The sequence below is a fragment of the Chiroxiphia lanceolata genome, chromosome 3 (genome assembly GCF_009829145.1).
Source record: "Chiroxiphia lanceolata isolate bChiLan1 chromosome 3, bChiLan1.pri, whole genome shotgun sequence".
Taxonomy (NCBI): domain Eukaryota; kingdom Metazoa; phylum Chordata; class Aves; order Passeriformes; family Pipridae; genus Chiroxiphia; species Chiroxiphia lanceolata.
The window spans coordinates 41,693,547-41,748,863 of NC_045639.1; the positions used below are offsets into that span (position 1 = coordinate 41,693,547).

The 55,317-nt window shown below is 41.6% G+C and overlaps 1 protein-coding gene across 2 annotated transcripts; it reads right to left on the bottom strand.

Moving 5' to 3' along the window:
• Positions 1-2,467: 2,467 nt before the first annotated feature.
• Positions 2,468-54,760, bottom strand: TSNAX (translin associated factor X). Of its 2 annotated transcripts, none has more exons than XM_032682632.1 (6): positions 54,444-54,760; positions 26,934-27,041; positions 22,780-22,894; positions 21,011-21,141; positions 5,909-6,036; positions 2,468-4,266 (listed from the first exon to the last, which is right to left on the bottom strand). In XM_032682632.1, exons 2-6 carry the CDS (start codon positions 26,947-26,949, stop codon positions 3,892-3,894), a joined length of 765 nt encoding a protein of 254 aa, XP_032538523.1. In that variant the 5' UTR covers positions 26,950-27,041; positions 54,444-54,760; the 3' UTR covers positions 2,468-3,891. The 2 variants fall into 2 exon arrangements, with proteins under 2 accessions (XP_032538523.1, XP_032538521.1); XM_032682630.1 differs by lacking the exon at positions 54,444-54,760 and adding an exon at positions 29,193-29,270.
• Between the last annotated feature and the right edge of the window lie 557 nt (positions 54,761-55,317).

The window sequence follows — 55,317 nt, forward strand, 5'->3', positions numbered from 1 at the left end:
CAAAAGAACAGTACAGCCTAAGAGAAAAGGTTTTTCAAACCACCACAAGGATAAGTAAAGAAAGGGAAGAAACAGAGAGGGGGTTGAAGCAGCAATGACAGCGAAATGGACCCGTAAACAGCACACAAGGGGAAAACTGTGGTCACCGTAAGCATTCCTTTATGTTAAAAACTGTATTCTAACCATGTTTCTAACAACTGTGGATGACAGTAATTCACATATCAAGGTTTGTGGCTACCAATATGTGGGTGAAGGGAATGTGGATGGGAAGTAGGGTCGTATGGGAACTGAGAGCTTGTTGATTTGTGACAGCATGACTGGAAGCCTGCAAAACCTGCTCAGTCCAGGACCTGCAGGTTCTCAGCTGCTCAGGAAATCAAGTTCCCCTTATTTATGGCCCAAGGCTAGATCAATGCTTTGGGGACCTTGTAGTAATTTTAAATTCAGTTCCTACGGTCAACTCCAAGTCTCTTTTATAGCTGAGTCACCTGGTTTCGAAGCGTTGTTCCAACTTCTTGCAGGGCTGTCTTCCTGTCCCACGTCCTCCCCAGTCCCACCCTAATTGCATGTGCACCCGCTGTCCTGTTGCTCAGCCTGCTCTTCCTCCATGCTGTCCCACTCCTTGCCACTCTTCCCCTCTTTGTCTCTACCTCACTTCCTTCCATTTTGCCTCTCCACTGGCCTTCGCCCTTTCCAACTAACCCTTTACTGTCACACTCCAGACTTTCTGAAGTTTTGACAAGTTTCTTTTCCAAAATGGGAAGTGGTAAACCAACCTACTACTACACATCATCTTCTCGTAAAAATCCTGTGACTTTATCTCCCCCACCTTTTACCATCTTCCTTTTGTTTGTCTTGGCTACCCTTTTCCCTACTCTTAAACTGCAAACTCTTTGAGGGCAGTGCCAGAATCTGATCTGGATTCCATAAGGCACCATAATATGCTAAATATTATAAAAGATCCTTTTTCTTTTTTCTTTTGCCTTTTTTTTTAATTTTGATTTTCAGTAAACTCACTGAAAATCCAAGTAAGCAGGACTTTAAGTAGGCAGACATACATGTCTTGTCAACAGGAAATTTCTCTTGCATAACTTCTCTGGCAGTTCTGGAAAGCTAAATGCGGGTGGGTTTATTTTCCTCACTGCAACTTAACAGTCAGGAAAAAAAAGTGAACCCATAAAGACAAATCATTTCTGAGAAAGGAGATTCCAGAAAGGCAGATGATTTTTAGCACGCAGAGCTGCCTGCCCTCGTGAAACATCTGCTATGACGTAGTCCTGTTCTGGCTGTAGACCAAACGTATCAATAGCTCCATAGAGTAATGGGATAAGAAATGGGAAAACTGCCATTGCTTGTTTAGCAGCTTGTTTTGCTGATAAATGTCTGTCACTTTTCAAATAGCTACAGCGCAATTGTTTTTGGGGGAAAATATTTCCTTGCGAAGGAGGTTTGCAGGCCATTAGCTACTTCCCATCTGTGCTGGTGTTTTAACACACTGCATATACACTTTGCTCCCTATTAGAAATTATTCACAGCTTTTGATTATGGGCAGGCAGCCTGAAGTTTAGAAATCATGTCTGTCATTAAAAAGATTCCTCTTGCCCTATTGAAAATTTAAATCTCAAAATCATTAGAACCAGTGTGTATTTTTTGAAAGAGCATCTACTTTTAAGGATTGCTAGGGAAAAAATGTACTCTTTTTAGGCATCTGTAATTTTAAAATGATTGTACAAAAGCAGGAGCTGACTAAAGTGGTGGCCATTGTGTGCTTGTTCCATGGCTAGAGGCAGAATGTCACTAAGCCAAGTACAGCTATGTGCTGGAATTCATCTCATCCCTTTTCATGAAGATTTTTTAATTCCACCTGATAGCTGCTAGGACAGACAAGAGACAGATCTCTGTTTAGTATCCCATGATACCTCTAATAATATCTGGTTTCACTTGACACACTTACACTCAACAAGCAATTACTTGCAATAAATTTAGCTGTGCCAAAAGAGACAGAACTATACTCTTAGCTGCATCAACTGAACTAGATGTATACATTTCAGGGGAGGGGACACTCCAAAACTATTCCTATTCCTATTAGCAAGTATCCTTCTCCTTTCCTTCCTCTCCTCCCATCAGAGGGAAAAAGAAACAGAGAAAAAACAAGGACAAATGTAAAAATGTGGGTACTGTTGCAGGTTTGTTCCAGGGATATACTTGTTTTGTCATCTGAATCCTTTGCTTTGATTTTTCTTAATTCAAGAGGATCACATGAAGTTTCTATTCTAACTAGTTTTTAGACTTCATAGAATAAAGTTAAGGGAGAAAGAATAAAGAGATTTGGGATTAGAAAGTACCCACTGAAGTATGAATATAGAAGTGGAGTGAGACTTCAAGTCAAGTCCTGCACAGCAGGAAACTCACACTGTAATTTACCACTTGGACAGACAGGCAAAAGGACTAACATAGAGGCAGTGACTACTTTTCAGAATTTATTGTAAAAAATAGTATTAAGCAACAGGAAAAAAGCCACTCCTTGTTCAACCCATCACATATTGCTTTACATGGAAACAATGGAAAAATGTGATAGAAATGTATTTACCCCTTCCTAACCATATATCAGATGATTCCAGCTATTCAGGACATGCTCATGGGAAAAAATATTGGCAGTATCACAGCATATGGAAGTGGAAATAAAAACCATGCAGTATTTTCAATTGCAGTTGGGAGGCCTATTTCCTGGAATCTAAAGATCGTGTTGTTTTATCTGTTTTCCTTTAGCATAATGTACATTATCAGACTTTCATAACTTCAGACAGCAGCATAAAGCCCTGATTTTTTGCCAACAGTGACATACCCACCTCAAAGATAAATGTGGAAGCCAGAATGTCTGCCTTACTTCTGTTTGCAATTTCCTTTCCATAGGAACACGCACATGATATAGTTCCTGCTAACATATATTTAAAGCTTTTCACTTATAGCAGTTCAACCCCACTGGAGGTCCTCAGGGCAGCACAAACAATGGAGAACAGACTTCCAACACTGCATCACATTCATTCTGGCCAAAACCAGCTTGTTGTAACACCAAATTACACAATTTGTACGACAACTTCTTTTGTCTACAAACAGAAATATGTCAGATTCTGCATTAAACTATACCACAAAAAATGTAAACCAATACATTCCACTTTTTTTTTTTGTGGATCTTCTAGCTCATGTCAAAACTGTGAAGTACCAGTGTTAACTTGAACAGAGCTCAGTTTAAACAGAGCCCCAAAATAACCAGTGCATAGTAGTATTTATCTGGTGCAATTAGCTTCATTACCAATAGGCAAAAAGTTGACTTAGCCTCAGTTTCATACTTTAAAGCACTAATCAGAGAAAACTTAAGTTATATGGCACTGTTGAGACCACCTCAGTTTAAAGTCAAGGGATGAACTTAGACACAGGTGCATTGTTCTAGGTATGACACGGCTACAGAATACAAATACTTAGAAAATGGGTCAGCAGAAACCTATGGATAATGCTAAATAAGAGTACCTAACCATTTTTTTCCACTGCTGTGCTTGCTGAAAACTTATCATAACAACAGCAACAACAGTTTGATGTGACTCACACAACTGACAGTCACTGGAGTGAAGTGCAGTGGAAATTCTGGTCATTCTGAAAGAAGATACAATGGAGCAATACAGGAAATTCCATACCAAGAGGCCAAAGTCAGACATTTGTTCTCTTGCACATCATAAAAAGTATTTTTGGTTACAAATTACTACTGCAAACAGTCTTCTCATAGATTAAACTAAAAATGTCTCTACCTAAAAAGCTTTGAGAAGGGTCAAAACCCCACAAACCATAACTAAAAAGTGTTTTCTAAATCCTCTTCCCTTCTGAGTTGTCCTTATTTTAAGGAAGACCCTCATCTTGATCAATCAATTCCGTTTTGGTGGAGAACACATCAGCCAGCATGTGCTTTGGGATTTCAGATCCCCGTACTTTTAATGTGTAGCAGGCATTCTCTACTTTTGCCAGACTCTGTTTCAAGGTATACAGCTTCTTAGATACTTCGTAAGGTCCAGTGTTGCCAATGAAAGTAAAACCATCATAGATCTGACGCAAGAACTGGCTCAGTTCAAAAGGTGTGTCTATGTCACCGTTCCCAACACTGCTGATGCACAGACGCATCAGCTCTCCAGTCAGATCTGCCACTCCCAGCAGGTAATCGACAGGTGTTACCTTCAGGCTCCAGGTATGTGGTTGGTTGTCACGGGAATTGGAGGTCTGGGGACAGAACAAAACAAAGTCCGGTACAGAGAACTATGAAAAAGCGGTCTGTAATGGTTCAAATACACACTAACTTAGCTAACATAACTGGAAATTAAAAACATTCTGGAAAATTAAATGGCATGGCACTTCCACGTGCTCTGATTTCCAGCAGACAGGAATGTAAGAAAGCATCAATTTTTACTTGAGATGTGATTTTAATTCTAGCAAGCATGATAAACATAAGCTACTTCTACCATCTCTATTTGCAAACACAATGATCACATCTTTGTAGCAACATTTATTTGCAGTCGACTGGGTTTTTTTTTTCATCTGACAGATCTCAGCCTGATAAGATTTTTTTTGCTAAATAGTCTGTCCAAAGCTACCAAAGCAATCAAAAAGAGTCTGCATTATGAAAAAGAATCATATAATTTTGTAATAGAATCTTGAATTTCTAAATGTATTTTCTAAAAGAAGCTGATAGCTATAGTGTTTTAAGATGTTTTCTATCAACTGAACTCATTAAAATAGCTAAAAAAAAAAAACCTTCATGAAGAAAACTCATCACAAAGTTACAAGTTTGCTCCTTTATTCAAGTTTCCAATACTTTTTATTGCCAAAATATTGGTAACATGGGAGATAATGAAGGTTTCTTTCTGTTCACTTGTTTCCACAACACACTATCTACCCAAATTCAGATCTGGTCAGAGGCGTGGATGCTGTGGTTAACAACTTCACAGTTTGTTAAAATTAAGTGTGCCACAGTGGGCATGCCTCTGGTAAAAACAAATTAATTTAAGCTACAAATCTGGTTTCTTTGCAAATATCTTACCAAGAGAATAAAGAAGGAATGAGAAGTGCTTTGCAGCAGACTCTCTTTAACAGAAACGGACTCAGGAATTCTTCTAAAGCAGCATTATAGGACACTGCACATCAACTGCGTGTGCGCTTCTGTAGATTGCCATCAAATCACCTGTTTTCCCCTGCCAACAATCAAACTGCACCCAGTTTACTGTGGTTGGTGACAGCAGTTTGTCCCTATGACCCATTTAGGGCAGGGTAGGAGTACAGGCAAGTCAATAAACAACAGATAGGGTATTAGGGCTAAGGTATGATGGGATACCAGCTTGTCCTCTCAGAGTAATTAACTCCAGGAAAGTTACAAAGGACCAAGCTAAGATATATGCAGCACATTTTAACAGAAGCTGAATACAGTGTCTCTTGTGACTAGTTCAGTACCAACAGCAAGATTTCATTCAGGGAGTTCATCCTGCCTTGGCTTTGTTTATCTCCCCCAACTTCTGTAACATCACTACACACCAGCAGGTCTTACAGGCTGTCCCAGGCAGTAAAAATCCCTCTTCTACATTGTTTGCTAGTATTTCCCTGCCCTGGATCTTTTGCCCTACCAGAAAGAGTTCAGTTTGCTCTGAATAAAAAGGATGTGAAATTTATAAACTTGTATCCCACAGATTTAGTTTACAACTTTATCAGAATAAAAAGCATTTTGAACAAGTGAGTCAAAGCCCACATGTATATCTAATCCCATTCCACTTACTGGCCTTATTTAATCAGATGCCAAAAATGTGACTAAGCTTTCTCATTGCATTTCCATTCCAGAAAGATGTTTGTCACTTGAGAAAAGAAAAACTTTTACCGTGTTTGTTGTTTCTTCTCTGTCTTCTGCTGTAAATATTAGTTGTCTGTTGATCTCTTCAACACTAATCAAAGATCGTGTTTTGATAAAATACTGAAATGAGACTGCCTCAACATATTCTTGAAGTCCTGCAAAACCAGCAGAATTAAGCTAATGATTCAAACTTTCAGCAATGATCTACCCTCATGATTATTTATTTTTTAAGAAGTCTTTTAAATGAGACTATTTGAAGGTTATTAGCAAAAAGTGAAAACTAACATAATCCAGAAATAACATTGAAGCATAATCTAACACAGAACACTTCCGAAGTATGGAAGTCAGACCAAGCACATAGCAGATAAACATGTTCAAGCTTTTATTCCAACTGCATTTTTCATTCAGAACTTTCTGCAATTTCGATTTAAAGAATCATGGTACTCTCAGAAACATACTGAACAGCAGCTCCCCATAGTGTACCCCAAGGGTTCATACTCGGACCAATACTGTTTAATATCTGCATCCATGACATACGGATCAACTGGGATCAAGTGCACCCTCTGCAATTTGCAGGTGACACCAAGCTGAGCAGTGTGGTTGACACACCTGAGGGATGGGATGCCACCCAGAGGGACCTGGACAAGTTCGAGAAGTGGGCCCATGGGAATCTCATGAGGTTTAACAAGACCCAGTGCAAGGTGCTGCACCTGGGTCAGGACAACCCCCCATGTCAATCAAGGCTGTGGGATGAAGAGATGAAGAGCAGTCCTGATGAGAAGGACATGTGAGTGCTGGTGGATGAGAGGCTCGACATGAGCCAGCAATGTGCAGGCAGCCCAGAAAGCCAGCTGTGTTCTGGGGCTGCATCAAAAGCACCATGGCCAGCAGGTCAAGGGAAGTGATTCTATCCCTCTACTCTACTCTGGTGTGACACCACCTGGAGTGCTGCATCCAGCTCTGGGTTCCCCAGCATAAGAAAGACCTGGATCTGTTGGAGCAGGTGTAGAAGAGGACCACTAAGGTGATCAAAGGGCTGCAGAACTTCTCCTGTGGGGAAATGCTGAGGGTTATTCAGCCTGGAGAAGCAAAGGCTCCACGAGACCTGATTGAGGCCTTCCAGTAACTAAAGGGGGCTTATAAGAAAGATGGGGACAGACTTTTTAGCAGAGCCTATTGTGATAGGATAAGGGGTGATGGTTTTAAACTAAAACAGAGTAGATTTACACTAGATAAAAGCAAGACATTTTTTACAATGAGGGTGGTGAAGCACTGGAATGGGTTGCCTAGAGAAGTGGTCAATGCCTCATGCCTGGAAACATTCAAGGTCAGGCTGGAGGTGGTTCTGAGCAAGTTGACCCAGTTGAAGATGTCCCTGCTCATTGCAGGGGGTTTGGGCTAGATAACATTTAAAGGTCCCTTCCAACCCAAACCATTCTATGATAATGGAGCTTTTAAAATACAGCATTTGTATTATGGAGAGTGTGGATTACACTTTCATGAGTTCACGAAGAGACATGACAAAGAAAAAGACTGCAGGTAAATCAAAAGCAAAAAGAATAAAAAAGTTTCCCTTGTTTCACCTTATTAGCAACAGCAATTAATTTCCCACTTCTCTATTTTGTGGGAATCAGTGAACAGGCTCCTTAAAATGTGCAGGTTTGGTGAAATTCATGTTTAATTCGTCTGTTGTTATAAACCACTCCAGACCAAAAAAAAAAAAAAATCAACCAGACAGGATTGTGATGTCCAATAAGAGGACTAACAGGTGACCCTGCTTTGGCATGGGGGTTGGACTAGGTGATTTTTAGAGGTCCCTTCGAACCCTATCTATTCTGTGATTCTATGAATATACCAAATAACTGCTCTGTCCAAATAACTTCCACTGTAAAATCAAGGCATGCAGGGGTACAAAAGGAGTTGGTATGTTGGCGAGGAAATAAAAGATGGGATAACAAATGTAGTTTGTACCAGATTTGTATGCCACCTGCAGCTACCTGCCACAATTACCTCTTGCCACCTACTTAGCAGATGGTGAGTTTCTGTATGCATTACAGCAAAGGTGAGATATAAAAAAAAGAGTTTGAATATTCAGACAAGGAGATTTCACAAGTTGTCAGTTTTTCCTTATGTGCAGAGAGTAGATTTAGGGAAAGCATGTGAGAAAAGTTCCTAAGCAGAAAGCTTAAGTTGGCACTGTTGGTGGAAAAAAAAGCAGAAACAAAGCTGGAACAAATAACCACAGCAGTACTAAGCTATAAAAAGTTTTGAAGACGAAGTCAGTGCATGTGTATATCTGACCCATGGACACAGAAGCTCCAAAGAATGACATTAAAGGAATGAACTATAACATGACAGAGATGGTTCTAGCAGAGCTATTCTGAGCCATTTTAAGGGGCTGATTTCACTTCAAGAGAAGCAAAGAGGTATCATGCTGCAAGAGTGCCAGGATTAGACAATAGTTTTGTCAGTGCATATAGTGAGAAAATGAGGACATACCCATGGTACCAGAAGTAGAATCCTGGTTCCATTAGAATAATTTTAATATCCTCAACTGACCTTTACAGGGCCAAGACCTCAGCCTATGGAGATATAAGCAAATTTAGACTTCACCTGGATCAAACAAAAAGTCTAAATCAAAAAGAAGAGAACATAGATTTGAATAACAGATGAGGGTGGAAATACCCTGAAAAACTAGAGTTAACCTCTAGGGGTAGAAGACTTTCCATACTACAATCACAAAAGCACGATAAGTGGCCTGCATTTTTTTTTCCTTTTAAATATGTATTTGAGTGGAAGTAACTCAGAAAAGCAATTTAGCCTGGATTCTTTATGCTTCTCTACAGCAGCAGTGGGAAAAACAGAATAAACATGCAGCAACCAAAATCACACTCAACACTGCTGTTCACAAACCAGAATACAAACAGGGAGCTGCAAGGCCAATTAAATACCATAATTTAATCAACTGAATTCAGGTAAAGCATTCTGGGCACAAGCAATAGAAGAATACTAGATAAAAGCTACTCAGGATCTTCTAAGATAAATAACTTCAGAAGCTGTAGAGAGGTAGATTTCATCACTCACTCTTTCCCTGACTTGCCCTCTGATGTAACACAACCAGTAATCCATTACGAAATTTTGGCTTTTTCTATGGATAAGGTGTAAGCTACGAAATACAGCAGCACTCAATATGCCAGTATCTGTGAGAATCTCTCTCTGTTACCTGTGGAGAAGACTATCACATATGAAGAATCAATTTGGCATTTCCCACAGCTCTCAGAGAGACCAAATCAGCTCTTAAACTTTTTGGTAAACAGTTTTCTCCTACTTCAGTTCACTCCACCTCACTACTCCTCCCCAAAGAGAGAAGTTTTGTCCTTTTTCATTATAAGTGTTTGGCTCCTCTGTTCATTTATCATTATGTATATTTTTATATGGGCATATTTATATGTATGTATACACATTTTTGCCTCCTCCTGTCATCCCACCCTAGCTGACATGTCTTCTGCTTCTTCCTTTTGTTTAACAACACCATGTGAATGTTGTAAGTAGTCTGGTTTGCCATTTACTGTCACCTTTTCTCAATTAGGGAATCTAGCTCCCACTATTTACAAATAAGTCTTACAAAACCTCATTTAAGGTTACCATTACAAATAGACTGGTAACAAATCCCGGTCACAATTACTTTGTAAAAAATATTAATATTTGATGATTATTTTTTTTAAGTCCTTCTTCCAGAAGTAGCTACAGTATGACATTTCAATGACCCAAGACCTTGAAATAAGGTATTTCCATGTGCAGGTAGAAGGATGTTTAAACATGTTATGTTTTAGCTTAATGGTAGGACATCCGTTATTTTCAGCAAGTAATTCCCAAGGTGAAAAACCCCATCCCATTTCACTACACCATCCAACAATACCTTTCCCCTTATGCTCTTGTTTTGGATTTATTCCAAAATTGGCTTATTTATGGATTGAGCTGCCACTAATGGAATATTTTGTAAGGCTGCCTTTTATGTTTTTGGGGTTCTTCCTAGTACATGGACCAAAAATCCCAAATAAAAGCATTGTATTATTTCTACTAGCATTTCTTAAAATTACAGATATGAGGCAAAAAATTGCTTAAGTATTTTGATATTTTATCACATTTATTCTATATAAAAAGCTTGTACTACACAAGTGACAGTGACCCAGTATAACAGCTTCTTTCTATGTTTTGAAAATTCATTTTCTACATAAGAACTAGAAAGTTACACTGAAATATCTTCTGAGCACACATCTATAAATGAGGAGATTTTTCCGCCTGAAAATTTGAGCACTTTTTTGTCAGCTGTATCAGCTGATATTCAAGACATTTTTCCTTAACTACATAGGCAAGCTCTGACGAAGAAGGAAAAGCAGTTTCCCTAAGAAACTTAGCAAGAAATCAGGTTTCTTAAAAAAACCCAGACCAAGTCATTGGACCACTCAATCCAAGAGTCAAATGAATGCATAAGACACAGGAAAAGCTAGTCCTATTTAAAAAATGAGTAAAGAATAGAAATTACTTTATTGCGGGAGTCATGTTAGGGTAAACAGAATCTAATTCCACCTGAGATGTACGTGCATGCATGCATGGAAGCTTCAACCCTGAATGACAGATCAAACAAAGGGTGAAAATTTCCTCCTAAAATTTTGTTTACTTCACTTCCTCCTTTAAATATCTGTTCAACGGTTACAAAACAGGTTCAAATGGATTTCATGTTAGGGTTAGCAATGCCAACGCTACCTGCCATCTTCCCGAATAAGCTGCTTCTCTCCCTATTTCTACTCACACTCATTTTCTTTCTCATCCTTTGTCCCCATTCTCTGTATCTTTTTGTTTACAGAGCAGCCTCTGCTGATGGGTTTGATACATGCAGATAGACACAAGTCTGTGCTCTCTTACCCAGCTCCTCTCCTAAACCACGCAGCAGAAATGACAAGCCAACAACAGCCACTAGAAAGATGGTAGGAAGATACACTCAGCAAGTTTCTTCCAGGATCACTAAATGAAGGGTGGGGCACATTATTTACAGGGTGAGTCATGTGAAACTACCCACTTGCTAATTCATTACAAAATCAAAACAGCACAGCCATGGCTCTATCTTATCATCATATTTAGGCTGGCAAGTTACATTCTCATTAAAAAAAACCCCAGACACAGAAACAAATATCCCTTCTCCCCTCTGCTCCCCTCCCAGAAAATATATAAGGCAACAACAAAAAAAACCCCCAACACCAACCCACCCCGGGGGGGGGGGGGAAGAGAAAAAATTCATATCCTTGTGGAAATCCCCAAAAGAGGAAAACCTAAGTTAAAGTGGAGAGCCCTTATTACTAAGCTCTGCAGACTACAGGGAGGATGGTAGACTTAAGGAATGCACTTCTACAAGCATATTGATCAATGAAGTGGAGTACTAGTAAAATAAGCAAATAATTAACAGGTACATCATCAGTTGAAACAAGTACACAGATTAAATTTAAGAGTATTAATACAAAAATTAAATGTATGGTGTCCTATTAACATGAAACCGAAAACTCACACCTTAGTCTTTTCCTTTTAAGTTCTCTGCATACTTGACAATGGTTCCTTAGATTCACAGGTCTCTTTCTGGGCAGAAGTGATAAAAAGTTAAGTAACTAAACTAAAACTGGGATTGTGAAACAATCAAACTGCTTTGTTGATTGTGAGCATGAAGTCAAAGGTTAATTTTATAACAGTATGCTGAAACAGCATAAAGCCAGCCCTCCTCAGACACAGGCATGCTCTGGACATCCTGTTGTGAAAATGGCTTAAAAGAGTGATTCCACTCAGGGATGGATTTTATAAACCAGTATTAACTAACAAATGTAAATAAAAGGACTAGAAAAATGTCCATACAATCTTAGAAATTTGGGAAAAAAATCTGTTTCTATTTACTGAGTAATAATTCAAAGGCTGAGCAATTTTACTATTATATCAATAATTAAATTCATGTAAATTTATTGTATTAATTCCTGAATGCTTTGATGATTAGTCAATTGCTATTTGACACACCTATGATCACCAAAAAATTCTGTTCACTTCTAGCTTCATGCGTTGAAGTGATTATTTCAAATACTTAAGTGTTAATATTGTTTGCACTTTGTTTAAAGTTGAATACACACCAATTTTAGGGTAAAGGTAATCCCAAGATTAGACTGTTCTCCCAACAGCTACAGAAACAAATATAGGTTCCCTATTAAATAGAGACAGATGCCTGAGAGACTTAAATTATTTCCCCAGACAGGCATAAAAATCCTTCAGAGAACTGTGAAGAATATTTTAATGTCTTATTGCAGGGAACAGGTTAATCAAGCCTTTTTTGTATTGTTATTAAAAACACATGGACATATGAGCACTGCTGGGCTTTTTTGCAGATGACTAATTGTGGGTCAGAAAATCACAAACTTTTATTTTGCTTCTACTTGAAAATCTGAGGTGGACCATGGTTACTTCTGTAATCAAGCTTTTTGTTCTGAAGTTTGGGGGTTTGTTTTTACACCCCACGTACCAGCCCCAAACATAGTAATTCTGAAGAGCAGCCAACATTCTACGTGAGTTCTTAAAAAACAAACAAAAAACTACAAAGTATTCCTGACCTCTTTGACTACCACCAATTGCCTTGATAATTAATATAGAGTTTTAGAAGTCATTCAGTTAGATGGCAAATTTTACAGTACTAACAGCCTTGAGGGCAAGTGCTCAAGATACCAAAGAAAGGAAGCTCTGACTCAGCCAGGATGTTCAATGATCAAAGAAGGAAGAGCACCTAACACAACACAGTTTCTGCAGTTCAAACCACAGTGAAAGTTGTCCTTAAGATTATGTTGTTTCCATGCAACAGACCCAACTCACAAGCACAACAGAATTACCAGTGGTGACCATTTATCCTCATATAGATTCTGGTGAGATGGTATAAGGGTACATCACCACTCACCAACTGCTATTTCTCACCATATGACTGCAGAACAAAAACCAAATCAGGAGGTGCTGTACTAGTTGTATTCTTGGAATGGAGTTCCTCTATGACACATTCTCCTGTGTGATTTTAAATAAACAAACAAAAAAGCTTCATAGATTTTTCTTGAACTCTTACGTCCCAGCTGCACTTGGTTCCTGTAAAGGCTGGAGAGATCTGATCTGTGAATGACTAATGTCAATAACTGCAAGACTGAAAAATATTCCTGAGCGAGAGTACAAGGTCTCCTCCATTTGCTAGCTATAAAACTGAATTAAAAGATAAACAATATCACTAGTTTCAGTTTGCCATGTGAATAACTGCAGTATTTGTCATAACAGTACAGCAGGACTTTAGGAGAGTTAGGTCTTAAGTTAAAACTAGGAAAGGACAACCTTTGTGATCATGCTGAACCACAGCATGCATCTTTAAAAGACTGTACGTAAGGACTTATGCTGCCCTGAACAGCTTCCTGTTATTACCATTCAGGGATCAGTTGACAATCAATTCTCACATAGTGCATGACTTGTTTGGTCATGTCTGAATTCGCATTCATTTTCCCAAATTTGTTTTAAGTTTTTGTGTATTGACATATAAGACCTGCAGCAGAGAATACAAAGTGAGAGGCTTTGCAGTTGCCAATTTTTCCCTTTCCCTGGATGAATCTAGAAAAAAGGCATGAACCAAAAATAATGAAAGAGTAGTAAAATGCCACAAGCTGAAGATATCAAATTTGAAACAAGCAACTTGCAAGGTGAAGAAAATGTTTGACCAAGCTTGTTGGCAGAGTTGGGGATGTGAGTTCAGAGAAACAGAAAAAGTAACAAAGCAGAAAGAAAGAAATTAACAAAATCGTATTTGATAAACATTAGCTTATTCACTGCAAATTCTGTTAATTTTCCAGTATAATCAGGAAACTTTGTTTCCATTTCTGGCATTTTACCTCTCACCTACAACAGCAAATAGATTAATTCTTCAGTTACATCCTGTTCCTGTGTTATTATATTTTCCCACCATCTTGCATAAACCTGATTGCTTCCTTCATGAATAGCATTCCTTTCAGTGTTTTAGGTGTGTTCAGCTTTTTTCCTGGGTGAGACATTTACAATCCATGATACCTGCCTCATGCAGTAAAAAGCTTTTCCTGTGCTTTTCCTCAGCCTACAATTCAATATGCCACCTATTTTAATTACAATTTTTAAGCTTTCTTAAGAAGAAAATAATGCCCTACTTCCACTGTTCCTGATGTGCAGAACAGTTCATTGATATTATATCCTTGATTATTATGTACCTTGATATTATTTCAGAAATACATGTACGTCTACAAATAGAAAGGTAGCTAGCACAGCTTGAGTATGAGATGTTCTTTCCATACTTTGAGTTAAAAAAATTAAGAAAAAACCCAGTAACACAGAAATCATCATGTGGATAGTTGCTTTAGCTTACAATCTAATTCAAATCCTTCATACAACACCCAAAAAAACCTTATTACTTAAATCATCGGTAATCCAAATCTGGGCTGCTTGGACCCCACTCATCTCCGCAGCATTTCTTACAGCATCATGGCTGGTGGTCCTATATACTGCAGTTAAAAAGTAGCATTCTAGTGCAAGTAAAGTATTTCCTTTTCATCCACACAGCCTTAACTGGCTTTGTCTGATCCAGCAATGCAGTTTGTTGCAATATGCTTACCTGCTTAAAGTGACTCTAAATGGTATAAGGCAGGAGACAGAAAAAAGCTCCATTATACCATTCTCTCAGAACACAAATAGTGCCTGCACAAGATAAATTATGCGTTAGACTGCGTCAGAGCTGAACTTTTACACAGAATTTCCTGCAGCAGCAGCAGCAGTCACAGAGCAATAGTTTTGACAAGGTGCTGACACTTTACAGCCTCGTCATCTAATCCTATTGAGAGCAAGTGCAGACATGATAAACAGCTAATGAGCTTCTCTGTGCACAGCACTCCACTCACCACTGCTGCTAGCACAGGCACACAGCAAATAAAGGTCAGCCAACAATGCTCCACTTGCATCTACTATCACCATGCCACACTACTTAAGAAGCCCCAGAAGAATTATGGGCTCCTCATTTAAAATTTTGTCTTAAGAGACAAAAAACTGAGTATATCTACAAACAGCTAGAGATTTCATTTAACAAAATCATGTTAAAAAGGTACTCTGTTTAATCCCACACAATGCCAACCTAACAAGCAGCCAAGCAGTCCTTAATTTTCCCTCTGCATTACACAAGTTTTGCATTTATGTAGAGTAAATTCAGAACATGCTTAGAATAATTCCATAAATCCTAACATAGAAAAATAAACTGTTTAGGTTGGAAAAGACTTTTAGAACCATCAAGTCCAACCCCTAACCCAGCACTGCCAAGTCTACCACTAAACCATATGCCTAAGCACCATATCTACATGCCTTTAAATACCTCCAGGGCTGATGACACCACCACTTCCCTCGGCAGCCTGTTCCAATGTTTGACAGTCCTTTCCGTGTTGAAATTTTTTCTAATAGCCAATCTAAACCTCCCTGGTGTGACTTGAGGCTGTTTCCTCTTGTCCTATTGCTTCTTACTTTGGAGAAGAGACTGCCTCCCACCTGGCTACAATGTCCTTTCAGATAGTTGTAGAGAGCAATGAGGTCCCTTCTGAGCCTCCTTTTCTCCAGGCTAAACACCCCCAGCTCCGTCAGCTGCTCCTCACAGGGCTTCTGCTCCAAACCCTTCACCAGCTCTGTTGCCCTTCTCTGGACACTTACCAGCACCTCAATGTCCTTCTTGTAGTGAGGGGCCCAGAACTGAACACAGGATTCAAGGTGCAGCCTCACAGGTGCTGAGTACATAAGCACAATCACTGCCCTGGTCCTGCTGGCCACACTACTGCTGATACAAGCCAGGATGCCACTGGCCTTCTTGGCCACCTGGGCACACTGATGGATCACGTTCAGGCACTGTCGACCAGCAGCCCCAGGCCCTTTTCCTCCAGGCAGCTTTCCAGCCACTCTTCCCCCAGCCTGTAACACTGCATGGGTTTGTTGTGACCCAAGTGCAGGACCCTACACATGTTGCAGACCATTTCTTTCTTGTCTTTAGGTCTCATACAGATCTGTCCGGTATACAATTGATATTTCTCTTAGCAGCTGAGAGTTAAATATGTATATCTAAATGCTTAAACACATATATATACACAAATAAAAAATCCTGAAAAATTTCTTCCTCCCTTTCATAGATTCATACAATCTTTTGCAGTTGTTTTCTTGCATAGTGTCTCCCAACAATTTTAAAGAAACAGTACACATTTCCTCACAGGATATATAAGGTATACACTGCAAAGTAGGGCAAAGGAGCAGGAATTCTATATTACAAATAGTAAAGCTTTAAAAATATCAACAAAGCAGAACACTAACATAACAAATGAAGAGCTCTGCATTAAAAAAAAGCCTTCATTATTTCAGTATCTCTTTGTTTGCTTGTTTAATCATCCCCTGGGACAATCTGTACTGTTAAGAAACGTGTAGAAAACAGTCATCAGTTTTTGTTGTTGTTCAATTAGTGCTATACTCAGTGTTTGAGCTCATGCAAGTGTCCTTTGGGGAAACGTCCTGCGTGCCATTAGCACTATTCTTAATGAGGGAAAGCATGAAACTTCTTTAGTGCTCTGCCAGAATTGTTTTATCTTCAAGTCAAAAGAACAACTGCTTGGAGTAACCCCAAAAAAAGCATTTAACAATTACAAGTGGCAAACAATATTCCCAAGCATTATACTCATAGCACTTTTCTATTTATAGGCTAACAGTTATTATACTGAATAAAATATGTATTAGGCAGCTTTATCACGCAGACAGTCATGATTCCCCAGTTAAGGCTGCTACAGCGGTTTCCATTATAAGCCCCATTTTGAACCCTTTTACTCTTTCTGTGAGAGGTAGGGTGGGGAACAGGAGGATGTTTCATGTTTGGTTTCAAGACAAAGGAGAATATTTTTAGGAAGTTTGAGGTTAATTAGACATGCTGCTTTTGAGATATGGGACATAGGCGTTTCTTTATTCTTTTTTGAAGAAAAAAGCAGTTTAATGGCAATGTTTTTGTTCATAAAAATCTTTTTAACTAGTTCTCCAGAATTTCTTTAAAATACAAAATCAGAATTGAAAACTAGGTTAAAGGAAGGTCAAGACTTACAGCTCTAGGAAATACATAAAGACAAAAGATCTAGCACTTTTCTTAGCTACATTTATTTTCAAAAAGGTATGCAAGCTTTTTCCATTGAAAAAAAAGCAAAGCAACAATTAAAGAACACTTAAAACCAAAACTAAAAGCAACATTCTTAACTCTTATCACTGTTTCCCTCCCAGTTACTGTTCTTCATAAACGGTGGTGGGCACGGGGAATAAAGCATTCCCTCTCATAGTTGCTCTTCATCTAACTGTCCCCTCATTCTTCATGTTTCTAGATTTTCTATCTCAGCTTCATAATCCTGACATCAAGCACCTTCACACCTCTGACACCTCCTGGACCCTAGCTTCAGCACAATCAAGATCTACAAGCCTTTAATGCTGCGTGTTCCTTCTTCTGCCATCCCGAGGACTAACTGGAGAGCAGAAGAATGAATAAGGTAAGAGTAAAGGTCTGGCTAAAAGTTAGCATTTCATACTTGTTATACACTCAGGTTCGTTTACACAATGCCTAAAAGCATTCCCTGTTTTCTCAGAGACATATTCTAATGCATGCCCTTACAAAACATGGGCACCAGCGGGCACAAACTTCCCTCACAGAGGAGCATATGTAGAAAAGCTAGAATTTAAGTAGATGACCTATAGAAATAGAATGAAGGCAACTTATTTCAGTTGGATTTTATAAACAGTCTTCTTAACGGGGCACAAATACCAAATTACAGAAACAACACAGAGATCTCAGGGCCAATCAGTATTATACAACCTATGACAGTCCACAGACTTGCCACTTAATGTCATCTAAAAAGAGGAAAAAAGTAGAAGTACAGCCATTTCTGTTCTAAATTCAGAAATGCAATGGGGACTGTGCATTTTCCATCTTTTAGTTCTGTTCAAAGAAACTGCAAATTTCAGGTATTTGAGAGACTGTACTCCTGACTGCTGGAAAGATGGACAACAGAGTCTACTTCTTCCCCTTACTATTTAGCACACTAATACCTTTTTGCCTTCCTTCCTTTTTACCTACAAAGGTGAATAAGATTCACTCTCTTCAATTTTCTTAATACTGTAGTGAGAAAATTCTTTAATACTATGACAACCTCACTCCGAGTTGATGCAAGTGTTAGGGGTGTGCTACTGTATATGTAACTGCGGGGTTCTGGGTGTCACAATCTAAGAAGTATCTGAATGTCCCTGAAGGCATCCAGAGGACAGCAACAAAGCTGGTGAAAGAGTTGGAAGGAATGTCCTTTGAGGAGCAGTTAGGGACTTTGGGCTTGTCTAGTTTGGAGAGGACAAGGCTGAGGAGCGATCTCATTGCTCTCTACTGCTTCCCAAGGAGGGGAACTGGAGAGAGTGGTGGTGATCTTCTCTCCCTGGTATCCAGTGATAGGATATATGGGAATGGCTCTGCTGCATCCATCAAGGGCAATTCTTTACCGAGAGGGTGGTCAAACACAGGAACAGGCTTCCTAGAGAGGTGGTCAATGCCCCAAGCCTGTCTGTTTACAAGAGGGATTTGGACAATACCCTTAAACAACATGCTTTAACTTTCAGTCAGCCATGAAGTGGTCAGGCAGTTGGACTGGATGATCATTGTAGGTCCCTTACATCTGAATTTGCGTATTTTATTTAAAAGTTTTGCAGTTGTGGAGGCATTGAGTCACCATACACATGCAGCAGGTCTCTAAGTTCCTCTACTAAAGACTTCTACTACTAACCTCCCCTACAGTAATTCATCCTGCTCTACAATGGACAAACAGATCTTAGACATTTTAAGAGATTTACAACAGAAAAAGGTTTTAAAAATTCTGAGTCGTTTCTGATAGCATATTTTCAATTGTTTTCTAAAGAGTTTATTCAGGTTCATTCAGGTATTAACAAGTACCTTCATGCAAGTCAGAAATAGATTATGCAGGAGAATCAGTGTAGCTGACTGTGTATGAGTATTTACCAAACACACAAAGAAACCTGAACAAAACTTTTTTTGGATCAATTTCTTTATTTCCAGTTGCTATGCCTAGCTTAAGTTTACATATCTTTCATATAAAAAATGAAATCTAGCTTTTGAGGTTTGAAAAAAATGTATTTTTTAAGAAAAAAATCAAATTTTTTTACTCAGGAGAGAGAATCTGGAAGTAGAAAACTAGCATGAGGTTTGCTCACTTGTTTTATAAGAATATGAGTACACCCAGAACTTATCATGCAGTAAGCTTCCATATGTCTGCTGTGTAGGTCTACTCCATTACGTCTGAGATGAATGCAAGCTAATTCCAGGCAAGCTGCTCCTCAGTAAAACTAGAGGTAGGTAAGCCTCTGAATTTACCCACACAAGACATATTTAAAAAAAAAAAAAAGACAGTTCAGGTGAGGCAGCTGATGCGGGGTAACTGGTTACCCTGTAAGAATCTTGCTCCCATGGCATGGCTGATAGCTTGTACCACACAGTCTCACAAAGATCTGTGAGGTAGCAGACCTCAAACACTGCTGTTCTGTAGACAGTACTGTGTGACTCACACGGGGCTACAAACTTCAGGGGTTATTCAGACAAGGTTTACAAGTCTCAGTGAAGCTTTCAGAAACTTTTTTTTCATAAAACTGAATGCAAGAATTCTTGGCTTTTATAAGTAGTACTTAAAATGAAAATCAAAACACATTTTCAGCATACTTCAATATACTCATACAGTCAATATACTCATACTTGGACTAGTATTGTTCACAGTTTGAGATCATCTATAGTGTCAGCGTTTTGAATTACCTTTTCTTTTCATTGTGTCATTACAGTACTTAGCTATAAATAGCAGCAAGACACGTACAGATTAGGTAGCTCTTTAAGAAAAACTACTTGTATTTAATTTGAACAACCTAATGCATCACAGGTAAGAGGACTGTGGAATTAATTAGAGCCATTGAAGGCTATCAGGGCAAGCTCCTTCTGCTTCCATATTGATAAACTGAGCTTTCACTCAAGAGCTGTCTCACCCTTAACAAACTTAAGTTTGTGTAAGACATCAGTACAAGTTAACTTTTTGTCTTGTAAATAACATACATGTATTTGCTTCTGGTCTATCAAATCAATCTTATGGACATTTTTAAACAATTAAATGATTCAGGGCAAATCTTCAGCTCTCCTCAGCTGAAAAGGTCTTACCTAAACAAGGAAAAATATACACAATTCCAAATATGTTAAATCTGAGACTGATAAACACAAGACTCTTTTATGTCATGACCAAGATGTCAAAGAAGCAGTTACATATTTTACTCATATGTTGCCACAAACAAGGCATACCAATTTTAGGTAAGACTCAAATTGTCAGCAAAGATTCAGCAAAGAAATATGATTTGACAGAAAGAGTCATGAAAGCACTGCAACTTAATTCTCAAGAATGTTGGTAAAGGACTGCTGTTTACAGAGAGGAGCAGAAAAAGATATGATTGAAACATATAAACTGATTTAATGCTTCTAACAGAGAGGCAGAAGCACATTCTGAGTCTTAAGAAGAAAGAAAATGCTAATCTAAAGATTTTAATTAATGAATTTTATCAACTCAAAATGGATAATTTCACAAGACAGTTGCTCCTACTCTCTTCCCAGAAATTATAACCCTTCAGGTGGGGTAACTGAGTGTGCTACACATGCTCCTCTCAGTCAGAGAAGACTAGTCAGTATATTTGCTAGAATTACTCCCAACTGCAGTTTAGGTCAGGGTCCAAATTCTTCCAGTTGTAGTCTTCTATTGAAATCTTCCTCTAAACTGCACTGAAAAGAAGACTAAAGGACAATAGCCTCTCTAATACCGGAGCTAACTTTGCTAGTAACCTGAGTCCTGATTTATAGCCACAGAAATGTAACAAATTCAGACCTGCAGCATGAGGAGGAAGTATTCCTACATAAAGAAAAACTGAGCACAGTTCAAACTAGCACACTTTCCCTATTTTTAAATAATTTACCTGGAGATATAGCTCTGTGGAACTGATACATGTCTTCTCCAATCAGTTCTTGTGCAACCTGCTTGATCTTCTGTCGGACAGCATCTAGCTTGACTTCAGACTCCTTTAGTATTTCTTCCCCATTGGGAGCACTGCAATCATAAAACAGGAAGAGCTGTTTTCAGAGCGTGAGCAAACAGTTAAAAAACATTACACATTTTCTTTTACTAATCAATATATTTTTAATGGCTTCAAGAAAAAGTAAAGCTGGCACTGGAATGAGAAACAGTTTAACTTCCATTGATACCTATTCAGATTCTGCAGATTGTTACTGGGAAAATAATCAAACAGCCAAACAGAGTTCTGGTAGGATTATGTTTATTCCAGACTGGAATAGTAATTATTGCTTAAGTAAGAAAAAGGAGACACATATGCAAAGGCTTCAAAAAATATTGCAGAAAACTAGCAGTATTTACAGAAGTCCTTCAACCTCTTTAAAAAAAAAAAAAAAAATCAATATTTTGCAATACTTGACAGTATTGCAAAATATAATACATGATGTACTTCTACATGTGATTTCTTTCAGGAAGTAGTTATGGACTATGCTGTTCAGGAACAGCTTAAATATCTGATTCAAAAGCACAATATATACTTGAAATTTAAAGCTTAGTTTATTTAATTTCCTTTAAACTTCCCCTACCACAAATAATCTATATGGTATATTAGTTTACAGTCTATTTAAGGAACTACTGATAGACTGGTCTCAAGAAAACATTTAAAAGCAAATAGTAAAGTGTAACAAGATTAAAGCCACAATAATTGCAAAGGAGAAGGAAATACAAAATACAGCATGGAAAGCTTCCACTCTCACAAAACAGGAATGTCTTCCAAAACAGGAATCTAAAATCTGGAGTAATTAGGAGTTTTTTGTTGTTGTTCTTTCCTCCACGAGCTCCCAGCTACCTAGCCCCAGTAATGGGAGTAGCTATTTACAGTCAAGGCTGTAGTGGTTACTGGAATTATCACAATACCTCTTCGCAGAAGAAAACCAAGTTAAAAAGAGGGCAACTTCCCAATCTGTTCGTAACTGTTACTACTATGGTGACTATAAATAGTTACTACTTCAGCATAAATGCATTGATAGGTAACAAAAACCAAATTAAATTACAAAAAAAGGAACAGGGAGAACTATTTCAACTATAACATGCAAGACCAATGTTTGTCATATATGGTAAACATTTTATACAACAGGCTATGCAAAGCTTCAAATTTTCCTGTTGTTCTGGTTTGTTTGTGGCTTTCAAAGATTGCTTGAAGGCTCATGAGAACACAAAACATACAGAAGCTCAAAACTTCACAGAACAACCTATCCAGTTGTAGTACTTACATAAATGGACCCCAGGTCACCTCCTCTTTGCATTGATGACCTCAGGTGGGGCTGCAAGAACCAAAACTGTGACTTAAAAGCCCAGGCAACTAACCTGAAGGAAGGGTGCATACTTTTCTCTCACAGCCTGCTAAAAGCTGGAAGGCTCTCATCTGCTGTGCATTCTGCTGCTCTGATCTAGTTTAATACACCAATAAAACCAACCAAGAAACTTGAACCGGCATCTTATAATTCTCTAACTGGAGTGTGCATTAACTAGCTCCCATCCACTCTAAAGGATGTTTATGGGAAATTAATTAAATTTCTCTCAACAGAACATTGCAGCTGCTAATCACAAACACAGACAACACTGCACGGCAGCTTCTAGGTTTCTATGAACATTTTCAGGCTCAATGTGACTCACCTGGTAAACCTGTGGAGCAGAAATATCGTTCTCTTGCTTTCGATAGTTATATCACGACTGAGCTTCACGAGCCGTTCATATTTATCATGCCTGGTGTCAAGCTCCAGCTGGAATGCTGCGGAGTCAATCGTTACAGCAACAAGCACAGTTATCACATGAACACAGTGTGGGGAGAGCAAAGTGCCTGTGCTGCAGTCACTGCTTACAAGCCCCCACCCCACCAGCCTTGTCCCCAGGTGCCTCACCCCAAGGTGGGCAGCGTGGCTGCCCCTGCGTGGGGCATGGCTGCACAGGGCACCACTGCCTACCACCTGCCAGAGCTGCAAAATTCATCATTAATAATACCTTTGTTTAATAAGTCAGGTTTAAATAGACATCAATCCTGATGATGCTTTAAGGCAGCCCAAACAATTTTAAGGAAAAATACTTGCTTTTGCTAGTAAAATCTATTCCGCAGTACCGCTGTTCAGGAAACGGACTTAAGATTTCACCCAAATCAGGCAAAATAAATCTAAAAATAAAACCCTACAATCATTTGTAAATAAGATACATTAGTTCTCTAAAACAAAACAAATAAAAGGTATCTGACTAAGGCACATATACTGTTCAAAAGGCACCATTTAGTTATAAGAAGGTTGCATTTCACATCCCAGCTAGACTTGGCCAAAAGTCAAGTATTTTAATATCCCTAAGGATTAGAAGTAGTAAAGCAAAGTGAGATCAATTATTTAAAATAAGATTTCTGACTTGCTGATGTTAATTCTCTCCAACTAAAATGAATACAGAGAAGGGAGGAGGTGTATATGGTTATCACAGTCAAACATCATGAACGTTTCACAGATTCCATTAACACTTCATAGACCATTATTCCACTAAATAAATCATTAATAGATACTTAGGAGAAATCTAACACATTTCCTAATGAAATGTTAACATCTTCATGTGAGAAAATGAAGAAAATAAACCAAGAGGTTACGTTTTTAAAGGGTCTGACAAGGGAATATCCTTTAAAAAAGTATAGCAGTTCACTGGCAAGCAATGTTTACATGAACTGATAGAAATAACTGTATTTGGTAAAAGCTTGGTTTCTCTTATTTTGTTCTGTTCTTCCTAACCTTATTCTGAAACTCTAAGACAAATCACAAATGCTCTAAGATAGATCACAAATGATCTTTTAATTCTTACACGTGTCTGTTTGGTGCGTCTCTTAAAAATTCTGAGAGTCAATTCCACCCCTGAATTATCATAAAGAAGAAATTTTTCCTCAGATCATAGTGGCAGGAACTTGAAGAAGGGTGACTGGGACTTCCCTTCATAGGATACCATTTACTATGACCATTTACAAATGTCATCTACCAGGAAATTCACTGTTCTGAAGATCTATAATATTAGCAATGCTCCCAATCTTTTCTGGACAGTTGTGGCTTTTAGACTCCTATGTTGGATTTTAAACTGTTAGGGACTACTAGGAAGTGCTTTCTGACCTGAAGTAAAATAGACACATACGGTAATCTTTAGCCTAACAGGATGTAAGAAAACCTACTGTACTGTGCTACTGCCTAAAATTGTGAAGGATTAGAACTCAGGAGGGTTCTCCAGCCTAACACATCAAGATCACACAGTCATTTCCTCCATATTTCCACTATAATGTCTAACCTAACACTGAAAGCAAAGACTCCCACTCTATTGATATTTTGGTGGTGCAGAATCAGACCATTAAAAGGATACTTAATAAATCTTAACCTTAAAAGCCAAGGTATCTGTATCACTGACCTGTCATATTTAAAACGTATTAACAAAAAAAATGGTGTAACTCCTTGGTTTTTGATTAACTAAACCATTCTGTGATCCTGTAATTACTACAGAAGACAATTTCTCATTACTTTTTTAGAAATCTTTGGTGCCCATAGATCAATTCAAGTACAGCTTCTTTTCAGAGAGTAAAAGGAGCAACCATTTAAGGCCACGCATTAATAGCGCAACCCTGGTTGTGTGTATACACTGGGGAACGAGAGGCTGGAGAGCAGTGCCAGGAAAGGGACCTGGGAGTCCTGGTCGACGACAAGTTGAATATGAGTCAGCAGTGCCCTGGCAGCCAGGAGGGCCAACTGTGTCCTGGGGGGCATCAGGCAAAGCATCGCCAGCCAGTCGAGGGAGGGGATTGCCCCGTTCTGCTCTTCACTGGTGCGGCCTCACCTTGAATATTGTGGCAGTTTTGGGCACTGCAATATAACTAAGATATTAAGCTCTTAGAGAGTGTCCAAAGGAGGGTGAAGGGCCTTGAAGGGAAGGCATATGAGGAGTGGCTGAGGTCACTTGTTCTGTTCAGCCTGGAGAAGAGGAGACTGAGGGGAGACCTTGGTGCAGTCTACAACTTCCTCACAAGGGGAAGCAGAGGGTCAGGTACTGATCTCTTCACTCAAGACCAGTGATAGGACCCAAGGGAACAGCATGAAGCTGAGCCAGGACAGGTTTAGGTTAGATATCAGGAAAAGGTTTTTCACCCAGAAAATGGTTGAGCACTGGAATAGGTTCCCCAGAGAAGCAGTCACAGCACCAAGCCTGACAGAGTTCAAGATGCGTTTGGACAACGGGGTGTCCTGCACAGGGCCAGGAGTTGGACTCGATGATCCTGATGGGTCCCTTCCAATTCAGTATATTCTGTGGTTGTATGATTCTATGATTAAGTTGTTTAGATTCAAACAACATACACAGAAATAGTGCACAACTCTGGTTCACCTTATGCAGTTTGCTTAATTGTAAACCATCTGGAGCATAACTTTTCCTAATGCTTGTGCCTGACATAGAGACGAAGACCACCAGTGTTTCTGTCTGGGACTTATAAACACTAGTGCAGGACAAAGACTGGATCTCAAAAAAGGTGAATAAACTGTGTCCTTTAAATCCTTTCTGAAATTATCAAAATACTGCTGACTAGATCTCATGGAAAAGGAAGGAAACAAGTGTAGGTATGATACTCAACATGAATGACAGAGCAGCTTGGTAGCAGGGAACTTTAAACACCATCTAGTTCCAACTCCCACCACCATGGGGAGGGAGTCTTTCCATTTGACCAGGTTGCTCAAAGCCCCATCCAACCTGGCCTTGAACACTTCCATGGATGGGACATCCACAGCTTCTCTGAGCAAAGTTCAGGGGTCACAGTTAATCACCTGCCAAGATGATTTACACAGAAAAATCTAAATACCTGCTTTTAAAAAAGCAAGGAAATTATTTGACATGGAAGTGACCAGCTGTTACAGATGTTATAGCTGTTACAGCTTATATTTCTTCACCCTCCTTAGCTTCATAAAAAATAGGTGGAATGGGGAAAATTTTACACCAAGAATTAATTTGTTGCCCATACTAAATCTCCTTCTTTCTTCTGCCAAAGTTTCTCATTTCTGAAGCTCAACTTTGCCTTGTCAGGGCTAGTCTTCTGAGAAATTTAAATTTAATAGAGTTTAAATCTGGTTTTGTGAAAAATCCTATAAAAACAATTTTGCTAAAGGGAAGTTTACACTTCCTTATTTGAAGAAACTCAAACATAAGTTAATTTTTAAACGGCACTCAAACTGAAGAAAGTGTCTACATACAGGTCTATATTAGTTAGTTAAACTCTTATTTTTAAATAGTGCAGGTATAAACAGGTACCGAGTTAAAAAACAATGCATCCATATTTACATAAAAGTAGCTGAGTCACCTATGCAGCAGAGCCAAGGTCAGCAGCCTCCTCAGTTTCCCAAAGGTCGCCACCTCCTCCTCTTGCCCCCAGTGGCTCAGATTTTGCTTTACACCTCTGCAGATCCTACAGCTTTCTGGCATCAAAGGGCCCACTCACCTTTTGCCAGGTTGACCACTTTTGCAGTTTGCTCAGCATCAGGTTCAGAAAAAGTAGGGTGGGGAGGGGGAACAGCAGGTGGGATGGAAACAGGAGCAAGTCATGACTTGGGGGAGCTATGCAAAGTTCCACTCTCAGGACTTCACTGCACAAAAAACAGAATACTAAGCTGTGAAGGTATGGACCATGAGTCCAACTAGTTCCAAGCTTCTCCTTCAGAGAGAGATGGTTTATTCCATCACTAAATACTGGTGATTTCCTAGCACTTTCTGCACCACGTTTTTATAATCCACTTTTTCAAATGCTTACTTACATTTAAAAGACGTCATCAAAGCTGAAGATGGATTAGCATTCTCTTTCTCCTCTCTTCTTTGACCATGTGGAAAATTGTCATGCTTGCGTTTTCTGAACCCACCCGATCCTATTAATAGAAGATACACACAAAAAAATATATTTAAAAATAGTTTTGCCAGAGTACAATCAGAGCATTCCTGACTGTAGCCATATTTTACAGGATAGAATAAGGTAACTAGATTATTATTATTGACTGATGCCAGCTTCACATTATCATGTTACTTTTTCTACCACATTCCTAGTAAAAATTAGAAAAAAAAAATCCTACCAATTTCAATGGAGAAGAGTGGCAGGATCCTAAGACCTTTTTTCTTTTTTTTTGGAAAGGTCTTGACAACCTTTTATGTTTTCTTTCTGTAAGGGAGTGGTTGCATGGAAATCCTTCCATGAACAAGGGTCTACAGGATTAGACTTCTTTTTTTCCCTTCCTTTTTTTTTTATTCAGCTTGAAAGGAGTCAATATACTGCAAGTTTTTATTACTGTAATTATTCATGTCATGCATCTTCAGTAACCAGAAAAAGAAGCAAGGCATAATTTAAATAGACTACCACTACTTGGGTATGCAGGTTTAGCTCCTGCGCTGTAGCTTCTTTGGTCCTTACGCTCTGCCCATTAACCAATTTCTTCTCTATTCACCCTGATGTAGCCCTTCAGCTAGCTTTGTGTGCCTCTTCCCTAGACTCCTTTTTCAAACCCACATCCAGAACTCATCTCTTTTGGACTGTATTTTACTTCTGATTTACATCTTGTACTATTTCTTCCTTTTGTCCTTCCTTCACCTTGGATTGACTCATTGTGTCACCCACGCATCAACCTTTCCTCCCTCTTGCTCCCTCCTTTTGGTGACAGCTGGAGACTTTGTCTTCCTAACAGAGGCCAACATTTGTCAAAATGGTGTACAGGCATACCTTTTTGAACATGTAGAGTTCTCTCAATTGCCTTAAAAGAAGAACAAAAGGAAGCTACTTAAAAGTTACAGAAGAACACTGGATTTTAAAATGTTTCCGCTTAATTGTTTATTATCCCAAACCAAAACCAGAAGTGGGCGTAGCTACTTTCTAAAAGAGGAAACTGAACATCATTTTCTCCTTCTTCTCTGTTAGGACATGAGTTCAGGGTTTTGTTTTTCCTGTAGCAGTTAAAACATTACAAATACATCCCCTAAAATAGTGCAGAGAGTTAAACTCTCTGCAGTATACCAAAAGTTAGGAACATCATCATGACCTACAGGAAAAAAACAGAGCCTCCTGAAGTGAGAAAAGAAGAAGAAAGAGAAGTCGAGAGAAGGGGTTCCCCTGAATAATCAACAACCTCGATATCAAAAAACCATGGGCTACAACAACAGTAACTTAACCTTGATTTTTAAAAAAATTAAAATGAAAACAAAAGAGCCAGCTTTCTTGTTGCTGATCCTACTGTCTGGCTGAAGGGAGGTCTGTGGGACTCCTGGTGTTGCCAAGCAATAAGACAAGAGGCAACAGACAGAAACTGATACATAGGAAGTTCCACCTGTACATGAGGAAGAACTTTTTTACTTTGAAGTGACCATGTACTGGAACAGACTGCCCAGAGAGGATGTGGAAGCTCCCTCACTGGAGATATTCCAGAACTCTCTGGACACAATCCTGTGCCATGTGCTTTGGGATGACCCTGCTTGAGCAGGGAGGTTGGACCAGATGACCCACTGTGGTCCCTTCCAACCTGACCCATTCTGTGATTCATTGTGTGACTGCTGGGGCTAAACCAACATACAGGCTGCAAAGTGAGCTGCAAAACATATATGTATATGTATATGCATGTGTGTCTATATATATATACATACATATATATATATATATATATACACATAGATATATATACACTATACTGAAACGCAGTTACCTTAAGTGCTTTACAGGCCTAACACACTCAGCTTCCCGCTGAAGCAACTGCTTTTTCACCCCCAAGGATGCAATCCCTAAAACCCTGTTCTCTGGCACAGCCTCAGCGGGAAAGCAGGACACCCAAGAAGGAATGGTCGGGGACACCCGTGAAGGAGCGGCCTCCCTCAGTGTCAGTTCAGCTACACGGCCGAAGGGCACCGCTGAGCACGGCGGAGGCTCCGCACCCCCGTCCCCTCCGAGCCGCGGGGCCTCCCCCCGCTTCCGCTGGCTCCAGCTCCTCGCGCCTCGTTCTCCTGCGGGAGGGAGGGGAGGGAAGGGAGGGCAGGGACATCACCTTCCTTGCCGCTCATCCCGGTGCCGCCGCCGCCGCCGCGTCCCCCCGGCAACCCGCTGCCGCCTCGCGCGCCCCTAGGGCCCCGCCACCCCCGCCCTGCCTGGGCCACGGCGGGGCGCCGCGCGGGTGCCTGACGGCAAGACGCGACAGAGCCGCGGGCCGCTGGCCCGCCGACTGCGGCGCGGGAGGCGCGGTGAGGGAGCAGTGGCGGGGCGGAGGGTGATTCGGGCGTTGCTGACCGTGAAATTGGGGTAGCATCGAAGGCGGGCCGTGCTTCCGAGCAGGCGACTCCGGGGCAGCTAGCGCACGGCCCCGCCGTGGGGCCTCGGCGCCCGCGGCACGACGGGACATGTAGTGCTGGGCGGGGCGGCGGCGCTGTGGGAGCGGGGCAGGGTAGGGCAGGGCAGGCCAGGCACGGGTCGCCCTCATGTCTCTGCGCTGCCTCCGGCGTGTCCCGTCACCGGGGAGTCGGCATTCCTCGCCTTGGATCCGCCAAACCCAACGACGTTGCTCGGCCCGGACCCGTACAAAGCGGTCGTCACGTCGCCCTCCCCTCACCCCCTGCCTGTCTCCTTACTGCCCCTTTCTGTCCTGGCATATCAGGACCAACCACGGTGCTTTCACAGAATCAGTTAGGTTGGAAAAGACCTCAGGGATCATCGAGTCCAACCTATCACTGAACACCACTATGCCAACTATAGACCATGGCACTCAATGCCACATCCAATCTTTCCTTAAACACTTCCAGGGACGGTGACTCCACCACCTCCCTGGGCAGCCCATTCTAATATCTAATCACTCTTTCTGTGAAGATATTCCTCCTGATGTTCGACTTAAACCTCCCCTGGCACAGTTAAAGACTGTGTCCTCTCCATACTGCCTGTCTTCTCCTTTTCTCCTTACTGCCCCTTTCTTTCCTGGCATGTCGGGGCCAAGGTGCTTTCCTTCCACGCAAGGTGAATCAGGAGCACATCCACAGTGCCGCACCAAGTACCAGGATAGCCCCCTTAGCACCGAGCCACGTGGTGTGCCAGGTGAAGAAGACCAGGGAGGATGTGAAGTGACATTGAGTCTGGACCTGGAAACTGGAGATACTGACTGCGTACTGAAAAGATCTGATAGTGAAGCCACCTGATACCTAGAAAAGATATTTGAGAAGCAGCAAATGTAGCTGCTGCCACAGGGGAGGCAAATAACCCGAACCCAGGTTATTTGCATCCTATGTTTGGTCAGGCCTGGTAAAAATTATGTTTCCTCTGCTAGGGATTTAGTGTGAGTGTTTGCAGGAGACGTGGCAGGATTGAGCATGAGGGAGATGGATGCATGCTGTAAGAATCTCCCCACACTTGATGACACTTCAGTTCTTATGATGATGAGCTACAAAATGTTTGCTCGCCCCACTGGATTCATGCTTTCCTATACATGCATCCTGATACGTTCCTCTTACGTGTTTAAGATAGGGAGGGGTGTTGCAAATTCCCAAACCTAAAGGTTTGCAAATCATCAGTCATGCTGCTCTGCTGCTAGATTTCATTGCTTGTCACAGCTGTTGCCTGTTTTAGTAGCTGGATTCCCAAGGAAACAAAGCTCATATGAGCACAAAGGCGGAGTGCTCACAGCCTTTGTGTGTGGGTGTGCGTGTGTGCCTGTCCTTCCTCCCCACCCTTAATAATTTTTTAATCTGTTGGTCAATTGGTTGATCTGATTTGACAGAGGGAAAGAGCCTCCAGGAGTGATTATAAACATCCTGAGTAGGGAAAAAATTTTGGGTGGAACTTGCACCTTGCTAGAAACCAGATAAGCCCAGCTGTGAGATGCGAATGCTTCAGAGTCCAAGGTTAGCAGAGCCCAGCCTTAGGGAGCTCAGAAAGAGCAAGGACACCAGCCCTGGCTCAGGCCTTTGTGTTTAACAAATAAACAAATACAGCTTTTAGCAAACTTGAATACCAGGTGAATCTGTCAACAGATTCAAGAGGACAATAAACCACCTAAGTCAGATAGTAGAGGAGTAAAGCTTTGACAGTGAGCTTTAAACAGTCTCCAGGCAGCCAAGGAGGAGTTGCTAAAACCTGGTATTTCCAAACACTGAGAACACATGACTGTCATGCAGTGTTCAAAATTATTCAGAAGCATAACATAAAACCTCTCTCCAATTTCCTAATCTGAGAAAACAGATTTCAATCACACTTGAAAAGCAGAGGACAAAGAGGATCCCAGCAGAATTTCCTCAGGCCTGATCTGCATATTGAGTTGTGCAACAGCTTGATTGCTGCTCCACCAGCTGCACAGGAGTTTTCTGCTTTCTATGTAGCAAAATCAGGACATGAAATAATTTGTGTCAGTGTTATCGCTGCACACATTCAGGCACAGCCTTTTGTTTTAGAAAATGTACAAAACTGCTTTTGGAAACACAGACCTTTTTTTTTTTTTTTTAAATTGTGCTATTTCCCTGTTCTTGGCAGCTCTTTGGGCAAAAAGCAGAGTTGTTTTGGTTATGTTGATGTTGCAGGAGAGTGGAAAGAGCACTGGCATTTGAATGTTTCCCAGCAGTGGAGAATTTTCAGCCAATTTTAGGGAGTGGAGGTTTGGTCTTCTGCTGATTTCTTTTGGACCAGCAACACTTTGCACGTGCACAGAGATACTCAACAACTTGCTTGACATCCTTGAGATGTAAATAAGAACTGGTTGGGTTTTTTTTCCTGATACAATCCGTTTAAATGTGGCAGTGTTAAACCACTTTGGCAACAGGTTATTTGCAATATTTTTCCCTTTCTTCTAGTTGACAATTAAACCTTTCTCCTTCCCCTTCCAGTTTTGTGTCTTTTACCCCTGAAGACAATGGCACCTGCACCTCCTCAAGTGTGAAGGTGGAATAGCAACATTTTGAGGGAGTAAATGGTAACAGAAAGGAGGTGCAAGGATATAGAGTAGGGCAACCCCCCTCCACCAACTTAACAACAAACCAACAAGGTTTTCTCAGAGACTTAAGGTCACACTGAGATGTTGCACATGGGCCGTGAATGACTGTGCTCCAGATCCTAAGAAAAGGTTGATAACTCAGCCTTCACATGGAAAAAAAGTGTTTTTTAAGACTCACAGTAGTGAGGACAGAGGATGAGAAGGTGGACCAGATATGATCTGTGCCTTTCTGAGTGGGCAAACCAATTGAAAACAACCACTGTAGGGGGTTGGAACTTCTTCATTTATTTTATCCCTGAAGTCTGCCCCTTTGGGCAATGACCTACTTTAGTCACACTCCTACACAATGTTCTTTAGTGAGACTTTTGGTCTGCTGCACTACTATCAGCAGAGACCACCTTGAAATGGCACTCAAGGGAGTGGAGAATGAATCTTTCCTTCTCTGGAAAAGCCCAAGTCTAACACTGACTCAGCTGAACTCTGTGAAGGGCAGACAGAGGAGTGGTGGTGGGTCCAACTCAAGGACTACACTAGTGAAGCTGCTTCAACACCTACAGCTTCAAGTAATGGAGCTGAACAGAGGTAAGACCCAGGTGATTTGTCAGACACATGAAATCACCATGTCTTGCTGCCCTCAGTCGTTCCAATATAACTCTATGCAAACTGTTTAAGATCCCTGGGTTCCCTGGCAGCATCACAGTGTGCTCTGTATGGCTTGTATAGCTTTAGAGACAAATGCTATCTTTGTGGTGCCCTCCCATTTTTAAATAACCAGCCTGGGAATGTCTCCTGAAGTTTCTGCTAAAGCAATAGCACTATGGATAGTTAGAGCTGGAATTATCTCTGCTTATCCTTTTGGTTTTCATTTTATCTCATGACATGACGTACTCTTAGAGCAAGGTTGTGAGGTTGCCTTGGAGATGGAGGGCTTAGCCACAGGGCTCTCTATCAGACCGAAACGTTCACATTAGCCAGAGTAACTGAGAGTGCTTTCAACAAACAATTGAGTGGAGTGAAGTGACAAAAAGCTTACGAAACCGTCACAGGGGAATTGCATAAACTGGGGTCAGATGTTCAATTTGAGACTGTTACATGAGCAAGGAGTTTTGCAGCTGATTGACAAAAGGAAGAGGGAGGTCAGCTGGTCTCTAGTTGTTATAACAACAACCTGTTATGTTTCTCAGGCAACAGAGATGCCCATAGTAGTGGCAGGATGGATCTGGAGGATGATTTCCTCTTTCCCTGGAATAATGTTTGAAAGTTGTGAATATTTTTCTGCTGGTTGAATTTGGAATTTGAATCTTGTAAGTGGCAGGATCCAAATGCTAATACACCATGGTGCAACCTTTGAGTGGATCAGCAGGAAGACTTTGGGAATGCACCATGGAATTAGCTGGCTTGTAAATAAGCCAGTGGAAAAGAGGACAGAGAGAACCTACAGGTTTGCTGCAACATCCAGTTCAGAAAAAAATAAAGAGACTAAACTATGCATTGCCTTTATTCCTAATGTTTAGTTTATATCTTCCAAGGGAAAACTGGCAAATGACCGGCTATGAATAATGTACCCATGGGGAATGTTTGTTTTTAAACATGAACAGTTAGTGCCTGGCTTATGTCTGGGTAGGTATGCTGGCTATTTCATAAAGATTTCATTCTACTGAGGCAACCACATGAAAGAATTGCTTTGGAGGAATTCAAGGTGAGAATATCTTTATTTTGCATCACCCCTAATGCAGTAGAAGTGAAGTGTAGAGATTAACCTTTCTCCTTCATCTCTCTCATACCCCTCTCTGTGTCTGAGCCCCTTGCAAATTCTAACTGAAATTATATGATCCTTTGTATTTCTAGCTGCTCCAGACTGGCTTGGTCTATTAAATGCTAGGCTTTTCTGCCATAGTGGTAGGACAGGGAAAAGGTCTAAAGTTACAGTGTGTTGTAGTTTTGGAAAAGATGCTGGTAGAGTAAGAGCTGCAAACAAAAAAAGTCCTAAAATGTTTCCTTCAGCTGTGGGAGTCAGAAAAGTGAGGGAGCCTGAAGGTGTGGCTCTCATCAAAAATGGTAAATCAAATCATGTAACAGCAGAACTTGCTTTTTTTTTAAATGCATATATAAGTCTCTCATCTGAACTATATGAACCCTGAGGAGTCTCAGGTGCTCTTTGGTTCCTACAACACTCAGTACCACCTGGACCTCTGCAGTGCCAAATGCATATTCTCCTTTACTCTCTTGGTCCTCTCCAACGCTGCAGTTTGGAGGTAATGGCTGTTGGCAAATGAATGAATCTGATTCATCTGCAGTTAACCCGCTGTAAGAAAGAGTCTGAGAATGGCCTTTGTGTCTACATCTGAGAGAGGCAAAATATTACATTATATATGGAAACCACTTATTCATGCCAATGTAAATGAGGAATAATTCTCTTTAAATTGGGTGCCATTGAGATGACTATCAAGTCTTGAGAATTCCCAATGTACAGAATATTTTATGCTGCGGTATAGGTAGGGCCAAAAAAACACAGCAAGGCTCAGGTAGTTAGAGAAATACTTTCCTAACAATTCCCACCAAAAAGTTCTGTTAAAAAGCAGTTAAGGTTGCTCCAGGGCAAAACACACCCACACAAGAAATGACAGGTTAGGGGAACCTTCTTTGCATAAGCTATCGTGCGCACCTCATGTTAACCACTCCCAGTGACAGACTCCAAACCCCAACAAGAAGCTCTCCTTGTTCTGCAAGATAAAGAAACAAACTAAATATCTATCCTTCCTACAATGCTTTGCTACAGTGCAAAGCTTTCTGGCTTCTGCAGCACTAACGTTAGTGGCTGGTGCATGTGGGAAGGCTGCAGTGATTGTAGGGGAAAAAAGGAGATTAACAAGTGCCCTCTGAGCATGGTACGCTTTGCTGGTACTGCTGGTTTCAGGGACTTTTCTGTGACTTTGTCAGACTCTGTTTTCTCTGTGGTTGGACAGTTGGCCACTAGTTAGCAGACCCCTAGCACAATGCAGAGCTGAAGAGCCACCTGTTGCTTTTTATTAGACTGGAGAATGATATACTTACACCAGAACAAATCTGCTTCCTTTCCTGAAAAAATGGCTACATCTATTTTTATGTAGCTAGCTACATGCAAATACCTAGTACCAGGTATTTGTATGGGGCTTCTTCTACGTGATTTATTCCCAGCTGGGCCAGAAGAGATTTTCTGTAAAAGGTGTTTTGTTACCCGACACTACGGGGATCCTGGGTAGAATGATGATGGTACTAAGTTGTAGTTACAATTAAAGCTTTATTTCTTTAAACAGAATTTTATGATCAGCATAGCATAAAATTTTGCTACCAGAACAGGATTTTTATAACCCGAATCAGCATATCACCATTTTCTGAGCAGCATAGCATGAAGTTTGTATCACAGGTTAGCTTCTGGTTTAAAAGACCACAGAGGAAAAGACTCCAGGCCGATTTAGTGTAGAAGATACGATAAAGAGAGCACATCCTTTAATGAGTCTGTAGGCCTAGAGGAATACATACCATGTGCTCACGCAGACAGTGGCTCTATGGTATTATAATAAGGTCCATCCAGTCTCAGATCTGTCCACCCCTGGTTCTGCCCTGTTCTGCCCCCTGACATGCCCCTTTGGGAATTGGGACTGGGGGCGTTTGGGACCCCTTCTTTCTCATCTTCATCTTCTTCAAAGCACGTACAGTCCTTGGAGTTCCTCCAGAGTTCTGGGCTTGAAGGTTGCTGTGTCTGTGTGATATCTTCTGGTCCAGGCCTTAGGGTGTTTTTCTACAATTCTACCTTGAAAAGAAGACTAAACACGCTAACGGAATTTAGAGGGATTGTTATGAGATGGGATAGTAAGGTTGGGTATGTGTAAACACTATGCTACAGGGTAAGGGATATAATACAGCTACATTAAAATCTACATTCACGACACATTTACTTCTAAAATCTACAAAAGTTAAAAAAACCCCAAAAGCTCTGAGGCATCATTCCTAATCACCTGGACCCTCGGCAGAATGGGTCAATCTTAATACTTTGCTTGCAGTATCCATGACAATCATAATAAAGATTAAAAACATATATAAGGATATGAGTCACTCACTCAAATGTTGGAGGAAGCAGATGATAGTAGAGGCGTCCCTGGTCACTGGGAGATCATGGGTTTTGCTTTCCAGCAGCAGTTGTGGTTTAAGTCTCACTTAGATGTTGTAACTTCTTGATTTTATAGACCGTGGTCTGTGTTCTGCTACACTTGCCTGTCCTGTGATGGTGTTATCACAACCTGGCTGGCTGGGTGCCTGAGACCTTCAAGGCTGGTAAGGAGGGGAGAAGTCAGCCCAGCACCCAGGAACCTTGAGGCCTATAGGGATGGGGAGAAGGGTTCTACCTGGTGCATGGGGCCTTCTAGGCCTGAGGAGGAAGGGAAAGGGGACTGATACATGACCAACTTGGTCACAGAGAATGGCCATTTGCCTTTTGAATTGGCATTGGTTAAGCTAACCGTATTATGAGGGGTCAAGAGCAGGAGACACCAGTTACAGTTTTGTACTGAAGAATCCTTTGCTTCAAATTGTGTTGGTGGTCTTCCACCTACCTTCCTACATAGCTTTATACCTTCCCACATCTAGGGGCTGTTTTCATCCAAGTTTCTTCTGCTCCACAGGGTCACAATGACCAGTACTGACAGGTTTCACCTTGTTGTTTAAATGCTATTACAGAGTTAGTTCTGCCTTTGTGTACCTGGGTGCTCTAGAAACAAGGTCTTGGCATTGCACTAACAGGCTGCTGCCCCTGTGCATCAGGGGGTTTATGAGTCTTCTGATACTCTGCAGAAAGGTAAATCTTTGTTGCTCCAGGCACAGAAACCAGAATTTTTATGCTGGGTCTCACGGGAGGGTTTTAATGCAGCCCCTATACAGAGCTGCATCAAAACAAAGAATTGAAGACAAGCAGATGAAGTACAGTAGTGTTACAGACCTTTGTCCATTCAAAATGAGCTGGACATGACTTCATCAAGAGTATTAATCTAATAATGTAATTCTGGGTCATGGGTGACGACCTTGAAGATGCTGGGGACTGAAAACCTCCTCACTGAAACTTCCCATGCTGTGACTTGGACATAGTCTGTTACTGGATCAAGTGTCTCCAAAATTCAGGCCCTGCTCTTCCTGACTGCTGTGCTCTGACCTGGAAAACTGAAATCATAGTAAAACTGTGCTCATTACAGACTGACCATTTTATAGTTCTGTGACAGTGCAAAGGCCCCAGAGAGTGAACTAAAAAAGGTTTGATATGCATTTATAACCTCACCTTTAAAAAGTCAGCATGAGGGTTTTATTTTCTATCCTCCAGAAAAATCTATTTATTCCAACAAATCCCAGAGAACTGATACTTGTTTAGAAAACTGTAATAACTGAAACATTAATCCGAATTCCTTTTAAATGCTATATGCCTCTGATAATGGTTTCTAAATTTACCATGGGCTATGTAAGGGTAATGCACAACATAGGATAAGCTTGTAGCATGGGTCTTTTGAGGCTATCTATACATAACATGCATGTCTCTACTCACTGGTCTAAGAATATGATATCAAAATGGGTAGAATAATTTCTTTGTTTCCATGACAAGTATACATCCCATATGGAAGTCATCAGCATCAACAGTAAGCTTCCCTGTAAGCTCTTGAGCCACTGTTATTAAATATACATTTCACGTACACCTGTACAAGTTGAAGTCTTGGAAGAACATGTCTATTCCCCAGAAATCAAAGTGCTTTCAGTGCGGATGCCTGCGGGGGGACAGTGATCATAAAGCAGTCAGAGAGCCAAAGGAATGCTGAGATTTCAGAGCCTGCGTGATTACCCACAGCTGTACAAACAGTACAGTGGAGAAAACAGATTGACCTTGGCCATGTTTTGAGAGTGCCAGATAACCAGGTCCTTCAACAAGCCCTATTTCGACATGAAGAGGAAAGAAGAGACAGCGAAGAACACGAGGAAACACAGCAATGACTAAAGCAGCAACATCGCAAGTCAGCAACTTTAACGGGGACTGATCTGGGACAAAACTGGTTGGTGATGACAAACATCTGCCTTATGTACCTGGCAGTGTGAGAAGTGGATTAGACTAGATGTATGACAGCAATATCTCAAGTACAAGTAGACAGCACACTTCAAGACATGAATTATTGTGCTTTGAGCATCCCATAAATACCCATGGCAGAGAAATTTTAGTGGTAATTTTGAAATGGAATTTAAAAAGCAGAGAGTGTTCCAGTGTATTTCTAAATCCACAGGGCTGTGGCTATCTTTTCCAGCTTGTTAGTGCCTGGATCGAACTGTATAGAGAGAACAGCGAGGGGTCCATACTAGCAAATAATTGCAGTGCTCATCTCACTGACCTCCCCTTCACCCTTGCAAATAGGTATTTTCTTTGCTGTTTCCTCACATGTCTGGGGAACACACCCTCCAACACTTGCATAAGTGCAAACACTGTCACTGGGCTGACCATCAGCATCCCCTTTAGCTCTTATCTTGGTCTGTGTCCCACTAGGATTGTTAAATTACATGCTTAACCTCAAGGAATCTCCCTCCCCTCCCCATGATGGACAAAACACGTGGATCACCTACTGGTAGAGAGCTCACTAGATGCTGGGCTCATAAATGACAGAGGCTTGATGTAGGATCAAAGACAGAAGTTAACTTCCTCCAGAATATCCCATAACTCAGAGCAGGCTGTGGGGATGATCCTCAGAATGGTTGTAGGAAACAGCTTGAGGATTGAAGGAAGCCTTATCTTTGCTAAGCTGGAAATCTGAGCATTACACAATACTTGTTTTTCTCACCTTGTGAGTTCTGCCCTTGCAATGTGCAAATCTTCATGCTTCCATGTGTTCACTGCCATCCAGTGTCTTGGTAAGTAGAGAATAAAGAAGAGATATTTAGAAAGCTTGAGAAGATCACTATGAAGTTACTACATTACTGTAGCTATGAAATGACAAGAAAACAAAACAAAACACAACAAGGGCAGGGAGGAGATGGAAAGGGATCAGAAGGTGAAAGTCACATGAAGGTGACTATTCTGTCACTTAGTCCCTGGTGGAGAACTCCCCTTCTAGCACAGGCAGTATCAAAGTGTTTCCCTGTTAAGGCTTCACCTATAGCTGCTGCCAGCTTGGCAGGGAAAGCAACTCTGATGAAAACAAGTTCCTGTATTCCCATGACATTGAGTTGCTCCTGCAACACCGCAGCTGTCAAAAAACTTGAGTGACTCCAAGGAGAAACACTTCATTTACCCTGTCTGTTTTGCTCTCCCCTTTCAAACACTAGTTTTATATTCTACAGTCAGCCAAACAGCTCTTTACAAATTTTACAACCCATTCTCCCAAGAGCCTGAAGGCACAAAGCATTCACACAGTGCACAACCTGAGAACTAAAGCATAAAATAAATGAAAACACATAAAGCCTTTACAGAAAGTCCTGAATAAGGTCAGTGAATCTGCCTACACCTTCAGGAGCAAGCATTCACCTGACTGATAAGCTAAGAGTTAAAAACAGACCACGTTAAAAGCTGATGAAAGCACAAGCAGGCATAGAGTTTATTTAGATCCGTTACACAAAAATCTCACATCCGATTTATGAGAAAGTCTGTGGAACATGTCCTCACCAGATTATCTGCCAATTGCGTATCAAAAGCTTTAGGAAAAAATTTAGAGGAATGAGTAACTACAAATTGTATGTAATGAGTAGCTGGGAAACAGGATAAGATGCAAGATGGGTCTTTCAAAAACTACATCATGCCAAACTAAGCAATTATGTTTTTTAGATGTGATTAACTCAGTTGCTTTGGCAGAAGAAACATGGTACGTCTCACCTATTGGACTTCAGTAAAGCATTTGATTCGGTGCCACAACTTAGGTGATTAAAAGGCAAACTGGAGAAGATGGAGATTAGTAGGCAAACTGTAAAGCAGTGAGGAACTGCCTTAAGGGAAGAATGCTGGCATGAGGGGGTTCCACAGAGACTAGTCTTAGGATTTTCAATATTTTTACTGACAGTTTAGATACTAAAAAACCCCAGGATTGTTGTGAAACATGACTGATATGCGATGAAATCTGTCAACAATGGACAGCTGGAGGGTGTTGCAGGTACGCAAAAAGTTATAGATATAACAGATCATTCAGAGATTAAATTATACAGATAGAGTCAAATGGTGTAGTAAAAATCAGACAGAAAAGGGGTGTAAATGCTAGTAGCATTGTGAAAAAGGCACTGGAGAAACTTCATCTGGAATATTGTATACAATTCCGGTTAGATCTATTTTCAGAAAGCACTCAAACCGGAACAGGTGCTGTGAAGACATGTCCAGGAAAATTACAGGGAATAAACAGCCTGTCCTGTAAGACATTGGAAAAACTTCAGCAAAGGATGAGAGAGCTTATGATTTCTTGCCATAAACACCATGGGGGGACAGGACAGAAAAAGACAAACTTGAAGGACAATCTGACTTAAAAATATTTGACTGTAAACTGGCCATTAACAGACCAAGTCCTGAAATTAAAAGGAAAGTTACTAGTTACCAGAGGCATGACCAAAAAGGCTTCTCACAGAGGAAGACAGCAGCAAATGTTGCTGCTTTTTGATATGAGATCTATTTAGTTTCCAAAGAACCTTTACCACATGGCTGCCTGCAGGGACCCAAGCGAGGCTGAGTGCTCCAAGGGATCAATTCCCATCTCTGACCATGCTCCTGTCCTCACAGCAGCTTCTGGTGGTGCCCCAGGAAGGTGTTCCTGAACTCTGGTCTTACACAAGCGGGTGTCTCACCAGTTGCACAAACTGGGAGGCAAATCTTTGAACCTCTGCCTCCCAGCCCTCAAGGAAGGTTGCTCCTTTTTCTCACAGTGGTGCAAAATACAAAATCCTCTTCCATTTCTCCAGCTGCCAGTTTTGCAGAGGCATTCTTCATTTTACTCTTGGGCAGCAGTTAAACAGCTCATTTCTCCAGCGCAGGTGCTTCCTCCACCAAGGCAACAGGAAACAAGCCGGCTCTTTGGCGGGCACGTTGCTGAGCCCCCGTGCAGCATTTCTACCCCTGCCCCTTCACTGCTCTCTGCCCCTGCCCCAGCACTGCAGCATGCCATGCTCTTGGCTGTGGCAGCACAAGTGTCTGTGGGGACCTACCTGAGCAAGCACTAGGTCTGTCCAAAACACATGTGCCAGTGCAGTAGTGAGGAAGGTGCACACAGGCTCCTACGGAGAGGATGAAGGGGAGGCACAAAGCTATTATTGATTATCCATGTTATGACTGCACATCCATACCTTTCTGCACTGCTACCTTTCTCACTAGGGGAAAAAATTGTGTATTTTGAAAATTTTAACATTATCTTTTCTGGATCCTATTATTTTAAAAACAGTATGTTGACCACAGCGGACAGGCAGGTGGATAACACAACATAAAAGTGCTCTTTTGCATTTTGAACTGCAAAGCCTCCTTCTTGGAAGGAGCAGATGAGAGTGTGGGTCAGCCAATAGGACTGTAAGCTCTGTCAATTGTGCCAATACATCTGGAGCATCTCAGACCTCACAAACCATTGATCATCTCTTGGGGACTGGCTTTCTACATATGTTCATAGTGATGCAGACTTTCACCTCCACTGCTTTGACATGGCCCTCCTTCCCAAGCTCAAGGCTGACCAACAGGAAAATGCCCTTTGTCACTTTGTCATTGCTAGCCATGCCAGGTTTACAGAAACACCCGCATTTTTTCTTCAGAGTTGTACTTGCAATAACTGGAACTTTTCTAAATACTTCTTGCAGCCACCCTCTCTCTGCTCTCCCTTCGTGCTGGCAGTGGTTTTCTGTGGTCAGAAAGGAAGGAGTGGGTACCTGCAGGGTGTCCCCTGCATCCCAGGAAAGCAGCATCTGCTGGGAAGGTTAAAGGTGACTTTTCCTTTGCACATGTTGGCATCAAGGAGTGCACTGAACTTGTCCACTGGTGCAGCTCACATGAATGTAAGATCTGCTGGCACCCAGGAGTCCTATGGGTTTTGGGAAGGGGATATAGCCAGTTTTCATAGCCAGCATTAACAGGGAACACACTGTGAACAAGCTTGTGGAAGACAGAGGATATGGGACAGGGCTGAGTTTTAAAATCTCTGTTAGCACAGTGCAATCCTGGCCTGAGCCCAAGGCTCCTCAAAACTGTCCAATACCTATTCTAACAGTGATAGCATTTGGAGGTAAACCTGTTCTTATGCAGAGGGGACAGACAATTGTCCCAATAAATAGTTCAGGAGTCTATCTTTAGAACAGAGCTCCAGCTCATAGAGAGAAAAACTGCTATTTCACTCACTCCTTTATATGTTCGCCCTGATGTCCCAGTCAGGCTGACCTTTCACTAGTGTAAAACCTCTGGGGGATATTTTCATCCTAGTGTAAATCAGCGTAGCTTAGGGGTTGGCATCACAGGAGGTTCTTACCTCATGGGGACTATACCAGCACAACATTCTTCCGGAGCACAGCTCTGGGCAGGACATAACAGGATCTGCTGTACATGCTGACTTGTGCTGGCTGCAGCTATCCCCCCAAACAGAAACCCTGAGCCAATCACTTAGAATTTCCCCCTTCCCTTCCTTAAGAGCAGTCCCAAACAACTACCAGTATCTTCCCTTCAGGCAGTGTTTCTGCCACCCAGTTCCCTCACTGCAGCCAGTGAGGAGGTGAGGAGTGTAGCTCTGTGTGGTGTTCTGTGGTCGAGAGAGAGGGAGGTGCCTGTAGAAAGCAATTTATCCCTCCTAAAACCTTAACCACTTCTCTTTCTGAAGAAGTGCCTGGCACAACTGTGCTCCTGACTTAGATGCTTCATTTAGACACCTAAAATGAGGTGGAGATAAATCCACACCCTTCTGCTTCTCAGTCATGATGTTTCACAAGCAGAAGTGTCGTAATTCTCCTCCTGCTTGTTGCTCTCAGCCATTAGTGTTAGGTAGGATATTAGATAAATTACGTCCTCCCCCATTCTGGCAGAGCTCTTTCCCCCAGTTGGCATAAGTGGTAACTTTCATCTTGCTACACTAGATATTCAACGTCATGTGGTGCAAAGGGTGCATATTTTCATATCTGGCTGTGATCAATAACACAGTTCCTATCTATGGCAACAACTGCCCACAACACTGAGGGTTTGTATTTTACGTTATGGTTGTCAAAATGGCTATCTTTTGTAATCAATAGCCTGAGAGTCTTTCTCAGGAAGATTTGCATTGCATGATCAACAGCAACAGTAGTCCAAGCCAACTTGATGAAAGGGACAGTTAATCCCAAAGAGCCAAGTCACTGGAATGTGCCCTGCTCTGGAAGGGCATCACTCAGCTACGTGCATACAGCTGGGTATGGCTGGTGTAGCTGAAGCTGGTAGTTATCCAGAAGTTTGGGGGTTGGTTGTGTTTTTTTCTTTCTTTCCTTTTTTTTTTTTAAATAAGAAAAACATCCACAGTTGTTCCATAGGAAAAGAACAAGTAATCTACCAGCATGGAATATATGCTGTTGTCCTTGTTTCCTTCTTGTTTACTTTCACCTTCTGCTAATGTAATTTGGGTGACAAGATTTTTCCAAACACCAAATTAGGATAAACAGTAGTTGGGTGCAACAGACAAAGGGGAGTAACCAGCAGGCTTTTAACAAATCAGTAATATGTACACATGGCAGATACCGAAACACATAAATCTTGCACTGTTCTACAAAAGCAGGCAAAAGCAAAGCCACACAGGTAGAGTCCTACAGCTGTAGGGTGTCTGTGCTTCACTTTCCACTCTCCCCTTCCCCTGGAGGCAGCTGCTGCTGAGCTGTGACAGCTGAGCTGCATATGAAGCAACTCCTAAACCACTGAAGTTTTCAACCTTACACATTAAAACAAACTCCCCTTCACCCAAGCAGGTGAGTGAAAAGAAGCCCAAGGCATGATTCTTCATGGAGGTAGAACACCTCAAGTGACACAGCCCCTGGTGCTTCAGCAGTGTCATTTCCACATAGGAATGGCAGTGGTTTGCACCTGTTTTGCCCAGATGCATGTGCCTACGCACTGCCCAGTGCAGCGAGGGACACACTCTGAGTCACATTCAGTGCCAAGTAATGGTCTGAGCTGACCACATGTGAAACACCTGCCAGAAGCCAGCCTGTGAAACAGGCTCTCCTTGCCATTGATCCTGTGGAGCTACATGCACCCTGGCAATGGAGCAGCATTGCAAACCTAGGATGAAACAGCAAGGAGAGTCAAAGCTAGAACCATGTGAACTTGCCATATTGCCTGAACATCACTCGGCTGCAAGTGGAACTTCTGACTGACAAGTGCAAGGGCCTGAATTAAATGAGTTTTAATTTTTTACTGCTCTCTAAGATGAGGTCCAGTCACGGACTGTAGGCACCTTCCCTAGGTTGCTGCAATATAAAGTAAAACGGGTCAATGTTAATCATAAGTGAACGTACCAAAACATGCCAATCCCTTGTGTGGTACTTGGTAGAACGGACCCAGGGAATGTTGCACTTTAGGGCACCTGGTTGGGTCTGACCAGCCAAAGACATTTCTCTGGGCTCCCCAGCCAAACTAGCAAAGCTGACTTTTGCCACATGAAGGAAAAAAGACCAGAAGTGGGGCTGGCTTACACTCAAGAGGACATGGAAATGGTCAAACTGTTACAGGGAGCTGGCAGAATATCATGGAGAGTTGGGCATGCTGTCCTAAGAGTTGGGCATGCTGTCCTAAGAGTTGGGTATGCTGTCCTAAGAGTTGGGTATGCTGTCTTAAAACCATCGCAGGAGTGGGACATAGCAGAGGTGGGAGCAAGGCAGTAGTTTGTACCATCCCATTCCAACTTCCCAAGGACTGCTGTAGCTAAAATATCTAGCAAAGCCACCACCATTCCAGCTGCTTAGTTTGCCCATGGTGACCTCCAAACTTGACTGACATTAGCATTCCGTGTCTTGCTGCCTCAATACCCAGAAACAGTTTTGTTTCTTCTGATGGAGGGAAAATGGTACTTTTATTTCTCTGTCAGGCTTAGAAAAGCAAGAACATAGGAGAGCAGATAGGAGAGCCCAGATAAGCCTCACAAAGGGAGAAGAGTCCAGGCTGAGTGTGGGGTCAGGTGCCCAGGATGTCCCCAAGCCATCCATTCACAGGTAACCTGGCATGCCCCCTTAAGAGGCCACCTGAGCCCTGAATGGAAACCAAACCATGGGACTGGGAAGTCATGTAGCTGAGAGGGATTTACACGGCTGTGCCCTACGTGCTGTAAGCTTCCACTACTTACGTGATGGGAGGGAGTGAGCTCCTCCTGCCCAGCACACGGCTGCCTCAGCCCTGGGCTGCATTGCTGCCCAGCTCACACCTCGGCCCCACTTGGATTCACACATGCCACACAATGCCTTCACTCAGATATATTTATCAAGCTAAAAAAAGTTCTGGTTAACTGTTGTGTTGGCTGTGAGGCCTAGTTGCACTATCTAGAAGGGAAAAAGAGGCCACCTGGAGCTGTAAAAATCTCATAAGGAGGACAGCACCCTGGTGGGAGGCTGTATACTTACTGGAGGGGCAGAATTCCTGCAGCAATACAGAAACGATTCATTGTCACTGCATAGTCCCTCCCCCAACCATAAAAAAATATTTTACTTTTTACATATTTCCTGGAATATGTGATTTTACACCCTGTTATGAAAGGAAATCCAGTCCAGTGGGACAAAGTCATTCTTGGAATAACTTTCAATGAATTCAAGAGTTACAACTGGACTGACTTTGGTGTAGTAAGTCCTCAGGATATTGGTGGCTGCTGCAGTTATGTTTTTGTAGGCAGTCTGGATCTACTAGTTTTCCTAGTATAATAATTGCAGTAAGAGCTGTGATGTTTTGTAAGCAAACTCATTTGTACTGCCAAAATCCCTACTTTGGATGATAGAGAAGTGGCTTACACTGCTAAATTTCTTCCTGTTTTTATTTGGAATTGCTGTTCTATTATGAAATGTCTTTATGCTGTCTGCACAATAGGTGCAGATGATTACTTCTGCATTGTTATAACAGTACCCTTTTCTAGCACAAATATCTAAACTCTTTCATTTTGTATAATAAAAATATTAGAATATGGTTGGGGAAGAAATAAATTTTGTCTTTAGACAAAATAGATTGATGCCCTAGAATAGCCTGCAAGGCAAATTCTGTGTGACAATAAGAGGCCAGAATTCACCAAAATAATCTAGAATATTTTCTTTTGTTATTTTTATGAGGGTTGGGATCCTCATTTCCTAAGCAATCTGTATAAACATCTGCATGAACTCATAGCCTATATATGTCTATTTTCCTTTCTAAAATCTCAGTTAATCTTGTTTGCAGCATGCAGAGAAATTGAGCAGTACGCAAATACCACTTAATGTCATCCCCATTTAGAAATGCAGTATCACTGCAGTATCACTGCCTGGCCAGCCCAAGGGGCAGCTGGACACCCGCAGCCTTGCCATTGCCAGATGGCTGCAGACAGTCTAAGGAGCTTTCGGGAAGCAGATGTTCCCTGGTGCATCTCCTGAAAGTGAAAGGCAGCATTATAGAGAGCACAAAGTTTCAGGGATAAAATCTGAGTATGGGGCAATATGGGGCATCTCCTTGAAGGTGGGATTTCACCTTGTATTTTGTCATGGAAAGAACGGGGACAGGCTTGAAAGGCTTTGAAAGCAAAGACAAGCAGCTGTGTTTGATGGTTTAAAATTAGGGGAAACTCAATCTATGCTTGTTGAGAGCAGCTTTACAGTATTTCCACATATACGGCATACACCTCAGAAAAACTGCAGATCAGTTCCATACTGTTCCTTAAAATAAGCCCCAGAGATAACACACATCTCAGCAGCAGGAGAGCTGATGAAGGAGGAAGAGTCTCTGTAGGATCTACCAGGGAAAAAGTAGCTCTGGGGTACCTGAATTTGCAGATTACTTGAGTGGCCCATCATGGATTATACTAATGAAAATCAGGTTGTCCTAGAGGCTCCCCTTGAAAACCTATTTCTTGAGGCAACTTGGAAATCACAGCAATCAGGCTTCTGATAGGAGGAATTTGCTCTGAGGGTGGCAATAAATCTATTCTGGCACCCTGCAGCTGCCTTTCCCCAGGGCTCCTCACTTTCCTGCCCATCATAGGGGTGGTGCATATCCTTGATGAGACATCAACGGGGCCTTGGGACACCAGGAAAGGTAGTGCTGGAAACAAAACAGCCACTGTCATTGATTCAATGGCCTGCAGCTCATTTGCAGTGAGACCCGAGGGGTGCACTTCTTCCTGCTGCAACCTGGGGCGCAGCAAAGTCACCCCACCCACTGTGTGTGTGTGTGTATGTAAAGAAGTCCATCTGCATGTACAGAGTAATACCATCAGCATGGACTTGCATAAATTGGGTTGAGTACTTCTCCTACTGAGACAAGGAGATCAGTGGAAAGGGGTGACAAAACAGCAAGCAAAGATAACAACTTTTGCAGCAGCCCTGTGAATATGTATGCAGACACAAAGTAAATGTGTATGTATCTCACAGCCAGAGAAAAGATGTTGCAGCAATCAAGGTATAAGAGAAGGAGAGTCTGGCACAGTTTTGGTTGTGAGACTAGCTAAATAAAAGACCATATCCTGTAGATACTATCCAAAAATAGTCTGCAAAACTAAAAATAGCATGGATATATCACAGTTTAGAAAGAGATAAAAAATGAAGGTTATAAAGATCCTAAATCATATGAGATACAGCATGAACTTTATGGTTTATAAAAGACAGTGATGGAAATTAAATTATGCTAATTCACACAACCTAGTTTCAAACTCTAGTCACCTGAGCCAAAACAAGCAGACAGCTTTATTTACTGTTTTTTCATTTTTCCTGGGATGTACAGACTGCAGGTCCTGCATGCCAGACCTCCCATGCTTCTCATATACAGACCATGTTTCTTGCTTGCACAGGACTCTCTCTTCTGCCATGCAGGTGCTGTGGTGGCTACCTCAAAAAGTGCCTGGAGGACTGAAAATGGGAGAAGCAAGAAGCTATCTGTGTCTGGAGGAGCAGGCCGTGTGTGAACCCCTCTGCCTTCTGCAGGTCAAACATGTGCCTTGGGTTTGCAGGCTTTTGCAAAGTATTTCATGCGCCACTTTCTCTTGCCAGTGGGTTAGGATGCCCACCAAAGGAGGCTGGTGTCCTGGTCTTGAGCAGGCAGCTGCCAAGCTACCCACAGAGCAGCAATCTGTCTATGAACAGGGACCAGCAGCTCACACAGGCAGCTGCCTGGCAAATCTTGGCACCAGCAGGGGTGTAGCCAGCTCGTTGGTGGCATTTCAGACCTTAGTTGTAGACTCAGTACCCTTAGTTAAGCATATATCCTGCTAAGGTACTCTAATCTTTCATCTGATTTAACCCTCCATCCCTGCTCAGGGGTAGTAAGAGTTTAATTTGGCATTTGCAACAGGACCCAGATAAATGAAGACTTTAAGGTGGAAGGACAAGGTAAGCAGAGGGGTTACAGCACAGACTGATCCTTGTCCCATCTGGGGGACAGCACAGAGCCCTGTCATTTGGTCTCTGTGTTGCTGCAAGCACTGGACATGAGCTGGCTCAGCACAGTTTGGCCAGCCCCTGCATGAGCACACAGTGCTCAATCCTGGAAGAGAACAAGGGCAGCCACAGGAGGAGCAGGCATGCTGCTGGGGCAGCTGCAGCACCCCCTGGGGTGGCATGGGGAGAGGAAGGAAGGGAACAGCTCTTCTTGAAGCCCTGCTTAGGCAGTCATAGCCTGAAAACAGCCATATGGACACAGGCTGGAGATTCAAGTCTTCTTCCAGCTATTGTTGAAGTGTCAGTACCCCAGCCTAATCTCACTTTGGCTGTTACCATTCTCCTCGTAACCACCACTACCCTCTCATGTTTGTAAGCAAAAGTGGTTGTATGTGCTCCCTCAGATCTCGAGAATCAAAGTGATCCACGCTAACTCAGGCAGCTGAAACACAAGGTCTGCCTGTATTTAGTTCAATGCCAGTAAATAGGTCAAGGAAAGCTGGCGGGGGGGTGAGCGTGCCTGAGTGCTGGGTGAGCCGTAATCTCTTCAGCCAACAGACCTGGAGTTTAAAGATTGACTTATGCACCTGTGGTGATTTGTCCCATGCACCCAGAAGCTGACTTTGGCCTGTTGTGTTCAGTGCAAGCTACACCAAGAGGGCAAGTCTGGTCAGAGGAACTCCAGATGTGACCAAAACATTTTCATTCTCACATGCTCCTTGACTGCCTCTTCCCTGACTTGGGAGTCATGGAGAAGCTTGCATGTAGGTCTGCCCTGGGGGCAAGCAGAGTCACACTGTCCTGCCCATGCTGCCAGGGGCACAGTCCCTCCCTGCTGGAACAGCAAGGTGTGGAAGCAGAGGGTGCGGATGGTCCCAACCATGCACAGAATGCACTCCTCTGCCTCAGCCAGACAAGAGAGCGATGCTGCTGAGCTGCCTCCTCACACCAGCAATTTTCATGCCCCTAGTTGCTTGCAGCTAGGGAGAAATTGTTTTGGTGCTGCTTTAAACACTCAGATCTTGACTACTGGGCCCTGGCAATGCTCTCCTCATACATGTAATACATGTCCTGTGATGTAGATGGGTTTGGGGTTGAGTTTATGAGAGCACAGAATTTGCAAGTTCTCACCTATTCCTTCCTTCTCAAGCACTCTCAAACCAGTATGCCGCAAACAAACCACTTCCTTGCAAGCGTCTGTCCTACCACATTTTATGTAATTCAGAACTGCAAAATCACTTTCTCTGGGTACCTTACAGGGCATCAGCGTGAGATACCCTGACAAGGGATCTGAAGAGACCTGGTGTTGACTTCTCTATACGAGCAAGAACCTTATTCTCTCTAAATAAGATAATTATCAAGGGGGTGTTTGTGCCCATTCTTGATTTTGGGGACTCTCCTTTCCCTTTGCTGCCATGACTCATAAAACTCGTTAAACCAGAGTATGCCTAGCAGGAGAACATTTAATTACACAGCAATTGCAAGGTAGTGATGGAATTTATGTTTGACAGGCTGATGGCAAGATGGCTTTATCTACAAAGCTGCTTAGATGTCAGTATAGCAAATGCCATCCACAGGGCTGGGCAAGCCATACCATGTACCAAATCAGCAAGGAGGAAGGTAAAATATATGCCAGGAGGGGGCTCGAGACACTAGTGATTTGCATAAACAGCCTGAGAACGTGCCTGTCATCACCGTGTCTGGAGCAATGTGTAGAAACATTATCTGGTAAACCAACAGCTTTGCACTGCACAGTGACCTAGATAGGAAATACGATGCAAGGAGGGAGAAGGTGAGACGTGCACTGTTGTAACACATAGATCAGGTTATTTGCTGCTGCTTTTATCTGGCTATAAGAGTTTAATAGTCAATAAACCACTTGAAAACAAGTTCTGGCCTCTCCCTTCCTTCTCAGGCACTCTCACAGCAACACAGTGTGCAGCCAGACCAATTTATGAAAAATGTATTCCAGTACTTAGCAAAATATTAACAAAATATTCTGAAAACCACTGTACACAGCTATGTGTGCACCACTTCAAGAGCACAGCCTTAAGCTGTCTGTGAAGGGGCTCAGAGGAATTCCACCAACATTGCAGTGACCACTCATCTTGTGTGTGTGTGTAAACAGGCTTGTTTACATGAAGAAAACTCTTTCCACTCTAGCCTTTGAGATTGCAGTAGACAATTCAGTTGAAGTAGATTAGGATATGCAAAGGATGATTGTGCTCACTAGAATAAAAAAGCAAAGGGAAGAGTTTCGGAGCTAATGCACGACACTGTCCGAAATCCCCTCTCATTTGTACATTTTGTCATGATTACTTAGAAGCCAAGCATGACCAAGTGATTTGTCATCAGTTTTGGTTTTGTGAGGTTTCTTTTCCTTGTAACTTTCCTTATAATTAGCACATTGTATCATTCATCCTTTCCTGTCTAAGATCTGATTTTAAAACACTACCATAAAAGCTTAGCATGCTGAAAGCAGTTAAGTACTATTTTGGCACGAAAAACACACCTTCCTCACCTTTAAAGAAATTGTAGCTAGATGACACTTTCAGGAAGGCAGAGGAATGATAACCTTGTAGAGCAATGGCTTGGTGTTCCTATATTATTATTTCTATATTATTTTTATATCAACAAAATAAAGATTTCTCTTAACTCTGAAAATCTGCTGGCAAGAAGAAAAACATTTAAAGATTGCCTATCAAAGGTCTTTGAGGTCAAATAATAACTCATCTATAGACCAGTGTGTTCAATATGCAGTCTGTGAGCGGGAAAATGGTTTGCTCTTATTTTTCATTCTTCTGTAGACAGAATATTGTCTCCCAAATTAGTCTTGTTGGCTCCAAATTACTGTGCTTAGCCAAAATGATGCCTCTTTTTTATATTTTCCAATTTTTTTATATTTATTTATTTTTTATATTTTCCAAAGTAGCCGAACAAGTAGTGGAGTATTCCTCTTTCAAATGTATAGTAAACGAGACTATGGTAAAGGAGGTATCAAAAGTCAGAGTGAAATTTTCATTTTTCCATCCTATTTTTTAAAGTTATTTCTTTTGAAAGTAATACATGAAACTTGACCCTAACACATTTTCCCCCACACATTTAAACTGTAGCTAAATCTTAGAAAATACACAGTAGCTAAATTTTGGAAGATAATGCTTTTCAATCTGCCATCACAATCAAGGGACCTACATTAATGAAAATGGAGAGTGTTAGGACAGATTCTTCTAGTTTCTGTAACAGTTGGCTGGTTTTCTTCTATATTTACATATTTTTTAGAAACAAAATTCCAAGTGTTTTGCTCTTGGGACTTAGTCCAGAGTTATGTCTGTGATCACTCTGTCACATTATCTCACTCATGACAGTACATCAGAGCAACTAAATAATTTCTGCATGGCAAACAACAGTAATTCTTACAGCGTGTATTGCTGTTTTCACTGATCCCAGTGAAACCATTTCTTCATTTGTTGTGGAGAGTGAAAGATCACCTCTCCAGGAGTGTTTCTTGACGAATTGAGGCAGGTATCTTTCTTTGTTATTTGCGGCTGACAGTCACTGTGGCTGCATTTTCCACACTACTACCATTTTGGCAGTAGTTTCTGCACAACGTCTAAGGGAATTTCTCCCTGTGCACATGTTTTTGGGAAGAGCCTTACGTCTTTATTTGTCTCCTCTCAAGCTGTCCTCAGACCTCACCTCACATTCAAGGAGATCCTGTTCCCTTTCCTGGTCCCACCACACTGCTCCATAACTTTCTGCCTCCATCAGAGCTCGGCACTCCCCCGCAGAACAACATTGCAAAACCTCCTCAGGGATGAAGACCTCCTCTATTTATAGAGCACTGAGGCCAGATGAAAGTTTCCAGAGAGTTTTCTGGAAGAGCTCCCATTTAGCTGTTTTGAAGGCTTACAAAAGGAAATGAGGTTACACCTTGCTTCAGAGCTTTACCTTGCATTTAGCAAGCAATAAACCTTTGCAGTATAGTATGTAGTGCACCAGGTAAGCACTTGATGTTACACATTGGCATTTATAAACCTCTGAGGAAGTTTTCTTCCTGACATGTCTTGTCCATATCTGGATTACGAAAGCAAAATCAGAAGCTTGGGGCAGATTCTCTAACATGAACCCATATTTTCAATTGATTTTTGTCCTAGGTCTGCAATTCAGGACTATCTTAAGATAACAGAGAGGAAGAAGTGGTTTTAGTTTTGTGTCGCAGTTTTTCTTAGAAGATTGAGGCCGATATTTTAAAATCAAAAATAAGGTTCCGCTAGCAAATGCACTGCTGAGTGTTGCTCCACAGATATGATTCAGCATTTCTTTTACTCATGTCACAAATGAAATACAGAATATTTCTTAAATCAGTGGAAAAATGGTCACCGTAGCTAAAATAAGGTAGGAGTCAGGCTGGATACACAGAGTGGACATACCCACAAACATGAGTCTTTGTGTGTATATGAGCTAGTCATGGTTGGCCTCTCACACTGGTAAGAGAAAAGCAGCGAGCCCTTGACTACTTTTGCCCACAGCACATGGCTTTTCTTGGAGGATGTGTTTGCACAAAGGGAGGAGTGTTGTCTCCCACACCAATTTCAACAACCATTTGCACCATTTGGTAAATAGGTGAGGACAGTCTCTGCCTATTGTCTGCCTATCCCCTCCAGTTTAAACTCCATCACACAGTGAGGAAGCTCTAATCTGAGGAATCCTTTTTAGGAATCTGCTTTTTAATGAAAACTCATGAACATGGTCCCACCATTACCAACAGTCTGAGCAGACACACACAACCCCAAAACAAACAAATGAACAAACACCACAACAAACCCAAAAAAAACAACAAAAAAAGAGAACAATTCCAGGGAGAAAATATAAGCCTAATGAAATAGTAAGGAAAAAAGTGAAATCCACCTCCTGACAAGATAAGCATTATCATCTTCCATTGCACTGTGTGTGGATGAAGAATGTGCAAATTGCTTCTTGACCTGTTTTTTGCTTCTGCATAAAAATGAAAGGCCATTTCTTCTAGTACCAATAAATGCCACTTTATCTCTAGGTCACTAATTAGCTAACTGTGTGAACAGGGAACAGTTCAGGGGTAGCAATTCTAACAGTGACAAACTGATGCAGCACGATAGCAAGACCCTGACACAACCCAGCCCTAATTACAGCCCTGTAGCACATACTATCACTCTGAGCACAAACCAAAGATGTTAATAATACAAATTCAGCTGTGTGCTTGCACAAACTCCTGGTAATTTTAATTTTCCAGCACCTAATATTTAGGTACTGCTTTGTAAAAGCTCTCCAAAATACAATTCCAACATTATGTTTCAGTGGATTCATTAACAGCATTGTGACATCTGAATGCCCATTGAAAGAGATAAAATGAATAGTGTCAGTTTAGATCATGCAGTGGGAAGACATCAATTTTTCATAATAATATAGGAATATAAATTACTGTACATCCACTACTAGCATTCCTGGTTTAGTAAATATCTGTCCTCGGTATAAGTTGCTTGGGACGTGCTTTAAAACATGATGAAATATCTTACTCTGGTATAAGTCTAAGAGTATTTGCACAGAGGGTTGTGCTTGTTAGCATAGAAAGAAAAAGAAGAAACAAAACATCATCATAATGAGTGTGCATCAACACCACAATTTCTAATACCATATTTGTTCAGTTCTAAATTATCAAGAACTGTTTTAATCAACAGCCAGAACCTTTCAACTACTACGACCTGAAAAAAAACCAACCAAACAAAAACTTACAAAATCTGAGTCCCTGGCGTGCTGTTCGCACCATCAACAGCTGGAACACCTCTCCTTGCATCCTCAGATAGCAGAGTCAGCTGACGCTAGCCATTATCCTGTCTTGGTACAGAGTATCCCGTACTTTGGATCTGCTGATTCTCTCAATGCAGTTTCAAAATGAAAAGCTTCTCTTCAATCAGGGAGAAAGTAGAAATGGGTCAAGTTACATCATTATGAAGTAAATACAAGCGAAGTTACGTGACATAACTGAGTCAGCTTACCATTCTGACTTGGGTGGTCCTGCTTTTCCCTCCCTGACTCCTGGCCCTGCTGGTCCACACCCTCTCTTGCACCACATCAAACCATTTGGAAAGCCAATCCAACTTGTTAATCCAACAGAAAACTATTCTCTCGAACTGACTCACCGAAGGGCTTGATAAGAGTGGTGCCAAGGAGCATGGCTCTGAAGGGAGCAGAACCACCCCTTCTGGTGGGCAGCAACTCAACCCTGTGTCTTAAACCTAGCCACTGCAACCAAAGCAAGCATTGCAGGGCACAGGAGGAAGGCAAACAGAAGAGCACAGTCTCAAGCACAAAGCCTGTGCCTTTGGGAAGAAAGGAAACACAAGAATAGGCATCACAAAGCCCTTGGGATGGGGTAGACACCGAGGAGGGCACCGGCAGCAGAGCAATGGGACATCGCACCCTGGTATGCATCAGAGGGGAGCACGGGAACACACAGGCACTATAATGGCAGAAGGAGGAATGAGGAGTGACAGAGAACACGGTGCTGAACTGTACTGAGTCCACTCAGACTGCAGTGGTTCTTCAGGGTTCAGGCTCACAATGCTTGTGTGCATAGGCATGTCTGTAGCCAGCCCTGGAAAAGGTG

What these genes read in the sequence shown, in the direction of transcription:
- TSNAX (XM_032682630.1), bottom strand. An exon ending in CTGCTCCACAGGTTTACCAG is followed by an intron (nt 21,142 to 22,779) that starts GTGAGTCACATT and finishes TTATGATTGCAG; the next exon opens with TGCTCCCAATGGGGAAGAAA. An exon ending in CCACAGAGCTATATCTCCAG is followed by an intron (nt 6,037 to 21,010) that starts GTAAATTATTTA and finishes CTGGTTTTGCAG; the next exon opens with GACTTCAAGAATATGTTGAG.